Source organism: Mustela lutreola, chromosome 1 (genome assembly GCF_030435805.1).
Source record: "Mustela lutreola isolate mMusLut2 chromosome 1, mMusLut2.pri, whole genome shotgun sequence".
NCBI classification, from domain to species: Eukaryota; Metazoa; Chordata; class Mammalia; order Carnivora; family Mustelidae; genus Mustela; species Mustela lutreola.
This window is the reverse complement of record NC_081290.1, coordinates 72326998-72399086: the sequence shown is the minus strand read 5'-3', so window position 1 is coordinate 72399086 and position 72089 is coordinate 72326998. Positions and strand designations below refer to the sequence as shown.

Sequence of the window (72089 nt, the reverse complement as noted above, 5' to 3'; positions counted from 1 at the left end):
GGAGCCAACATGGTGGCCACAGCTGTCCTGTTGTGCTATGAAGGGGAGGAACTTTCTGGGAGAGTCTCAGTCAGTGCCATTTTGCTGCCCTCCAAAGCTGTCCCATGGAAAAATACCCTTTTAGGAACTTAGTGGAAAATGTGTGAGCCAGGCAGATATTATTCTTAGGCAACATCCTAGGAGGGGCAGAACAACAAAACGGGAACATCTTGGGTCCCAGAAGCCGTGGGCATAAGCCTGGACAGCTAATGCCAAGATTATTGAGTCAGAGTCAAGTAGAAGCCTTCTATCTTATTTAAGCCAGTGTTATTTCGGGTTGATTCCTCATCCAAGTTATCCCAAGAAAGTATATCTAGCGTCAAATTGTTAAAATTTGTCCATCCATGATAAAATTAAGGGTATAAAATTTTACCTTTCAATGTAAAGCAATATTTGTATAAAGTCCGTTATGGAATTGGTAGACATTAGGGAACTCTTCTAGCTTGTTTATGATGAAAAAGACTTTTCAACAGTTTTAGGTAGCTTACAGAATCTCCAAGACCTGGAGCCAAGATTTGGATGCTACAAAGACAGGAAAAGCATCAGCCAAGAGAAATACCCAGGCGTGTGACAGAAGGTCCACCAGATACTACCTCCCCTCAGCACTTGTGACACTCAAGATCTGACACCAAAGTGTCCCCAGAGCTGCCCCAGAAGAGCTTCAGACTTCCAACCTCATGCTGGTTAGAAGGGCCATTATCCCTGTCACTCTCTTACTGCACGTTCCCTCCCTTCCCAAATAGTAGGTCTGCGGGTTTGAACCCATACCACACCCAATTCTGAAGCTGCAAAGAAGTCTGGAAATTACAGAGCAGAACATTCTAGACTCTGCAACAGGAGAGCCACCAGAGCAGGACTGAGAGGCATTGTGTGAGCCAGTCATAATATCTCCCGCAGAAAGGGATGCTGACTTATGCCTGTGAAAGCTTTGCCCTGGGAAGTGTAGCATACTGTTTGTTGTTGTACCTTTTGGAAGTACGTCTGAAGCGTGAACTAATGAAATCCTCAGGGACACCTGGATGGCTCAGTTGTTAAGCATCTGCCTTTGGCTCAGGTCCTGACCCCAGGGTCCTGGGATCAAGCCCCGCATCAGACTCTCTGCTCAGCAGGAAGTCTGCTTTTCCCTCTCCCACTCCCCCTGCTTGTGTTCCCGTTCTCAGTGGGTCTCCTTCTGCCAAATAAAGGAATAAAATCTTTAAAAAAGAATAATAAAGAGATCCTCACTAATGTGGTGATTTGTTATATTTCCATAAACTTCTTACGCAAATCAAATGTAAGATTAATAAATGTTGTCTGCTCCTAGGGATCTGTTACTCCATTGTACATCTATATACGCAACATAGCACACGTTTTAAAAAGTTTTTATTTAAATTCCAGTGAGTTAACATACAGAGTAGTATTGGTTTCAGGTGTACAATATAGTGATTCAACACTTCCATGTACCACCCTGCCCTCATCACAAGTGCCCTCCTTAATCCCCATTGGTAATCCTTTGGTAATCAGTTTTTTTCTCTATAGTTAAGAATCTGTTTCTTGGGACACCTGGGTGGCTCAGTGGGTAAAGCCTCTGCCTTCATTCAGCTCAGGTCATGATCTCAGGGTGTTGGGATCGAGCCCCACATCAGGTTCTCTGCTCAGCGGGGAGCCTGCTTCACCTTCTCTCTCTGCCTGCCTCTCTGCCTGCTTGTGATCTCTCTCTCTCTGTGTCAAATAAATAAATAAAATCTTTTTTAAAAAAATATTTTATTCATTCATTTGTTAGAGAGAGAGAAAGAGCACAAGCACAGGCAGACAAAGTAGCAGGCAGAGGCAGAGGGAGAAGCAGGCTCCCTGCCGAGCAAGGAGCCCGATGCGGGACTCGATCCCAGGACGCTGGGATCATGACCTGAGCCGAAGGCAGCCGCTTACCCAACTGAGCCATGCAGGCGTCCCAATAAATAAAATCTTTAAAAAAAAAAAAAAAGAATCTGTTTCTTGGTTTGCCTCTCTCTTTTATCTCCCTTTGCTTATTTATTTCTTAAATTCCACATATGAGGGAAATCATAGGGCATTTGTCTTTCTCTGACTGACTTATTTAGCATTATAATTTCTAGCTCCATCCATGTTGTTGCAAATGGCAAGATTGCATTCTTTTTTATGGCTGAGTAATATTCCATTAAACACATATATCACCTCTTCTTTATCCACTCTTTAGTTGATGGACGCTGGGGCTGTTTCTATGATTTGGCAATTGTAGATAATGCTGCTATAAACCTTGGGGTGCATAGTATTCTTGTATTCTTAAATACTCAGTAGGGAGATTGCTGGATCATGAGGTAGTTTTGTTTTTAACTTTTTGAGGGACTCTCATACAGTTTTCCAGAGTGTGGGCACCAGTCTGCACTTCTACCAACAGTATGGTGGACATTTTTAAATTCTGAAAATATTGGGAACTTAGTCACGTAAAGGTCATGTGTATCATAATCCGGACAAGGAGACACTCCCTCAGCCTTAGGCCTTCTTCCTCTTTTTTCCCTGGCCGAATAGCCTTTCCTTTTGTGATCTCATCTTCTGGAAACACTTGGTTCCCCAACCTACTTTCCAGGGCCTTGACAGCCCCTGAATACCTTTTGAGGTACCTAGTGGCACACCCAATAAACATAGCCAAATCCAAACTCACAAACCTCCTCCCTAAACTTAGTCTTCTTCCTGTGTTTCCTCCAAACCTCTCCCCAAGAGGCTGTGGACCCCACACATAGACCGTGAGGTTCAGCAACATCAGGTTCAAGTCCCCGAAATTCTAACAGTGAAACCTCTCACCGCCACCATGTTCTCTCATTTTAGAGAGGGGGCTGCCAATCACTAACTGGTTACCGTGAGGGTGAGGTGAGTTCATCATGCGTGATGTCTGCGGCTGCATACCAGTCTCCTCCGAGACTGAGCAGAGAGAACAGCAATCACTGATGATACGACCTCTTGCTTCTTGGGCCGGTGGTGAATGCGGGCGTGCTCAGCCGGGCAGTTCTGCAGGGGGGCTCTCTGAAGGCTGAGCTGGGTACAGGGGGATGCACAGCCCTGTTGGGGGCTGGCACAGCTGGCGCTCCTCAGGCCTCTCCCCCTCCCTCTCTCTGGGATCTCTGCACGGTGCCCTCAAGGTAGCCAGACTTCTTACGCAGTGGCCAGAGATGCCCAGAGCAACGGGCCCAAGACAAACCTGTACAAACCCCAGGGAGTTTGTAACTGAGTTCAAGCGTCCCGCTCTAGTCACGGAGAGCAGCGATCCCCAAAGACCTGCCTGAGGTCCCAGGGCGGAGGTACGAACTCCGACTGTGCATGGAGGCCTCTTGAAAAACTCCTGGGCTTATTAAAAAAAGCTATTATAGTGAGTGACCATAAAAATGTTCCAGGGGTTAGCTTCACAGCAGAGTGATTAAAAGACTGAATTAAAGATGTGCTACGCATCTTTCTTTCACAAAGAGACAAGGTTCAAATTGTTGGTCACTTCTATAGCACAAATATCTGCAGGGCAGGTCATACTAAGGAATACCTTTCCTACCTGAGCTACTTTTAGGAAAACAAACACACTTAATCTTGCTTCCTGGTTGGTGTTTGGAAATGTTTCCATCTGATGTGCTCTGGTTTCCAAAGTCTGTGTCACCTGTGAAAACGCTCTCTGAACATTCTCTTCCAGCTGGCCTTCAGGGTCAGCTGGCTTCGGGCTGACACGCTCCTTGCTTGCTGACCGAAACCCCACACTTTGCCGCAGAACTGATCTATTTCCCTTGAGACCCCGCAGACTGCTGTTTTTGGGGAAGAACGAGCCAGACTTTTGGGAAGATAAGGCGTGATCACACTTCAAAACAGCTGCCACTAGCCGTGGTATCCCCCATAGGGAGTCTTGCTTCCTGGGGAAAAGGAGAGGTCTGGCCTGCCTCGCCCAGGTGCAGCTAGTTGGGCTGCGGAGGTATCCTTTACTGAGAAACCCCTGTCGAGCAGTGTAATCTGGAAGGCTTGCCAGACCAAATGATTAACTGCTGAGCGCCAGCTTCTCTTGCAGGAGGCCCCCTCACCTTTTCCAGTGACTTTCTCTGGAAGCCCTCTGCTTCACCTGGACTGGGAAGATGGTCTGTGGGATGTTAGCCCATCGTCTTCTCTTAAAAAAGCATACCTTTGCATCAACCAGACTCTTTTGAGTATTGGCTTTGGAGTGGCCAGTAGCTGACCGTGGCTTAGGACCTGGTTCTCTGCCCAGTAACCATTTTAAAAGCTAGAATTTTCCATTCGGTTTAAGAATCTTCCTGGGGGCGTCTGAGTGCTTCAGTTGGTTGGGCAACTACTTTTGGCTCCAGTCCCATACCGGGCTCCCCCTCCGTGGGGAGTCTGTTTCTCCCTCGGACCCTCCCCCCTCTGGTGCTCGCCCTCTTTCTCTCACACACTCTCTCTCTCAAACAAAACAAAACAAAACAAAACACTTTTAAAAAAAATCTGAGGCACCTGGATGGCTCAGAGGGTTGAGCCTCTGCCTCGGCTCAGGTCATGGTCTCAGGGTCCTGGGATCGAGCCCCGCATCGGGCTCTCTGCTCAGCGAGGAGACTGCTTCCTTCCTCTCTCTCTCTGCCTGCCTCTCTGCCTACTTGTGATCTCTCTCTGTCAAAAAATAAACAAAATCTTTAAAAAACAAATCTTCCAAACTAGGACTGACTTACACTACTACACCGTGAAGCCATTTGTTAAAAATACAAATGCAAAATCCGGGTAGTTCACAAGAACGAAGTAGGGAAATGGAAATCTAGCAAATGAATTCCGGTAAAAACCTTTGCATATGGGCGCCTGGGTGGCTCAGTGGGTTAAGCCACTGCCTTCGGCTCAGGTCATGATCTCAGGGTCCTGGGATCGAGTCCCGCATCGGGCTCTCTGCTTAGCAGGGAGCCTGCTTCCTTCTCTCTCTCTCTCTCTGCCTGCCTCTCAGTGTACTTGTAATTTCTCTCTGTCAAATAAATAAATAAAATCTTAAAAAAAAAAAAAAAAAACCTTTGCATAGTTGACGGGTGGAACTGAAAACCCGGTATCAGGGTTTACTTTAATAAACCACTAGCTGATGATCTATTTGGACCCAAGGTTCTTCATGAGGTCTCCCCCCAACCCCTTCCATAGTCATTAAATGCAAGTATCAACAAAGTGGACCTTCGCCTTGTTTTATCATGAAGTGTTAAATGAGGATTTTCAAAATAATAAAGCATTTATTATTATTAGCAAAATAGACCTTTGTGTGTGTGTGACAGAATAAAAAGGCTTTTGAGCATGTGCTTCTCCTGATAAGGACTTCGTGTGTAAAGAGCTGGAAGACCACTGACACGAACACTCTGTCAACAGGCTGGAAGATGGCCTCAGCAGGTGGCCCGGTGTCCTCAGCTTTGTGGCTTCGTGGCACCGCCTCGACTGTGGGGGAAAGGGCAGAGTCAGGAGCCCTTGCCCCGGGTTCTTGCTGAGCATCATCCCCTTCCCTCCCTTCCTAGAACTTTACACCCCCGGGAAGGAGGAGGAACAAGTTTCATTAATTCTGCCTATAGCAGCCTTGATTACGTATGATTGTTCCCACAACATTGCCGTCAGTCTCCATGAATGTCATTTGTTTCCTCCACAACCACCCTTTTTCCCCAAAGTACTCACCATTTGGAAATCACTCATGTTCTTAAGTGATGCCTCTTGATTCTATCACAATTTGGCTCCAAGGGCTTTCAAGAGGAAAAAAATGTCCTGATGTGATGGCTGAGTCATGCTTCGTGGAAATGAGCAATTCATTCCCAGCACACGCTCTAGTAGCATTACATTACATTTGCGGAGACCATGTGTCTTCTGGGAGTTTTGTTTCATGAAAGGAGAAATGAAGTCACTCTGCTTTTAACTCCTTTGATAAGCTTAACGAAACACAGCAGCATTTCTTAATTTAAAGATGATCATGAACCGAAAGTACTGAAGTCCTCCTTTCTTTCTCTTGGATCCTGATGGCAAGCAAGGTCCCGTTGGGTCTGCCGAATCTTGGCAAGATGCCTACAAGCCCTCACACTGCTTGGCCTCAGTTTCCCTGTCTGCAAAACGGGGTCAGTAAAACCGGCCCCCTTTATGCCTTGTTAGAACAGTTATTACTGGATTGACTTAAACTAAGGAAATCTTTTTAGAAGCCTAAGTGGGACCTCGTTCTGCTATTGACAATGCAGTTTCTGATAGAAGTTTCTCTCTGTTTTGTCTTATGTCTCCCTTCATGCCCCAATTTCCTACAGCTGGAATCTTTTTCAAATTAGATACCCTTAATTTCAGAAAATAATCAAAAACTTCCAAACAGCGGCCCCAATCTGAAGCTTGCTCAGACTTGCTACTTTTTTTTTTTTTTTTTAAGATTTTATTTATTTATTTGACAGACAGAGATCACAAGCAGGCAGAGAGAGGTAGGGGGGAAGCAGTCTCCCCGCTGAGCAGAGAGCCCGATGCGGAGCTGGACCCCAGGACCCTGGGATCATAACCGGAGCCGAAGGCAGAGGGTTAACCCACTGAGCCACACAGGCACTGAGCCACACAGGCACCCCCCTCTTCTTAAAAGGCTCTTTCCTTGAGAGGTGACCAAGAGGCCGGGCAGGAAACCAATGTCTCTTAGAAGCAGCTTTTCTCCTCACCCTTTCTTCCTCTCTGAGCCTCAAGGCTTCTCACTTCAGCCCAGTTTTTGGAACTTGGTCAACAGCTGCTGCTTGGGGGAGAAGGAGGTTCTGGCCTTAAGTCTGGTTCTATTTTGGAGGCCGCCCACTGAGTCACCCTCTCCTGTCCCCAGCCCCCAGAAAGCTCTCTTTATCCATTTGACAGCTTCTACACCATGCCTGGGACTGAGGAGCTTCATGAAAAGCTATGGACATTTTTGAGACCTGACAAAAGGAAAGGATTGACCTTGAAATATAGAAACAAAAGTGAGAAACATTTAATTAAATGTCTACAAACTAAAAATTATGCTGACATTATTAATAGATAAATGTTAATGTTCATATAAATGACAATTAAATTTGAAAACAATTAGTAAGTCAGATTATTTCCCTTGATCTTTTTAATTTTTTTATTTTTTAATTTTTTTATTTAAAGATTTTATTTATTTATTTGACAGAGAGAGATCACAAGTAGGCAGAGAGGCAGGCAGAGAGAGAGAGGAGGAAGCAGGCTCCCCGCTGAGCAGAGAGCCCGATGCGGGACTTGATCCCAGGACCCTGAGATCATGACCTGAGCCGAAGGCAGCGGCTTAACCCACTGAGCCACCCAGGTGCCCCTCCCTTGATCTTTTTTAAAGACTTACTTTTATTAGAGAGAGAGAGTAAAGCAGAGGGAAAGAAGAGAATCCCAAGTAGACTCCCCACTAAGCGTGGAGCCCAAGGTGGGGCTTGATATCAAGACCAGAGCTGGTGACTTAACTGACTAAGCCATCCACGTGCCCCAGGTGAGTTCCCTATAGAAGAACTTGCCAAGAAACTGACTATAAATTAAGTGGTTGACTTGTAGCTAAATCATTTTGAAAAGTTTTCAGGAAACCAGTACTATGTGTACATTTTAGTGTATTTGACAAGATGTATAGTGAGACCTTTGAAAGACTGAGTGCTTGGAAATTAGAATACAGCCCAAGTGCTAGATGGTGTTAGTCGATGATTGTTAATTTTCTTAATTGTGTGGATGGTATTGAGCTTAAGTGGGAGAACCCTAGGAGAGACATCTGGAAGTCTGTAGGGGTGTCCTGAGGTCAGCAATGTGCTTTCAAAATGTTCTGCAAAATATTAACAACTATGTGGTGGAAAGGAGGAAATGGTCTCATTTATTCTGCTCATAGTAGCCTTGATTATGGATAATAGTTTCCACATCTTTGTGGTCAATGTCTTATGTTTGAATGTCATTTGTTTCCTACAAAATCATCCTCTTCCCCTAGGTGTTTGTCATTTGAGACTCACTGAGTGTGCCCGCCCCCTGCTTTCAAAAGACTATGTAAATGATAATACACGTGTGTGTATAAATATATATGTATATATATACATGCTACACACGCCTATATAATACATATATTACACACACACATAAAAGGAGAGAAGCAGTGTGGTAAAATGTTAACAAGTGCTTTGAAGACCATAATAAACCAGGTTAAGAGGATAATGAATGATGGATAGCATGGTCAGGAAAAACCTCTTGGAATAGTAACATCTAAACCAGATCAGAGTGAAGTGAAGAAACAAGATATATAAAGATTTGAAAGAAAAGTATTCCAGGGACATAGGAAAGGCATATGCAAAGGCCCTGAGGCAGGACTTAATAGAACTTGATACTGTCCAGCTAAATTGTTGTTTGTTAATCTGGTGAGAGTAGAACGTTCTCTAATGACCCAAATTTATATTTCCCTTCTTATTTTTCATATATTTATTTACTATGTGTGTTTCATTTCATTCTTGTCAAGTCTTTTGTCTAGTTTTCTATTGGGTTGTCTTATTGATCTGTAAGAGTTATTAATATATTCTGGGTATGGCTCCTTTGCCTATTAGATGTGTAGCAGATATCTTCTCCCACTTTTATCGATTGTCTTTTCATTCTTTTTACTGTGTTTTTGTAAAAACAGGTGTTCTTCTTTTTCTTCTTCTTCTTTTTTTAAAGATTTTGTTTGCTGAGCAGGGAGCCTGATGTGGGGTTCGATCCCAGGACCCTGGGATCACAACCTGAGCCGAAGGCAGAGGCTTTAACCCACCAAGCCACCCAGGCACCCAGGCACCCCCCCACCCCTTTTTAAAGATTTTATTTATTTGACAGAGAAAGACACAGCGAGAGAGGGAACACAAGCAGGGGGAGTGGGAGAGAGAGAAGCAGGCTTCCTGCCGAGCAGGGAACCTGATGCAGGGCTCAGGGCTCAATCCCAGAACCCTGGGGTCATGACCTGAGCTAAAGGCAGCCACTTAATGACTGTGCCACTCAGGCCCGCCATTCTTCATTTTAATATGGCTGGATTTATCAATAATTTTATTTAAAGTGTGTTTTTGTGTCTGATTTAAGTTTTTTTCTTATCCTGAAGTAAAAAAGAGATGTTCCATTTATATTATTCTAAATGTTTTATGGTTGTGTTTTCATATTGAAGTCTTCAATCCACCTAGAATTGAGTTATGTATAATATGAGGTAAGGATCCAATTTTGTATTTTTTTTCCATATGAATATCTAATTGTTTGGACACCATTTCTTAAGTAGCCCTCCCTTTTCCTACAGATCTGTAGGACCGCTCTATCAAGAAAGGCACGATTTATGCATTTATGTTTTGGGCTATTTCATTCCATGGGTTTATTTGTCTGTTCCCAGATTGACACTGTATATCCTGTAGTTTATATCTTGATATTTAACAAGGAAAGTCTCTCACCTTTCTCTTCAGCCAGAATCTTATTTATTCTTTTTTTTTTTTTTTTTTTTAAGATTTTATTTATTTATTTGACAGAGAGAAATCACAAGTAGATGGAGAGGCAGGCAGAGAGAGAGAGAGAGGGAAGCAGGCTCCCTGCCGAGCAGAGAGCCCGATGCGGGACTCGATCCCAGGACTCTGAGATCATGACCTGAGCCGAAGGCAGCGGCTTAACCCACTGAGCCACCCAGGCGCCCCAATCTTATTTATTCTTGAACCATTGTTTTTCTACCCAAGTGTTAGATTTAACTTGTCAAATTATATGAAAAATCCTGCTGGGATTTTTTTTAAAGATTTTATTTATTGACAGACAGAGATCACAAGTAGACAGAGAGGCAGGCAGAGAGCCCGATGCGGGACTCAATCTCAGGACCCTGAGATCATGACCTGAGCCGAAGGCAGCGGCTTAACCCACTGAGCCACCCAGGCGCCCCCCTGCTGGGATTTTAACTGAGATAACTTTGAAGTTACAGTCAGTGTAGGAGAATGAACTTACCAACAAATGTTGAGTCTTCCTGCCCAAGAATATGGTTAATCTTTCCATTTATTTAGGCTTTCTTTAATATCTTTGAATACAGTTTTATAGTTTTCTTCTTGAAGGACTTGATTTATTTCTAAGAACTTTCATTTGGTTCCCTTTTAAAGATATCTTTACAAATCTTCATTTTCTAATTCCTTGTGGCTGATGTATAGAAATATACTTCATTTCTGTATATTGATTTTGTATATATTGGTTTTACCTAGGAACCAAGTGAAATACTGATTAATTCTAATTATTTCTTGGTAGATTCTTTTCGATGTTCTATGTAAGTAATCAATCACCTGCAAATAAGAACACTTTTTCTCTTATTTATAATTCCTATACAGTTTTTACCTTTATCTGGTTTTATTGCACCAGTCAAAATGTTCACCACAATATTAAATAAGAGAGGTGAAGCTGACACATATATCTTGTTCCTGATCTTAAAGAGAATGCTTCTGAAATTTCACTGGTAAATATGAGGTCTGCTGTAGGTTTTTCAAAGATTCCTTTTCTGACATGTCGTTTCAAACACCACCATTTCTCAGCAGGCACTGACTGGGTGTCTCTCCAACTTATTTTTTAAGATTTTATTTTATTTTATTTTTAATTTATTTATTTGACAGAGAGAAATCACAAGTAGACAGAGAGGCAGCCAGAGAGAGAGAGAGAGGGAAGCAGGCTCCCTGCTGAGCAGAGAGCCCGATGCGGGACTCGATCCCAGGACCCTGAGATCATGACCTGAGCCGAAGGCAGCGGCTTAATCCACTGAGCCACCCAGGCGCCCCAAGATTTTATTTTTTAAAGTAATCTCTACACCCAGCGTGGGGCTCGAGGCCACAACCCTGAGATCAAGAGTCATGCATTCCACCAACTGAACCAGCAAGATGCCCCAATGGTGTCCCACAAACTTAACCCACTTCTGACACTCTCTACCTAGAGAGACTGTCGAATCCCACAGGTTTAGGGCTCAGGCCGCAAGATTGTCCCCACTTCAGATGCCAATCACAAGTTGTCACGGACCACAATTTGAAGTTCCCACCACCCCCTCCTCAGGTTTAACTAACTTGCTGGAGCAGCTCACAGAACTCAGGAAAACCAGTTTACTCACTCGGGTGTTAATATATCATCATAGGATATTAAAGGATACGAGTGAAGAGTTGGATAAAGAGATGCGTAGAATGAGGTCCAGAAGGGTCCTGAACACAGGGTCTTCTGTCCCTCTGGACTTTAGGGTTGGTCACCCTCTGGGCACGTGCTTACATTATGTTCTCATGTGCCAACCTTGAAACTTTCCAAACTCTATACGTCAGGGATTTTTACAGGGGCTCCATTAAGTCATTACGTAATTGGCTCAATCATTCACTGTTGGCAATGGAACTCAGTCTCCAGCCCCTCTATCCGCCTTAGAGGTTGGAGGTGGGGTTGAAAGTTGCAACCCTCTAATCACCTGGTTGGTCCTGTGGGCTACCAGCCTCTATCCTCAGGTTACCGAGGCACTTTCCAAGAGTAACCTCATTAACTTAGTGAGGGGTGATTGTAAGGGGCTGTTTTTAATAAGAAGACCCCCCCCCATTTTACCTTTATTGTTCTGAAGCTACTTCAAGAGCTAAGGGCAAAAGATCAGATATTATTCTCCCTTTGCTCTTAGTAGGAAATTCCAAGGGTTTTGTATTATATCTATTGGTTCCAAGACCAATAGATATTTCTGATTATAAACCACAATATCAAACATACACACCCTTTCCTCCTTAAATCCCCTCCAAGTCCACCCTGCTTGTTTTAAAATTATAACTTTATTACTCTCTTCTATACTGGACCAGGTGCCTTATACCTTACCTCATTTAATCTTTACAATAACCCTTATGAAGCAGGTATTACTGCTTCTCTTAGAGAAATTAAGTAACTTTTTTTTTTTTAAGATCTTATTTATTTATTTGAGAGGGAGCAAGTGGGCACAGACAGAGACAGAGAAGCAGACTCTCTGCTGAGCAAGGAGCCCAATGTGGGGCTCAATCCCAGGACACCAGGATCATGGCCTGAGCTGAAGGCAGACGCTTAACCAACTGAACCACCCATGCGCCCCTAAGTAACTTCTAGAATAGTATTGCTGGAAAGGGATTGAGCAAGGTTTGTCCAACTCTGCAAGCTCTGCTTTCCTCCGAAATCTTTGCTGCCTTCTCTTCGGGTTGAAATCTATTCCAAGGGGTGCTTGGGTGGCTCAGTGGGTTAAAGCCTCTGCCTTCAGCTCAGGTCATGATCCCAGGGTCCTGGGATCGAGCCCCGCATTGGGTTTTCTGCTCAGCAGGGAGCCTGCTTCCCCCTCTCTCTCTGCCTGCCTCTCTGCCTACTTGTGATCTCTGTCTGTCAAATAAATAAATAAAATCTTAAAAAAAAAAAAAGATTTTCTTAAAAAAAAAAAAAAAAGAAAGAAAAAAGTATAGGAAACTCTGTGGGGATGAATCAGAGAAGTTGATTTGGACAGAGGAGCCTGTGAGGAGAGGAAGTGAACAGAAACGAGAACTTAAATGGACAGTGAGAGCCCCCTCCCCCGACATGTGATGCCGAATGTGTGGGAAGTAGTCATTTCATCTTGACTGACTGGATCACCTTCACATCCAAATGTCTTCTCTCAAGACTCCCTCGGATGTCTGTAGCCATGGCAATCCAGGTAGTTCCGGTCCAACGAGGGCCACAGGGTATTTCCCACTGCGTGCCACTCTCAAGCCCATCACAAGTGCTCTCTTACTTTGGTTTTGTTCTGTTGCTCCCAGGTTGGCTCCCTGAACACTGCTTCCTGGAAATCATCTCACCATCCTACGTATCCTGTGTTAAGCGTTTGTTATTCCTGCTACAACCTCTTGGGTAACCTCTCATTTCCTTTGACGGAGAAGTAATAACAGGAGATGGAGATCCACAGGGAAGATGCATTCATTTGCTGTGCAAATACCGAATGAGTGCCTCATGTGTCTCAGGCACCATGCAAGGGGCTCAGGGTATAGCAACGAACAAGACTGGCAAACCACTCTGACGCCTGTATTCGAGAGACAGAAGACAGGCACCAGACTAATAAACAAATATAATAAACCATGGATTGGAATAAGACATAACCATGCAACAAACTGGGTAATGAGCAGGAGGCTAAGTGGGCAGGACTTCTGAGACGAACGGTCAAGGAAGGCATCTCCAGCTCACGCCGGAGGAGTTAAGAGCTGACATTTGAAAGAGACAGCACGCCCTGTGAAGAGCGGGAAGGGAGCTCTGGGCAGAAGAATCAGCAGGTGCACAGGCCTGCAGCCAGGAAAATGCTTGGCAAGTTTGAGGAACAGAAGGTCTGGCTGAAGTACAGTGAATGGGAGAATGGACTAAATGACATAGAGAGGGAGACGGAGGCCGGTCATGGCAAGTTGTTTGTATTTTATTCTAACTGCAGGGAAAAGTCAACGCAGGGCTTCAGCAAGGCAACAGCAGGATCTGCTTAACTGTTTTGAAAGATCACTTGGGCCCCGTGTGAAAAGTGGGTGGGAGAGTAAGAGATGCAGGCAGCATGCCTGGGGAGTGTTTTTTGTCTTTGTTTTGTTTTTTACATGGTTTTCCTAGAGGCTCTGCTCAGGGACCCTCCGCCCTCCTCCCCCGACATCTCATTGGTTAGGTGGTCAGCCCCAGCTGCAGGAGATTTGTAGAAAGGTGACTATTTTAGGCACAGGAAACAATGGTTTGTGAATGGCTTTTGGGTAGCCCATCCAGTGTCTGCCCGCATGGGTGGGGCTCGTTTCTAAAGGGGAAACAGCTTTATTTTTTTTTTTAAGATTTTATTTATTTATTTGACAGAGAGAGATCACAAGTAGGCAGAGAGGCAGGCAGAGAGAAAGGAGGAAGCAGGCTCCCTGCTGAGCAGAGAGCCTGATGCGGGACTCGATTCCAGGACCCTGAGATCATGACCTGAGCCAAAGGCAGCGGCTTAACCCACTGAGCCACCCAGGCGCCCGGGAAACAGTTTTAAAACACACAGAGCTCACAGGGCTTGAGGCCTTCTGACCTCCAGTACAGGGTGCTCCTCTCACCACCTTTCATTTTTCTGGGCCCTGCAAAAGGCCGACCCTGGTCACACAGGTCCTGCTGTGTCTACAGGTGAACAATTCTTCCAATTCTGTGTTCAACGTCCCGCGTCCCTGAGCAGTTTTCACGGCTGAATGCGAACCGGAGCCTTTCAAAAATGAAGAGAAAAAATACTCTCTTGGGTTATACTCGGAAATACTGTTCCACCGAAGAGAAGGATAAGGTAGAGACACCCAAAGGGATGTGGAAGACAGTCCGATGGAGGGTGGGAAGGATACTTAGAGCCCGTCTTTGTGCGGCTCTGGATGACAGAGGTGTGCAGGTTTAGCATTACTAATATTTAATATGTGAATTGACACGAGAGGTCTGGCAGGGAAGCTCCTTCACTGTGTGTTCCTTTCAGTGGATTGTGACAATATGTGCGTATGAGTGCCTGCTTAAGGGGATTTTACCAGTAATAGTATCTTAAATGGAAAACTATAATTCTTTGATGAGGTGGGGAGGGTCAGTGAAATTCTACTTAGAAAAACAATGGCTAGAGACACCTGGGTGGCTCAGTCAATTAAGCCGCTGCCTTGGGCTCAGATCATGATCCCAGGATCCCGGGATCGAGTCCCACATCAGACTCCTTGCTCAGTGGGGAGTCTGTTTCTCTCTCTGCCTTTGCCTGCTTGTGCTCTCTGTCTTTCTCTGACAAATAAATAAAATCTTTAAAAATATATAAACAACGGCTAATAACCATAAATCTATTTCTTCACATGGCCTTGTAGCCAGAATGTAGCATTATAGAGTCTATTCAATGAGTATTTAACACAGGTACATTTTTTTTTTTTTCCAGATTAAAGAAGGATCTCGTCCATGTATTCTTTTGGGTCATCCCTCACCTTCAACCAGTTAGGATGTGAATCTCTTCCAAGTAATGACCTAGCCCCATGTTTTCTATCATGAAAATTCAGTGATGTAACTAATGGATAACTAGTCAGACAAGGAACGGATAACCAGAATCCCGGATTAGTCACGGCTAATGAAGGGTATGCAGACTAGCATGTGGATTGGGGATTTGTGCTAACACAATCAGAGCACTATCTCCCTGAGGGCAGATCGACAGTCAGAGATCGCTTTGGTGCACAAGGACTCAGAACGAGGGGAGTGTTCACATATCCATGTAATGTTTAATGCTAATGTGAGTGCCATTCACAACAGTGATCACTGGGCCAGTGGGACCAGGAAATTCAAGGAAGGCAGAGTTGGACAGACATTAGGGTGGGTAATGGTGGCCTCTGGGACACTCGTTTTTTGATATGTTTATGGTCACTAACTTTCACTTTCTTTTTTTTTTTTTAAGATTTTGTTTATTTATTTGACATGCAGAGATCACAAGTAGGCAGAGAGGCAGGCAGAGAGAGAGGAGAAAGCAGCTCCCCGCTGCGCAGAGAGCCCGATGGGACCCTGGGATCATGACCCAAGCCAAAGGCAGAGGCTTTAACCCACTGAGCCACCCAGGTGCCCCAACTTTCACTTTTTAAAAATCTCCTTTTTCCTTTATGTTTTTATTGTGGAGATGTGGAAACATATAAAAATACACAGTATACAAGAATGACCTCCCCGCCCCCCACCCCCACTGTGTACCCATCACCCAATTTCAATTGTTATTCACACAGGTCAGTCTGGTTTTTCCTACCTCCCCAGCCCCTTTCTCTACTTCTTGTATTGGAATTTGAAGTAGATGCGGAAATCCTGATGGTTTTTTAAGATATTTTATGGAATCAAGTCCTGCTGGTTTGACAGTCCTTTTTTCCTTTCTCTGGTGACTGTACATGTCTCTGCTCTGATCTTAAGATGGCTTCCAAAGAGCCATTTCTGAGTTCTTGGAGGAAGCCTCTGTTCTGACAACAATTACCATTATCATTATGCAGAGTACATTCCACTTCTTTTATCTTTCCTTAATTACACAGGAGTATCATTTTCAGATCCCCGATAAGACTGCACAGTGATGCAGAAATGTCAGGCTTTCTGGGTACCACCCAGGGACTCGACCCACATGCCGGATCTCTGCTGCTAGGTTCCGAGAGTCTGCACAGTTAGCAAATTCTCAGGTGACTCTGCCCACTCAGTTGGAAAAGCAATGGCGGAGCGTGCTGTCAGAGGCTGTTGAAGTACATAGGTTTTCCAGCCACGGTGCCGGAAAAACCAGCCACACTTTCTAATGCTTCTCCCTATGCTCTCTCTTGCTGGCTCCCACCTCTCACCGCTCAGAGGCTCTGAGGCTGGAAGGTTGATGTTCCACGGTGGCTATGTCAGGGAGGTTCTAGAGAACAAAGGGCACGAACTTTGAAATAGCTATTGGCGGCTCAGAATACACTTGCTTTCAGATTTCTGGCTGTGTTCCACATAGCCATGGGGGCTGTAAGTCTTCCGTACATAAGTAGTGTTCCAGTACACACAAACACATACACACATCACGCATGTACACACATGCATACGCGCACACTCATGTGCACGCACATATGGACACACACGCACCCACACCCATGCACACATGCACGCACACACACAGGCCACCTGCTAAATTTTGGATAGCTCTATTAGGTGAAGAAATTTTGAGAAATTTGTCTGGTACCTCCATCCAACTGGATATTTTCCATTAAGGACCAATTTTGGTAGTATGGATGGACAAAGCTGCCCCCAGTATATATTCTGCTCACATGGTGAGCTTGAATATGACTCCCTTTTTTAAAAAATTTTTTTAAAAAGATTTTTTTGTATTTATTTGACAGAGAAATAGAGAGAGAGCACAAGTAGGCAGAGAGGCCTGCAGAGGGAGATGGAGAAGCAGGGTCCCTGCTGAGCAGGGAGCCCAATGTGAGGCTCGATCCCAGAACCCCAGAATCATAACTCAAGCCAAAGGCAGCTGCTTAACCGACTGAGCCACCCAGGTGTCCCAACTCCATTTATTTTAAGCTACTTAAGATTCTCTTGGTTTGGAGAAACTGTATCCTTATGCTGCAGCTATGAGATAGATTCTAGAGGTTAGAAGAAACTCGGGAAGCTGCTCCTTTGTCAAGGTATCTTAAACACTTGCATTTGCTTCTGAATACCTTGTGCATATGGTTTCCTAGGAGGTCATGTTCCCTGGTAATCCATGACTCTCTCACAACTCGTGGTTGACTCATGAAAGAAAGAAAGAAAGAAAGAAAGAAAGAAAGAAAGAAAGAAAGAAAGAAAGAAAAAGAGAGGGACAGAGGAAGGAAGAAAGAGAAAGAGAAAGAAAGAAGTGATAGATTAGATTAACTCAGGACTAATGAATTTATAACCCATATTTTGCAGAAAACTATGCTCTAGCTAGGTAGAGATTTTAAAGAGCTACATGACATGAAATGCTTTGGTTTGTTTTAAAAAATAAACAAGTTCTATGGGCAGCAATCTCTCTGACCTCAGCCACAACAACTTCTTCCTAGGAACATCGCCAAAGGCAAGGGAAGCAAGGGCAAAAATGAACTATTGGGATTTCATCAAGATCAAAAGCTTTTGAACAGCAAATGAAACAGTCAACAAAACCAAAAGACAACTCACAGAATGGGAGAAGACATTTGCAAATGACATTATAAGATAAAGGGCTACTATCCAAAATCTATAAAGAACTTATCAAACTCAACACCCAAAGAACAAATAATCCAATCAAGAAATGGGCAGAAGACATGAACAGTCATTTCTGCAAAGAAGACATCCAGATGGCCAACAGACACATAAAAAAGTGCTCCATATCACTCGGCATCAGGGAAATACAAATCAAAACCACAATGAGATATCACCTCACACCAGTCAGAATGGCCAAAATTAACAAGTCAGGAAATGACAGATGTTGGCGAGGATGTGGAGAATGGGGCACCCTCCTACACTGTTGGTGGGAATGCAAGCTGGTGCAGCCACTCTGGAAAACAGCACGGAGGTTCCTCAAAAAGTTGGAAATAGAGCTACCCTATGACCCAGCAATTGCACTACTGGGTATTTACCCTAAAGATACAAATGTAGTGATCCGAAGGGGCACGTGCACCCAAAGGTTTATAGCAGCAATGTCCACAATAGCCAAACTATGGAAAGAACCTAGATGTCCATCAACAGATGAATGGGTAAAGAAGAGGTGGTATATATACACAATGGAATACTATGCAGCCATCAAAAGAAAGGAAATCTTGCCATTTGCAACAAAGTGGATGGAACTAGAGGGTATTATGGTGAGCGAAATAAGTCAATCAGAGAAAGACAATTATCATATGATCTCTCTGATATGAGGAATGTGAGAGGCAGAGTAGGGGGTTTGGGGTCAGGGAAGGAAAAAATGAAACAAGATGGGATTAGGAGGGAGATAAACCATAAGAGACTCAATTTCTCAAAACAAACTGAGGGTTGCTGGGGGTGGGGGGTAGGGAGAGGGTGGTTGAGTTATGGACATTGGGGAAGGTATGTGTTATGCTATGAAGTGTAAACCTTATGATTCACAGACCTGTAGCCCTGGGGCAAATAATACATTACATGTTATTAAAAAAAAAATAAACAAGTTCTGTTCAACTTAGTTTACTGCAGGCTTCAAAAGGGTTACTGGCTCTTCTGAAAGTTGGGCTTATTTGAAAAGTGAAAGAGTCCTGAAAGTGATGTCTTCGGTTAGTACATCAAAGTCCCATGTGATGACGGGGATAAACTCCAGCACAGGGTTTATGTTTGTCTTTGCAATGTTATTAAATCTTTTTGCTCAAGTTCTTTTAGTTTCAGGTCAGAAACAGTACCAGATCCTTACCACAAGAGGGAGCTGGACTATGAAGAATTGAAGGGTTGCTTCGGAGCTGGAGATAAAAACAGGGTGAGTGCAAGTGAGATAAGGTCAGCCATGGAGACAGAAGTTATTCCTCAAGTGATTAGCCCATTCTTGCAGTTGTTTACACCAAAATTCAGAGTCAGCCTTGACTTTTCTCACTTCCCAACGTATTAAGCTTGTTCCTTTTCTCTGTTACTTTGACGGGCGCTGGATTACCAGTTCTCAGAGGGAGCAAACATCTGCTTTCTACACGCCCAGCGAGCACCGCGGAGTCCACGCCACAGCTGGCTGCTTTGTACACGGTCTTCCAGGCTCTCACTCGCTGGGCCGGTATCACCGAGGCCGCGCACCGGGCAGCTGAGGGCTCCCTGCACCCCACAGCCTGCTGAAATTATTCAGAATAGTTAATCCTAAACCTGCTTATCCTTCCTTGCCTGTTCCTTCCCCCCCAGATCATAATAAAGATTCCTGGACACCTTTTCTCCTGTTCCCTTGTGACCGATAGTCAGCCTTCCTCGTGTGGCCTCCTCGTTGCCCGCCCCCCTCCCCGGCCCCCAAGCTCCACGCTAGTAGTGCCCTCTCCTTTGGGAATGGTGAGTTCCAAGGAGCCAACTGTTCTCCAGTGGCACTTGTCTCCTGGTGTGCTGGCCTCACCATATCTGGATAAGAATAAAATAAGGCTTTGAAAAGAACACCATATCTCGTCTCTACAAATTCTGTTGTCTTCGGCTTTACGATATGTCTGAGAGTCAGCCACTTCTTTGTCCCTTCTGTTCTCCTCCACCATCGGCTTGTCCTCCATGCTGTCGCCTGGCCCCACCCTCACTGCTGTCTGTTCTCCGCAGGTTAAGGGCCAGAGTGACAGAGTGATCCCACGATAGGAGGAGAGCAGCTCTTCCTCCTCTTCTGTTCAGAGCGCTCCAGCAGTGGGCTCACAGCAATTACAATTTTTACAATGTTTTTGGAACCTATAGTAAACAAAGTTAGACAATGCTGGTTTGTTTTGAAAAACAGACTGAAGTATTTTATATCGTCTGTTGATTTCCCATGACACTCTGAGTTAATCCCAAAGTCCTTACAATGGCTTTGAGGGGCCCCATAGGTCTGGATTCCTGCTCTCCCTTTGAGCACATCACCCAATCCTGTCCTCGCCATCCACCCTGTCCTCTTGCTGTCCTTGGACCCTCTAGGCAAGTGCCCATCCCAGGGCTTGGCTCCTTGCAGCCCCTCCTGAGTCTGGAAGTTTTCCCCAGGCCCCCCGATTTGTGCTCTCTTTCCTCAGTGAGGGCTCCCCGATTTTGCCACTGCACACCTCTTCTGAGACTCCTTCCCCCTTCCCTGTCCCACAGCATTTCCCTGGCCAGTGTCCCCACCAGGTAGGGACTTTGTTCTTGTTCACTGCTGGGTTGTTCATGTGCTGGAATAGTGGCCGTTCGATGGTAAAGCTTAAGAAATCGATGTTGAGGGCACCTGGGTGGCTCACCTGGGTGAGTTAAGCTGCTGCCTTTGGCTCGGGTCATGATTCCAGGGTCCTGGGCTCCAGCCCCACATCGGGCTCTCTGCTCAGCGGGGAGCCTGCTTCCCTTTCTCTCTGCCTGCCTGTCTGCCTACTTGTGATCTGTCAAATAAATCAATAAACTCTTTTTTTTTTAAGATTTTTTTTTAATTGATTTATTTGACAGAGAGAGATCACAAGTAGGCAGAGAGGCAGGCAGAGAGAGAGAGAGAGAGAGGAAGGCAAGCAGGCTCTCCGCTGAGAAGAGAGCCCGATGTGGGGCTCAAGCCCAGGACCCTGAGATCATGACCCAAGCCGAAGGCAGCAGCCTAACCCACTGAGCCACCCAGTGGCCCCAAATCAATAAAATCTTAAAAAAAAAAAAAAAAAAAAAGAAAGAAATCGATGTTGAACAGATAAGTAAACTGAGAACACAATTTTAAAAATAAAGACTCTCTGGCCTAGTCATTCTCATCTCAAATATTTGGAGACTGTTTTGTACATATCCAGTAAGATACACTGCTGGTTCCCAAAAGCCTGTTGTGTAAATGGGAAGCGAGCTGGAGATTTCACTGGTTCAGCAGTCTAGAATACGCAGCACACACTTTGGCGTGGCCTCTTGGCCTCTGCGGGGTGCAGAGAAGGGGGACCGGTTAGGGTGGGTCCTGAGAGCCAGGCGAGCTGCCCCGGGCAAGGAGTCTTCACTGGGGACTTCTCAGAAGGAGGCAGGCTTTGGCTCTGCCCGGAACGTGGCATTCCGAAGCAGTAGAGCCATGGTTAGTGAGCCCGAGCCATGGGTCAAACACAAACTTTTTCTTTCTTTTTTTTCTCCAGGTGACATTATTAGAGCAATTTTACAAAAATTGTAAAATTTACAAATTTATGAATAAAGAAACAGAGGCACAAGGAAGTTATGTCGCACAGTTAGGGCACGACAGAACTGGGTTTTCAAACCAGGGTGATTGCCCAAGTTCTCTTAACTGTTACAACCCGCTCTGTCCCCATCCTTCGTGGGATTTAGTGACTGCTTATGGAGCACCAGCTGTTACAGATCCACCAGTGAATCAAACAGACTGAAATCCACACCCGCCTGCAGCCAACAGTCCAGTGGGAAGAGACCATAAACAAACGTGATCGATCACTAAATGAGATAGTAGTTAGAAGGTGATGGGTGATATGGAGAACAAGGAAGGAAGGCAAATTGGTTTGGGGATTCTGGAAGTCAAGGGGGTTACAGTTTATGTGGCGTGGGCAAGGTAGACCTATTTCAGTGAGGACTTGAAGGTGGGAGGCAGCCAGGCAGCTACCGGGAGGAAGACATGCCCGGGTCCCTAGAAGGGCGAGAACCCAGCCTTTCAAAAAACACAGGGAGGTGCAGGTGACTACCCTGGAGGCAGGGAGGGAGGGGGGCACAGCACGCATCACTCAGTCTCTTCAATCCCAAAGCACCCCTGTGCAGCAGGGTTTATTCCCATTTGCTGGAGTGCAACCTAAAGCCTAATATCGCGTAGACAGTGGCAAAGGTGATTAAAGCCAGGCTGGCTCAAAAGCAAACAATCTGATTAAAAAATGGGCAGAGGACTTAAATAGACATTTTTCCAAAGAAGACATCCACATGGCCAACAGACACATGAGACAATGCTCAACATCACTAAGCATCATGGAAATGCAAATAAAACCACACTGAGCTGTCACCTTGCACCTATCAGGAGGGCTAGGATCAAAAAGATGAGGAAAAAAAAAAAACTGTTAGCAAAGATGGAGAAAAAAAAAACCCTCATGCACGGTGGGAGTGGGCATTGGTGCAGCCATTATGGAATAGAGTTTAGACATTCCTCCAACAATTAACACTAGAAATACCAAATGATCTAGCAATTCTACTTCTGAGTATGTATCTGCAGAAAACCAAAACACTAACTTGAAAAGACACATGCACCCCTCTGTTCATTCCAGCATTATTTACCATAGCCAAGATATGACTACTACTACTGTAAACCTCAGGGTTTACAGATTGTAGAATGGATAAGAGGAGGTGGTGTGTAGACACTGTGGGACGCCACTCAGCCATCAAGAAGAACGGAATCCTGGCACTCGGGACAGCAGGGATGGACCAAGGGCCTATCGTGTGAGGTGAAATCAGTCAGACAGAGAAAGACAAATACCATTTCATTCCACTTATGTATAGAACCTAAACACACCCACACCCAAAAAACAAAACAGAAACAAATTCATAAATACAGAGAACAAACTGGTGGTTGCCAGAAAGGAGAGAGTAGGGGATGGGAAAAATAGGAAAAAACAAAAATGCAAAGCAAAATACCAGTCTGCCTGTAGAGGCCAGCTCCTCTCCAGCACGTGGCCGTCCCAGGGCCACCAAGGACTCCCAGGAACTGTGAAGCCTCGTCACTGAGGGAGCTTCATGTGGTGGGGGTGAGGACTGGGAAATGAGATCCAGGCAGAGGAGGGTGGGAGCTCTGGATCCGGGCAGAATTTGGTGAGAATTTGGTGGCAGCTGGTCTGGGTGTCCCATGGATTGGCGTAAGGAGAGACTGCAATCTGTGAGATCCGTTGATTGGTTGGCTAAGCAAATGATCAAGGGAAAGGAAGATTAAAAATGTTAACGATGGCCTTAGCACGTGAAGGGCAGGAGGAGAGAGGAGCTTCCACCATCGTGGTTAAGAGAACAGCCTAGAGCCCAACCTATACTCTGCCTCTACTACTTCCATGACTACTACTTAATTGCAAGTTACTTAACATCTCTGTGCCTCAGTTTTCCCTTCTGTAAAAGATTAATAGCAGTACTCATATCATATGGCTGTTAAGAATTAGCATCTAAACATTTAAAACCGCCTTATAAACTCTACATGAATGTATCTCTATAGAACTTTTCCCATACCCACCACTTGAGAATACTCTAAATTCATGCAAATTAAAAATTAACTTATTTACTTAAAGAGACTAACCTCCCTTCTTCTCCAAAGAAAATAAACAAAACCTGTGTTGCAGATGAGGCAGATACTGTGGGTGGACAGCCCAAATGTCATTTCTCCTTTCTTTCTTGCTGGGAAACCCCATCTTTATTTGGGCCACTCACTCCTCTCAGCCCTATGCTTCCCTCAGACAATCATGGCATCCCCATGGCCCTTGCAAGTGATTTGTTTAGGTTATCTCAGTGGTAGAGAGGAGAGACTTTCCTTTTCACCCACCAGATGCTGGCTGTGATGTCTGGAACTGCAACAGCCATGCTGTGACTGTGAGGTGGGTGGGCCCCTGAGGATAAGTCTGACAAGCTAAGCTGAGCTGCTGAATTAACACCTCCAGGGTCACCCAACAGCATCTTATTATGTGAGGGTCTTATTACGTGAGGTAATAAGTCTCCTTTATCGCTTAAGCCATACTGAGTTGGGTTTTTGTGTGTCTTGAAGCTGGAAGCATTCTGATACTTGAAGTAAAAATTTAGTAGCAAGATAGATAAATCCATTCATCTTTTTTCTATGTATACTATAAGAAGCGAAGCTCTAATTTCAAAACCATGGTTTCTGCAAAGAAACCAAATTTTAAGAAAAACATATACCAATATACTGTTGTAGAGTTAGCATTATGTTTTTACATAAAAGGCAACAGTTTTTTAAAATCGTTTTGGGGCAAAACTTTATTGAACCACCCCAAATGCTGAGCTGAAGTGAAATGTTGAGCACAGGGGTGCCTGGGTGGCTCAGTCGGTTAACCATCTGCCTTCCGCTCAGGTCATGATCCCAGGGTTCTGGGATGGAGCCCCACTCCATATCATCGGGCTCCCTGCTCAGTGGGGAGCCTGCTTCTCCCTCTCATTCTGCTGCTCCCCTGCTGGTGCTTTCTTGCTGTCTCTCTCTCAAATAAATAAAATTTAAAAAAAAGAATAAATGTCAAGCATAGCATAAAGTCCTTCTGAATGACTTACCTAATTCTGGATATGGCCACTGAAGTAATTTCAAGTGTAATATGAACCAGCAGGCAGAATAATCTGGAACATTAAAACCTCAAGGCAGACATTTAGTGAGAAGTATATGTGGGACGACCACCGAGACTAAAATACTTTGGTCTCCATCTTCCTCCCCTTACCTTACTCTACCACCCTTGACTCCACACCAAGTTTAATACCCAGAAAGTTGCCTGATCTTTCACTTTTGAGATTTTAGCTTCTCAGACTTACCCAATTTGCATTAGAATTTTAATCTCGTCCCAGTTTCTTCCGCAAGGAGGAAGAATACAATATTATGGGTCAGTGGGTGAAACTCTGTCTTAAAGATCCAGACACAATGTGTCCCTGTCTGAGTGATGAAGCTGACCAGGGTGAGTCTGGATTTAGTTCTCTTATCTGCTTCCCTTTCCTTCCTTGGGTGGAAGGAAGTATGAGCAAATCAAAGACTGCTCAACAGAGGGAGGGAAGATAAAGCCAGAGGTCTCACAGCCCACTTCGGTTTGATGCCTAACTGCGTCTCCCTTAGTAATGCCCCACTTACCAGAAACCACTGTTTTGGGTCCCTGGGCACAAGGGATCGCTGATACAAAGCACTATTTTTATGTGTGTGTCATTGGCTTTTGTCCTTTGGGAGTGTCGTAGTAGTGAGTTTGGGAATGTGAGCTGTGATTTGGGGAGGAACAAGGGATTCCTGGTTTCCTGAGCTCAAAGCTGTCCTAAGAAGGCCCAAGTCTACCACATCTAATAAAATTCCTATTATTTTCCTTACACCGTGCACTGAAGAGTCCCGTCCTTCAGCTATTTCCCGATCATTTCATCTAATATTTAATGCCCTTAATATTAATGTAATTAACTAGACTTTGGGTTGATGTTGAGGATTCTTCTGGATTCGTAGGTGTATGTGAAGTCAGGCTAAATAAATAAACCTCCTAGCCATTCCACACCCCTCCTCTCTGCTCCTCTCTTCTTGTGCTTTGAAAACGGTAGATGGCTGATAACATTTTAAAACAACTCAAAATGTAAAGTTGGCTTAGTAATTTAAACACGTAGGTAGGCATGTCATAATGGGGTTCCTAGGTGGTTAAGTGCTCGTCTTAGGCTCAGGTCATGATCTCAGGGTTCTGGGATGGAGCCCCAAGTCAGGTTCCCCTCTCAGCCAGGAGTCTGCTTCTCCTCCTACCTCCTCCCACCCCCGCTCTTGCTCCCTGTCTCTCTCAAATAAATAAATAAATAAATCTTTTAAAAAATATATTAAAAAAAAGAAAAAGAAAAAGAAGAAAGTTACTATCTTTCTGCCCTCAGTGACCAAAGGAAGACAATGAGAGATGATTGTATATTTTGTTTAATACTTGCATTGTTTCTATAGCGCAATTATAGCAATCTTTAAATTTACTTTTCATTACAAATATTTGTCAAGTTTTGTTTCAGAAACATTTTTCCTACTCTCTTGCACATGCACCCAGACACACTACAAAAAAACTCATTCATAACACAGTAAGGGCAAACATTATTCATGTAAACATCTTTCATTAATTTCCCATAATTTAAAAAAATCATAGAATTATAGATATTTGAATAAGGCTCATAGATTTAGTTCAAATTCCACAAAGACCAATCTTTTGTTAACTGTGATGGGGTTAACTTTTGCTCTCAATAAATGATGAAAGCATACCCTTAGGTTCCAATCCTTAAACATACCTCACAACCTAATGAACACGTTTTAGGATAAAAAGAGAACATAGAAAACCCAGGAGGAAAACTTTTGAAGGAGGGAGCTCAGACCATGAACCTAACTTCTTCCATGATAAGCGAGCATCACACATCCCTGTGGTTTCCCAACACAAGAATCAAGGTTAATTACAGTAACCCAAAATATAACCAAGTCGCTATGATAAGATACATTGGCATGTGTGTACATATTGCTAGTAGACACAGTGAAAATTTTGTCATATTTATCATTTCGTATATCCAGGACCAAAGCAGAGGGGGGAAAAAACCACAAAAACAACCCACTCAAGTTGAATACCATTATAAAGGAGTGTTCTAGTAACGTAAGAGTCAGGAGAGTTGGGAGGTATGTCCCAGAGATGTGATTGGTCTTGATATTAAAACGACTTCTAACAACAGTGTGTAAAGTCACAGACAGAGGAAGCAAGGATTTGCGTTATCCGAGGACGTCTCTCTCTGGATGGAAGTTTGGTGCTTGGGTGCATAGTCTCCCAGAGCCGAGACAGGAAATGGACTGTGCTGAGAAATGGGCCCCTTGCCAGCTGCCCCCTCCTCCTTCCTCTCTGTGAGGTGGAGGTGAGGAGGCGGGGATGGCTGGCAAAACCGTGAAGTTCCACCCTGGGGCTGGAACCCCAACTCCACTGAGGGCAGCCTCCCTGACACGTGTGACTAGGCAGTAAGGGTGGCGGTTGATGGTGGCCAGAAAACCCAGCTCTGAGGTTCACGTGGCCATATCTGGCTTCGGATTCTGCTGCCCTGCAAAGAAATTGTGCTCTGGATAACTGCACCAGTGTCTCTAATGCCTCTAATTCACTCGCAGGCCCTCGGAGGCCAGGAGTGACGTCACTTAAAGGTAGACACACCTCCATGAGCACCTAACTTACACCAGGAAGCGGCTGAGGCACTGGGGAAGCCTACGAGCTCTCTCCATGTCAGATGCAACCACACAGGGAAGTTGCCGTGAGTCAGAGTTATTTGTAGGCTTTTGATTTTTTAAAAATCAAAATTGATCTGCATTGTATCTCGATAGACTCAGAGGATTCTCACCAAAAATTTTGTAATTTGTTTAAATAGCACTGGAATAATTCGACTTCATTTAAATATATTCATTCTACCATGAAAATATTTCATACAAACATCTATTTACATACAAACACATTAAAATTTGTGAAAAGGGTTTCTTTCCACCCCTGTGGTTGTATGGCTTGAAATAGTTTCATTGCTTTGAATATGTATGCACACATTTGGCAAAATAAAACTATCACAATTTAGTATTTCTTTTTTTTTTTAAATAAAAAAGTGACACCAAGGCTCCAAATTCCTGAAGGGAAAGAGCAAAGAAAAAAAAAAAAAACAAGGTACCTCAAGTAGATGTAAATTTAAAGTATTTTGTGAACCTTTGATCTGCGGCAAATAAACATTACACCTATCAGTCTTGCAACATAGTTTTGCTTGTTTTTCTAAAAGAAAAGATGTCTGGATTCTAAATCACTACTCTTAAGACAGAAACTTGAGGCAACGGTTTTTAAAACAAGGCGAAACAGAAAACTCTACCTTCTTGGAAGATCTTAAATGCACGTTGCAGTGAGTGATTTAAAATTTTATATATTAAAGGAAAGTTTCTAAAGTGCCACATACTGTCTCACTGAGAAGGCAAGCCTTGAATTCATTGTTCACAGTTAGTGCCATCTTAATGGTTACAATTAAACGTTGTCAATGGTGACACTTGCCTCCACGTCAGCCTCTCCAGGCTGTGCGATAAGGAAATCTTTTTTCAAGTGGGAAAAACCTCTGGGAGGCAAATACATTTAACGATATGCCCCAGACAGGTTTAAAGAGGTCTCGAAAAGCGAATTTCCTTCTTGGTTTCTCAGGAAGACCAGGGATGAAGCAGGATAAAACAAGAATAGGTACTACGGAACTCAAGTCTTCCCTGCCTGTTGCCTCTTCATCTCCTCTTTTCGGTCCTCACAGCGATTCTGTCCGGCCGTCCAAATGTCCACACGTGGGGACATACTCCTCCAGATTAGTTCCTATTCCTAACTCTAACACAAGAGAATATTTTGTCACAGAGAAGCTGCTAAGGAAAGACCTAGTCATGCAGGGGTGGGGAGGAGACAGCTCTGAGTGAACCTCCTCGAGACCATGGCGTCACGCACAGGGGCCAGGCGTGTTTTGGGAGAGCACGAGGTTACTTCTTTATTCCCCACCACATGGAATCTTCCGCGGTTCTGCTGTGATCACCGCGCCCATAAAACTGCCAGATTCGGCTGCTTCCTGACACGTTTCCTTCCACGGTGGATGTAAAGATTCGGTAGAGAAATAAAACCAGGAGAAACCCTTCCTTCCTCACCAGTAAATTCCTTATGGAACCTCACCCCACCGCGACTTCTTCACCTACCTGCGGAACACAGTGAATGGCGAGGCCATTCTACTCTGTGACAAAGTCTTCCATTTGGGAGTGGGGGAGGGGTGGGGGGGGTAGCAGGAGCCACAAAGCCAGGCAGAGACAAGGAGTGAAGGCACAGAGGCACACACCGAGGGCCTAGCAGGAGAGAAGAGACACTCAAAATGGGGAGGGAGAGGATGGAAAAGAGCAAGAGATCCGCGGGACAGGGACATCCAGGCATTCCCACAGACGAGAGACTGGATGGGAAGAAGTGGAACAGGAGAGAGAAGGCCCAGAAGATGCAGGAGGAGAGGAGGGAGACAGACAGACGGGCTCAGCGTGGGTGTGGTGTTTCCTCTGATTTGTCTGAAGGTCACAGACACACTGCTGGGTTTTAAACCTAGTGCTGTCCTTCAATACCTAATTTGAAAAATGGATTCCATGGTTAGTTACTACTTACGACTCTTCAATCCCTTACATCAAAAGAAAGAAAGGAAAAAAGATTCCATTTGAGTGGGGAATAATCCGAGTAACCCATGAGGACAGAAATCACACCCGTCCTGCAGCCTCAACAAGAATGGTTATCACCACCAGGAATGAAATCCTTCAAAGCGAAACTGTGTTGGAAGTGTTGGAAGTGTGGCCGGCTCCACCCTGACCTTGCTCGGGGACCTGGCTCCAACACCCAAATGCCGGGGCTACTTCAAGACATCTTTCTCCTGAAGACAGTCGCTCACTTTGGGACGCATTTGAATTAAAGCACCCATCAGAATACAAGTCCCGAGACTGCCCATCGGTCACAGTTTGCAGAACGGTCTCTTTCTACAGAATAGAAGCAATCCTATCCTTGGGCATTATCATCTAAAAACCCTACCTGTGTTCCCCTTGCGGAAGATCCTTCTGGCAGCCCTGACAACTTCTCACGTGGGGAACATCGGCTTACCCCCACCCCACCCCCCGGAGACCACTGCCGGCTAGCCGTACACCTTGCACTGGCCACGTGCACTGGCACCACCAGGGGAGGAGGGAAGCTCCGGGAAGCTGGGCCCTGCAGAGGACAGAAGGGCCCCTTCTGTCACGGTCTTCAAGGGCTGAATCCCGTGCTCAGGGGCCGCCTGAATGGAGAACTGTGAGCAGCCCTGGGTCAAACACTTTTGTGGAATTCTTTCTAAGAGCAATGCGTACGGGCCAAGAAACAACAAAAACTTCCTTCCTGCCCGTTTCTTTACTCTTCTCGCTGCCAGCCAGCGACTTCTGCTCAGCCAGAGCTCCCAATCGGCTGTGGCTTGGAAGCTTTTCGCTTTCAAGCCCAGACTGGCTCAGGCAACAGGTGCCGCCAGGGCAGCGGCCGCTCTCCAACCACTTCCAGCAGCCTTGTTGAGGCCTCTGAAGACGACACAGCTATCGCCTGGGGGTGAGGGCACTAACGAAAGCCCCAAACTCGCAGAATTCACTCAGAGCCATCCCAGGTCCATTATACACCTAATCAGCTAAACTAAAAAACAGGGGTTCTCGCCTTAATTCTGCAGTAGTGATTACACGTGGCTTGCAAAATGGCTGAAATGCTATTGATATCGTTGCTTTGAAACTATACAGGTGTTACTCTTAATTCACAATGCTTTGAAGCAGGTAAGTGCTTTGAAAATACAACAATGAAGAGTTGTAGCATTAAGGTTTGATTTGCACCTAGTGATCGGTATGTCTCTCCTAACAGTAGCAATTGAAAAAAAAAAAAAAAAAAACCTCAGCTTTAGAATTCCACATTAGAATTCTAGGTTGTTGTTTGACTTCTGAATTCAATGCACTGTGCCACAAGCCAGACTGCTCTATGTTATGTACATTTAATGTGTACCCGAGGAGAAGAAATTACTAGCACTATTGAAGAGATTGCAAAATTGCCACAGTTACTGCTTAGAAATACTAATTTCCCTCTCTCCTTTCTTAAAGTATATATTACAACTCTCCCATAACTTAATGCGAACGAAGTAAATTCATTTCTTCTCACATCTTAAAGCAAAGGTATCTTTGTTTACATGCGAGAGTAATAGTTCTAGAATAATACCTTGGCCCTATGAGCCAGTTCTTTATATTAGGATGTGATAATGAAACAATGTTATAGAAAGAACCAGAGAGACCTACGCACTGGCACTGACACGAAATCCATTTGGAAGTTTTTTCTCTTGTAAAAGATATCTAAGATAGAGAATGGGACTGACGGGTGAAATGACTCAAAAAAGTGGGATTCTGTTCGCTAGAGGGGAAAAAAAAACCAAAGCCATTCTATTGCAAGATACAGATCAAAGGTTAAAAGGCAAATTATACTACATTTAGAGAATAAAAATGTAGTAATTCTCTATCCTCCCTACGGCCCGTATGCAAGTGCGAACACACACTTTATGTTGGCCATAGGAAAAAACCTCATGGAAAAACCACATACTACGAATGACTGAAAAGCCCCCTTTCCCTTTTCCAGTCTAATCATTTGGCATCTCTGAATGTGGTCCAGATTTAGGCTTGAACCACCCAAGAGCTGTCTGTGTAAAGTGTGCGACAATACCTCTCAGTAGGACGTTGTTGCAAGGCTAGCTAATTTTAAATCTGGTATGAGTAATACAGTCAAACCTAGTTAGTATGCGAGAAAGTCGTTGCTAACGCGGAGTGAGAGGATGTGATGTCACAGCATGAGCAGTCCCTGGTTGTCCCGTTGTCGGAAAACGTAGTGCATAGATCCAAGTTTCTATTCCAGGTCTCGGAAGCTCAGGGCTGAGCCTTTCACTTCTGCTGGGCGGCCTGGAAGGCCTTCAGCTCCACCTGGTACCACTCCGGGGCTTCAGGCCCACTCTTCCCCGGGGGGCTGTGGTCGTAGCCGTAGGCCACGGTGAGCTCCTCCTCGGCCTCCACGGCTCGGAGCGTGCGGATGCATTTGATGGGCCCGAAACGGGGGTGGACAAACCTGGACATTAAGATGCACACGGTTATTCCTGGGGCGGATCGGGAGCTTAGAAGCAAAGCCTGCGGGGGGTTGCGGGGTGGTGAGGGGGCAGGAATCGCCCAGGAGCTCTCCCCTGGCCACCCTGGGGTAGGTTCGCAAGCGTGGCCAGCAGCAGCTTCACCTTCCTGCTGCTAGACATGCTATGCTGCTAGACCTGCTGACTCGGTGTCTGCATTTTAACAACTCCCCCAGGTGATTCACACGCACGTTCAAGTTTAAAAAGCACGGCTCCATCTTCCTCTTTGAGCATATCTGGCACTCTATTTATAAACCAACAACATGGGCAACAACAAAAAACCTGGACTTAACGAGAAATTGGATGTAGCCCGGCCAGGAGGCGTTTCAGTCCCCCTGGCCGGTGGTGGCCTCAGGTTACTGGCAGCGCCTTGTGGACAAGGCTTCACTTGGGCACTGTGCGAGGTGTAAGGAAGGGCCCCGTGGGCTTTCCTATGTCGAAAAACTGGATTCCACCCTGTACAGACAGAGGAAGTATTATTTTCTAGCACCAAAGTAGATGAAGACTTCTTTCCAGGAGCGAAGCCTAGACCTCTCTGCCAACCTGCTTTCTAACTATTTCCCCATGAAGCATCTTGTGAAGGGAGCGTCTTGGAACCCGAGGCAGGGCTAACACTCTCAACTGTGTTCCTATGCCAGAGGCTCCCAATCTGGTTCACCCCTCCAGCCCCTTTAGGAGACGGGGACACAGGTAAGGAATAGATTTAGCTCACCTAACAGCTTCTGAAACCCAGAAGGGAAATACGTAAGTCATGGCCAGAAAAGAAATCCACTTTATATGCATCTGGTCAAATCAGTCTCATTCATTTATAGTCACATTTTGAGCAAAGGATATTGAGACGCCACAGGAAGAAGCTTCCAGGCCCTAGGTGAGATCGGGATACAGGGCGTGACAGGAAGTACCTGGCTGGTTCCCTCTATGGGTGGTGGGGAAAGAGTGTGCCTGTGGTTTAGGAACACCTTCTATGTGGAAGACGAAGGAACAAGCTCACCCCCCCACTCCAAGGGGCCTCCATGTCCACCCCCCTTGGGTGTCATCTTTCCTGGAAAGCACACTTGACCTGGGGTCAGAGACCTTGGCCTGAGTCCTGGTTCTGCACATTATTCCTGCCCCCTCTCAGAAAGCCCACTTCTGTATCTCTGACTCTCACCTTCCTCATCTACAGATTCACTAATACTAGCAATCCTAATGGTGTAAGAGTTGTCAGGGTGACAAAACAAGGTTCCCTATACAAAGCACCTCACGGGGCCGGGCACAAAGTGAGCTGCTGCCAGTGATGGGGTGAGCACGTCTGTGTGTGTGTGTGCACTGGTGCAGAATTCTCATACTGTGCTCCATCACAGACACCCCTGCACCAGGGATCTGGGAAGTCCTTATTAAAACTTGGGGCACCCAGGTGGCTCAGTTGGTTGGGCATCTGGCTCTTGGTTTTGGCTCATATCATGAGATCTCGGGGGCCTGGGATCGCACCCCATATGGGGCTCCCCACACAGCGGAGGGACTGCTTGTCTCTCCCTCTTTCCCAGCTCGTGCTCTCTCTTTCCAATAAATATATCTTTAAAAAAATAATACAATCATGGGGTGCCTGGGTGGCTCAGTGGGTTAAGCCTCTGCCTTTGGCTCAGGTCATGATCCCAGGGTCCTGGGATCCAGCCCCACATCAGGCTCTCTGCTCAGCAGGGAGCCTGCTTCCCTTCCTCTCTCTCTCTCTCTGCCTACTTGGGATCTCTGTTTGTCAAATAAATAAACTCTTCAAAAAAAAATAATAATACAATCACAACTCTGTCTCTAAATTAAAATATTGCATTAAAAAATAATATCCTTGAAGCGGAGCTCCAGCTAAACTTCTTACGCACTGACAGAATTCCCTGAGAAGCCCAGGACTTCTGGTACAATCCTCTTTTACTTTCATTTTTCTGCTTACTCTCATTTTCAGAGGGTAGAAAAAGGACAGACTGAAAAGAAGGCCCTCCATTTCAGGTGCCGATTCTCCCAGGTGGCACGGGGGCACAGTGCTTAGGGACACTTAGTCGCTGTGGCTGGGAGCTCCGCGGTTCCGGTCTGTGATGGGGGACAGGGAGGACAGGACCAGAAGCTGCCCCGCGGAGATCCTGGGAGGCCTGAGTGAGAGAACTCAGGAGAAGCCATTAGTCGGACACAGGCCTAAAGGTCCCAGTGCATGCCAGGAGCACCATGAGGGGTCAAAGCAAACCTCTGCCCCCCAGTGCTTTGGACCCTTGTGACATATCACCGCCATGGACGATGAGGGCAGTAGTGCGTGTCTGCTTGTCCATTGGATTTTGTAGCAGACTACTGCTCATACCGGGATATTGTTTTGCCGATGTTAAAGTGTGCAGAATGATACCAATAATTCAAGAAGCAAATGAATATCATGGATCAGTACCTGATTTTTATATTTTGCTTTTCAGGGAGTCTTCTCACTACCCCATATAACCAATTGTTTGCACTGGGCTGGAAGGAAATAACCCCAAGGAACCTGGGGACCTGATTTTGAACAACAGATTCCCTCCTTTGCTCCCATGCATCCTTCTTTTTGGTGAGAAAAACCATATCCTTGCAGCAAAATCACAGAACTCGTTTGTTTTAAAAGAGTAGTTTTTTTTTTTTTTTTTAAAGTTTTTTTTTTTTTTTTTTTTTTAAAGATTTTACTTGTTTATTTGACAGACAGAGATTACAAGTAGACAGAGAGGCAGGCAGAGAGAGAGAGAGGGAAGCAGGCTCCCCGCTGAGCAGAGAGCCCGATGCGGGACTCGATCCCAGGACCCTGGGATCATGACCTGAGCCGAAGGCAGTGGCCCAACCCACTGAGCCACCCAGGCGCCCCTAAAAGAGTAGTTTTTAAGTAGCATGTGTTACTGTTAGTTACCACCGCTTTAAAAGACCATTGGGAAGCTGTGTGCAAGCCTGGAATGATGCTTTGGCCTAATTCACACTGGGCACAAAAGCCTTGGATTTAATAACAGTGTCAGTTTCATTTCACATGACACATGTCCTTTGCCATCTCTACCTGCCCTTTCAACAGAAGTCGGAGCTGCAGTACTCGGTGCTGGCTGCCAAGGAGAGCAAGGCACTGCCAGGACCATTTCCAAGCCATCTCAGGGATGCGAGGAGGGACATTCAAATCCTGGCAATTTTCCTACAGATTAAATGCACATGATCGGATCCTGCTCCTGTTAACAAGCAAGAGACGGTTGGGGGTGGGGGGACTGTGAGCTTATAACTGAGCAGAAAAGGTGGCAACATAGCCACCTGGCTCCCAGGGGGAACAGGCATTTTCTGGCCAAGCTAAGGGGATCAGTGACAATGGTCCAAGGAGTGCCAACTGTACTCTTCAAGGAATAGTCAGGGATGCTTGACTTTGGAAGGAGAACATTCAGGGGGCATAGGAAAGCTCCTGAAATATTTGTAGGGCTACAATGTCGAAGAGAGACTGGGATAGTGCATAGGGAGATATTTAGGGCAAAGGGCTGGATGTCACAGGGAAACCCATTTGGGCTTCCTAAAAAGAACATTTTAATCATCAGAGCCTGAGAGCTAATTTCATAATATCTATGTCAGCCTGTCCAGATAGCTGCCTTCGTGGATAACAGCAACTTCCCCATCAGCGGAGGTCTACAAGAAGTCAGCGAGCTGCTGGAAGGGGAGGTTTAAATTCTGAGAGGTAGGACTATTTGACTTTTTAAAAGTCTTCGAAAGACAGCTTTGTTGAGATGCAACTCAACAAATGTATACCCTAAAATTCACCCACCTGAAGCATACAATTCAGGGGGTTTCAGGTGGACAACCATCACATTATCTAATTTTAGTACACTGAGCTACCCTCAAAAGAAACCCCATGCTCATTAGCCATCAGCTCCATTTCCCTCCACTAGTCCACCCCCAGCCCAGGACAAGACCCATTCAATAGCCCAAATTTCGCTGTAAAAGGCAAGTCATCTCACTAGACTCACCCACTATGGGGTCTTATGTGACTGGCTTCTCGCACTTAGCACAGTGCAAGGCCCATCCACACTGTAACATGCCTCAGTATTTTTTTTCCTCTTTATTGTCAAGTCATGGGGACTCTGATTTAATCAGTCTTTTCCAACACCAAGAACTTGTGCTCTAGGCTTAGCATTTTCTTTTCTTCCTTCCTTTCACAAACATCAAAAAGTTCCTGAGTCTCCACAGTGCGGAATAATTTTAATGTTTCTAATCTTTCAAATAACACTATCTTTAATTTTCCAGAGTGAGACCATCTAAGGACAAAATAGCATCCACGAACAGCAGCCAGGAAGTGTGGTTTGCAGAGCAGAGCCTCCAAGCACTTTGCCATCTCAGAGCCTACCAAGGCCAGGGAAGAGGTTGTTTAAATTCTGAGTGTCAAGTCCTAACCTCAAGGCCTCTGGGGGAGGAGCCTCAGGAACCCGGAGGGAGTGGCCTTCCCCATGACATGCCCCCACCCGGCTGCAGGGCCCCTTTAGATGGGGTCCGGACCCACCCTGGCACTCGCTGTCATACTCACATATCATAGATGCAGTTTGGAGTGAAGGAGTGATTGGCCTTGTGTCCCAAGGAGGCACAGTACTTGGACACGTGGTTGTAGGGCTCAGGCACATCAATGACCGTTTCTTCGTCCAGGGAGAGAGTATTCCCATTAAGGGCCCAGTCTCTGCTGTCCACCTGCAGGAAACAAGAAAGCGAACGTTAGAGAGGGCCTTTCTCCCCCAATCTCAGAGCACATCAGCGACATTCACTCACTCCCCCTTACGTTGCGCGGTGTGAGCACCATATGCGTGAGAAGAACCCAAGGCACCCCTCCCCATCGACGGTGCAAGAACCCTCTGCGGGCAGCTCAACTTACTCCCTACTTACCTTTCCTCCTCTTAGGTGAAAAAAAGGACCTAAAAAGTCCCTGACAAAGACACGCAAAAATATAACCAGATATCCCTAAGCAGTTTTTTTCTTCACTGCAGGCTACGACCTGTTACCTCTAAAGCCCTCACTGCAGGCTACGACCTGTTACCTCTAAAGCCCTCCAGCACCAAACTCAAGTTTTTACACATCCAGTTGTTTCTTCAATAGCCCAAACAAAGTGGAGTTTTAGCCACTTTGTGGGGACTCTTGCTGGGAGACGTGACCCCATGTCTGCTAGCAGATTAGACCCAGCCCAGCGCCACAAAGCCCCCAGACTGTCTTGTCCTTTAGAGCTCTGTGGCCCAGAGACTCCTCAGCCTACGTCACCTAGACATGTCAGCCCCCTCTCCAGCCTGCTCTTTCCTGGGAGTCCTTTGCCTCGCTCCTGCTCCAGACAGTGGCCCCTGGGCCACAAGCCGCTGGACCATCTCAGGCTGGGAGAGCCTCCCCTCTCTCACCTCCCTGTCCAAGCCCAGCCCTGTGTCAGGGAAGCCTGCTGTGTGTGACTGCCTCCTGTGGTGGGATCTGGGCTCTGACCAATCCTCAGGTCCCTGGAAGCCCTACCGTGAAGAAGACGAGGCAAAAGAAGCAAGGAAGAACATCATTTGGAACCGGAACCATGAGGAATGCAAAGCTGTGCTTCAAGCAGAGTCCCTCACCTTTGTGACAAGTGGGGGATCCATGGGGACAGTGTCCCCCACTCCCAATGTGTGCTCTCATCTACAATAGCACTCACTCTCTGCAGGCACCAACAGATTCCCTTCTTCAAACCACTGCCCCACTCCAACCCATACCCCAGCATCTGCTGATGTCAGCACAGCAGGGTTTTTTTTGGAGCAAATAGGATTATGTTAAACATTTTAAATATTAGAGAGTGCACGTGGAGCAGCAGAGGGAGAGGGACAAGCAGACCCCTGCTGAACAGGGAGCCCCACGTGGGGCTCAATCCTACAACCCTGAGATCATGACCTGAGCTGAAACCAAGAGTCGGAGGTTTAACTGACTGAGCCACCAGGAGCCCCTAGGATCACATTTTTATACAGACCTGTTGACTCTCAGAAGTGTACTGCCTCTCTTGCCCCTAAATTACAATTACGCTGTTATTTGTATCTGATTTTCATTCAATAAATACTGATTGCCTCTCATATGTCAGGCACTATTTTAGGTGTAGGGGATACAGCAGTGATGAAAGTGAAAAAAATCTTCACAGATCTTAATATTCCAGCCCTGTCATATGGTACTGATATATGGTACTTGGTACCATCTACTTTTTTTTTTTTTTTTTTTTTAGATTTTATTTATTTGACAGTGGTCACAAGTAGGCAGAGAAGCAGGCAGAGAGTGAGAGGGAAGCAGGCTCCCTGCAGAGCAGAGAGCCTGATGCAGGGCTTGATCCCAGAACCCTGAGATCATGACCTGAGCCAAAGGCAGAGGCTTAACCCACTGAGCCACCCAGATACCCCGGTACCATCTACCTTATGTTGCCATTAGTTATGTATTTTTCTTATCTCCCCAACAGAATCTAAAGATTTGTTTATTACTTTGGAGCGAAAGGGAGGAAGAGCAGAGGGCGAGGGAGGGAGAATCTCCAGCAGACTCCCCACTGAGCATGGAGCCTGACGCAGGGCTGTGTCCCATGACCCTGATGACCCCGAGCTGAAACCAAGAGTCTAGCTGACTGCACTACCCCAGCGCCCCTCCCTGACAGGATCTAAATTTCTTGGAAGGCAAGGAAGGGGCCCCATTCGTGTCCATGGCACAGCATAGTGAGTCTCGCCAGGAGACAGATTCTGCTATTTGCCAGCCCGCTTGCACTCTGCTGGTTACTGTAGTTGTGACCTCGGACAAAGAGCTCACCCCGCTTCCTGGACCAGCAGCGCTGCAGACACAGAGGTCTGGCCATCACCGGGGGGTACTGTACTGTGTGCCAGACCATGGCTCAGTTTGAGGGCCTCGCCATCTTTGTACGATGGCTGTGAATGGGCAAAAACTTGATTATTTCACGGCATTTCCCCTGTAGTATTCCACAGCAGTAAGTGAAAAGGGGAAGTACATGAATGAGGGATATGAGCAATAAGTCCATGTCCCATTTGTTTAATGCAAGTGGGACCAGAAAGAGACTACAAGCCGTCTCAAGCAGTCGACTTTTTGCCCTTGAGTGGACATGTAAGGCAGTTTATTGTGACGCGAAGAAGCAAAAACAAAAACATCTCAGAATTCTGGAAAATACATCAAAGATTGTATTTTAAAAGCAAGAGGTGAGGGGAGCCTTGGTGGCTCAGTGGGTTAAGCCCCTACCTTCGGCTCAGGTCATGATCTCAGGGTCCTAGGATCGAGCCCTGCATCAGGCTCTTTGCTCAGCGGGGAACATGCTTCCCCCTCTCTCTGCCTCTCTGCCTACTTGTGGTCTCTGTCTGTCAAATAAATAAAATCTTAAAAAAAATAAAAATAAAAGCAAGGGGTGATTATTCTTTAACTTTTTATTTTCGGCTTTTTGGGCAACAGAATCTTTCCTGCCTGGATACAGGTTACTGTATGACTTTTGCAAATACAGAAGTAGGGGGGCCTTCTTATAAAGGCCTCTGTGCAAGATCATAAATTAATTACTGATAGAATCCAACTGGATCTCAATTTTTCAGACCCTGGGTGTAGTACAGTACAAAGCAATTGCTGTCTTCTTGATGGGCGCCATCCCACTTTCTAGAAAATAGCTGTGAAACTTAAAAGAGACCCCAGAGAGTTCCCGTGTCCCTCCTGCCGTATGAGGCTGCAGTGAGAAGAGAGCCATTCATGAACCAGGAAGTGATTTCTGACCAGACACCACATCTGCAGACACACTGATCTTGATGTCCAGCCTCCAGAACTGTGAGAAATAAATTTCTGTTGTTTACAAGCCACCCAGTGTATGGTATTTAAAAAAAAAAAAGATTTTATTTATTTATTTGAGAGAGAGGCAGACTGCGAGAGAGACAGAGCGAGAGAGTACGCAGGGGGAGCAGCAGGCAGAGGGAGAGGGAGAAGCAGACTCCCCCTGGCCCTCTGGCAGGAAGCCTGACGTGGGTCTCGAGCGTGGGACCCTGGGATCATGACCTGAGCTGAAGGCAGGCGCTCAACCAACTGAGCAACCCAGACACCCCAGTGTGTGCTATTTTTGCTCTAGCAAAGACAACTGCTGTAGACAGTATCTCATCAATTTTACAAAAAAAGACTGTGTATTCCTTCATACTTCTTGCAAATACTAAAAGGGGCTAACAGGAAAATTAAGGGTGTTTGAAACCAAGCCCTGTAACCAATCAAGTTGATTCTCCACTTCGACCCCACTCACCTCTTGGTGTGTAATCCGGACTCCATTATAAAAAGACATAACAGTGTTAGGTCCCACCGCTACCTTTGAAAACAGTCCTTCTCCAGCACTAGAAATGAGCGATTCAGCAACATAAACCCTAAATAGAAAAAAGGGCCAAATCACCGTCCTTTTCATTTGATATGTCACTATATCAACCACCAAAATACCAGTACCGCTAATGAATCTGAAGCATCGGTTCACAGAAATCCAGTGAGGAAGGGAGGGAGGGAGCATGATACGTTAAACCACAGTATTTGGCACTGGAAACTGAAGAACTCGTACTCCTGTATCTTTAAGGGTGTGTTTAAAATCCTCTCTCCCATATGGGTATTATTCTACACAGCCGGCCCTTGAAAAACATGGGTGTGAGCTGCAGGCCACTTACATGCGGATTACTTACAGTACTGAAAATGTCTTGTCTCGCTTCCTCATGACTTTTCTTTTTTTTTTTTTAAAGTTTTATTTTTAAGTAATCTCTCCACCACATGGGGTTCCAACTCACAACCCCAAGATTAAGGGCTGCATGCTCTGCTGACTGAGCTGGACAGACACACCTCCCCCCTTGTGATTTTCTTAATAACATTTTCTTTTGTCTCTCTGACTTCACGGTGTGTAACATGTATCACATACAAAATACGTGCGACTCAACTGTTTATGGTATCGGCAAGCCTTCCAGTCAACAGTAGGCTCTTAGTAGCTAAGTTTTTGGGGACTCCAAAGTTACACGTGCATTTTCAACTGCACAGGGGAGGGGAAGGGGTTGGTGCCCCAACCTCTGTGTTGTTCAAGGTCTCACTGTATTCAGAAAGTGCTTGATATCAGGTTTTTTTTTTTTTTTTAACTTACATTTTTAGGGACTGAGTATTTTTACCATCTTCCTGGATAAGTAAACCATTTCCAAAGTAATTAAAGCTGTACCCAAGTTTGCCAATGCCAAACAGGAGGGAAAGACTGTTTCAACTTAGCCCCAAGACGAATCTTTCACACGAAAGTTAATAAAACATATCCAATAAGCACTTTCCAACAGAAGAGTTTATCACGGGTCTAGCAACTACAGCCCCAGACCCACATCTGGCAGCTGCGCCTTTTTGTAAATGAAGTTTCATGGAACACAGCCACCCCTATTTAGTTAGTGTTGTCTATTGCTGCTTTGGGGAGACAGAAGCAGAGCTGAGCAGTTGCAACAGAGACCCACAAAGCCTCAAATATGGGAAGTGTGGCTCTGTACAGAAGGAGTCTGCAAATCCCTGGATTCACAGGAAGACAGCGCTCATGATTACTGAACCACATTTAATAGAAGAGTATGTGTGTGCCTCGTCAACAGCTACATCAGTTCTCTGGGCGCTGGGCTGTAATCACTTTGGTGGAACTGGTCATCCCTAATATGTGTTACATGGATTGTCTGCTTCTCCTGTGGACTACAGAGGACTGCATTATTGTTTCCGACTCTTTCCTCCTTCCCTATGGTAGAATTATACGTCCCGGTACTTTGCTGCTAGACCTTGTGGTGCTCCTTTGGAGTGGGGAGACAACGTACCCCTGCCTGGATCCCTCTGGCCTTGGCCGTAGGATCTACTTTGCTACTTGAACATGGGCAGGAGGACTACATGCCAGGACTCGGGTGATAAGATACATGGTGAATTTCTGCCAGCTTCCTTGAGTTTCTATTCATCTCCAAGGGCAGAAGATGCCCCAGGGGGGCTGTTGCTCCTTTAGCTGGAGTCTTGAAACACAGACGTGTGAAATAGACCTGAACCCAACTTGAAATCTGGAGTCTAGCCTTGTTGAGCTGAGCCAAGAGGAGTCAAGTCGAGCCCAGTCGGAAGGAGCTGAAGCTCAGCTAACCTACAGAACCATGAGTGTAAAATAAAATGTGCGCATCATAAACCACTGTGAGTTTTGAGGGCATCCTTATATATCTTCATCACGACAACAGTAACAAAAAGGACCGACACACAGGATGGTTGTGCTACTGTGTTTTAGGGCTAACAAGAGACCAAACATTTCCCTTTGTAAACAGACCAGGGCTCTGTATCAAAAAAGAGGCCATTCATTCATTGTGACATTGTGGTGTGAGCCCTGTCAGTTTGACCAGGGAAGAGGCCCATTTTTCAGATGGGAAGTCACGCTTTGTGAGCCATGCTTACGAAGAGCGAGGCAAAGAGAGAACTAACTATCTGCTGAGGGCTCTCTTCCTCATGAACAGGCCAGTTGCTGGGGGTAAGAATCTCAGGCTGAGTACTAGGGAAAGCCACACCCACAACGGCCAGCTGGAGTTTAGAGAAGATGGAATGGAGCGGGACTTGACACTTGGGGAGTGAGCTTAAAGAATCAGAAGCCCGTCATTTGTAAGCTGGAAGCTTGTTAGGTTTCTTATAGTCTTTCCTTCACTGCTGTTCTCCCTTCGTAAATCAAGAAATTGTCTAGCGTTCGAGACCCCCTGTGGCTGGGCTGAGCAAAGGAGGCATTCTGGTTCCTGCCCAGGTCAGAGGTTTAAGGAGTCTGAAATGCTCCCCTAGAGGCCAGCATGTGGCTGCAGCATCAACTGTACCAGGGCCCCAAGAAAGGGGACATCAGGCTTAGAGGGCTCTCTAGACGTAGATGTTTCCTCTGGGACTGACCCACGGCCGTTCCGTGCTTTCTGGGTGGAGAAACTCTCTCACAGGATTCCATACAAGCATAAAAACACTCTTCCTTGGACTCTATGGATATTTTCTTCTGCTCAGAGGGCTACAAAGGAGGGTTGGTTCCCACCACGAGGGTTATTTAACTTCCTGTAAACAGGTAAAAAGTTACCTCTCTGATTCATATGGATCTGGAAGAAGAGCACGGGTAGAAATGCAGGATGACGTCGATTTATCAAAGTGGTACACCGAACCTGAAAAGCAAGTGAAAATCTCAATCTAGAGATTACCAAGTTAGGGAAGAGCTTTCAAAGCAGGAGTTAAATAACAAAAACTGTTACTCAAGTTACATCGACTAGGATAAACTCTTCAATATAAACGCATGGTCTTGAGATTTGCATTTGAGTTTATTTTTAGGTCTTAGTGAACAGCCCTTAGGCTTATCTCTTAAAATCCCATTTTTGGCCTTTAAATTTTCTTTCTTCACATGGTTTACAAAGTGCTTATGCAATTAAAAATTTTTTTTAATTTTTTATATATTTATTTGACAGAGAGAGAGAGATCACAAATAGACAGAGAGGCAGGCAGAGAGAAGGGAGAAGCAGGCTCCCTACGAGGCAGAGCGCCCAATGTGGGGCTCGATCCCAGGACCCTGAGATCATGACCCAAGCTGAAGGCAGAGACCCAACCCACTGAGCCACCCAGGTACCCCGCAATTAAAAAATTTTAATCAAGAACCTGCTTTGTCATGAAATTTTGAGATCTCTCTGGTCAGATCGGGTTGGAGGATGGTTTTAGAGTTTTCTTTGGTTTTCTTCCTACTAGACACCCTTCTGTAGATTCCAACCACCCAGCCCTGGCAATTGTCCCCTTCACTAAAAATAAACATTCGCCTCCCCGGAATTAAGAACAGAACTGCTTTTGATAAGGCAAAAACAAAGTCTTCTTATTTCTATAAAGGTAGTTCAGAAGCCAATCAGTAATTTATTCCAGAAACTAAGGCACACAACTGTTCTAGAATTAACACTGGTTCTCTGCAAAGGATTAGCCTCCGAGAATCTTCCCAGAGCACAATGAAGATATCGTGCTCTAATCCCTCCTAAGAAACACATTTTAGAACCAAAGGTTTACTGCTTTTAGGCACTAAGGCATTACAAATCATCGCATTAAGCAACTCCTCCAAGGTTACCAGGTCCTTCTTCTGGTTTTTGTTTGTTTGTTTGTTTGGTACAATCACAAAACCCAAATCAGTGCCTCAAACTAAAAGTTGAAAAAGCGAGCCAGATCAGGGGCACCTGGGTGGTTCAGTGGGTTAAGCCTCTGCCTTCGTCTCAAGTCATGATCTCAGGGTCCTGGGATTGAGCCCTGCATCGGGCTCTCTGCTCAATGGGGAGCCTGCTTTTCCCTCCTCTCTCTGCTTGCTGATGTGCCTACTTGAGATCTCTCTCTCTCTGTCAAACAAATAAATAAAATCTTAAAACAAAACAAAACAGAAAAAGGAATCCAGATCAGTCAGTGTCTAGCTAGGAAACAGATCATTTGCATATTTCGAAGAGAGGATTTCACTCAGGGAATTGGTTCTACGGAGCACAGAGGAATTGAGAAGCCAAAGGCACCAGTGAGGAACCCAGAAACTGGCAGGAGCTTGCAGCCAGGTAACCCTAAGCTGGAGGGACAAAGGTGGAGGTGGTGTGTGGGTCTGGAGAGCTGGGGTATACCTGGCTAAGGAAGCTGGGATGTTGGGGGGAACCTTCCCGGTGGCAGATGGAATCAGGAGACAGGCCCCTGCTGGACACAGAGACAGCTTCTCCCTGATGCCTTCCCTCTCTGTGCCCCTGGCCAGTGCCTCCTTGTGGACAAACCCAGACAGAAGCCAACACATAAGCGCCTAGGAAATGTGGCCTGCAAGGGGCAGAAGCCCCCCACCATAAAAGCAGGGCAGCAGAAGGCCGAGAAATGCATTGGGGGCCAACTGGTAACGGACCAACGCATAATCCATTAAAGGAAGTCAGCTGACAAAAGAAACAACCCACATTTTTAAATGAAACTTTTCTGTGAAATACTTGTTCTACTGTGAAGAAAATCTCTGAACTCCCCCTTTCCTTCCTTAAACTAAAGCTGTCATCACAAAGGTCCCATGTGCCAGCTATACGGAAAGCCCCACGTTAGGGATGGGGCAGAGGCAAACGGGAAAAGCATCCCGGGCTGCTTTCAAGGGGCTGATGCTGTCTTTTCCAACACACCCTGTCCCTTCCTGTTTTTCTGCCACTGGCCAATGCTCCAGGCCAATGGAGCATACCTTTTACGTTTCCTCCTCTCCTCTGTAATTTACCACGTCCTTTGGCCAGAATCCATTCATTCCCTCGACCGACATTAATTCTTTTTTTTTTTTTTTTAAAGACCTTATCCATCTATTTGACAGAGATCACAAGTAGGCAGAGAAGCAGGCAGAGAGAAAGGAGGACGCAGGCTCCCTGCGGAGCAGAGAGCCTGATGCGGGGCTCGATCCCAGGACCCTGGGATCACGACCCGAGCCGAAAGCAGAGGCTTCAACCCGCTGAGCCACCCAGGCGCCCCACGACCGACATTAATTCTAAGGGGCAAGCCAAGGCTTAGGACGGCACAGGAATTACCAGAGAAAGGAGTTCCTTTGTGGAGAAGGTGAAGAGATGAGGCAAGAAGAAAACCCAGTGTGAGCCCACCATGACCAGTTCTCAGGAAAATAACTCTGAGATTATCATCCTCACTTCCCAAAATCTGTCGCTTACTCACACCAAGAGGAATGCAAAGAGAACAATAACTTCTCTTATGCTGTTGTATACTTGGTGCCAATAGCTGTGTTTTATAATGAAGAAACAGATTCCAAAGGGATACATAACTTGCCCAAGACCTTACTATGGTAAATGTTAACACTGAAACCCAAACCAGGTGACTCTCAAGTTCACGGCTTTTACTGCTAAAACACGCTACCACTTCTGAAGTTTTAAAATGGGCATCGCCCATTGGGACCCTCCCCTGGCCCAGAGCCCCTCACTTCTAAACACGGCAGCACTGTCTCCGTTCAGAACTCATGTGAAGAGCACAGAGAGTAGAATTTGAAGTGCGAAGATTACTGTTTCACTTAAAAAAAAAAAAATCTTTTCATTTTGGAAGGCTTTTAAACTTATAGAGAAGTTGAAAAGATAGTACAGGGCACCCCAATACTCCTCACAGTTTCTTGTAATGATAACTCCTTAAGTTACATGGTATGTTTGTCCAAATTAAGAAACCAACATAGCTATGTTACTATTAACTAAGCTTCAGACTTTTTTTCGGATTTCACCAGTTTTTCCACTAATGCCTTCTTTCCGTTCCAGGATCCTATCCAAAATCCCTCACTGCATTTAGGCTGCCTCAATTTTTAACTTCAAAAAAACAAAACCCGAGACATTTAAAACAACCAAGTTGGACCTAAGTGTAAATGCTAGATTTCCTATTTTTGGACATTCTCCTCTGGAGATTCTCCTTTGGATCACAAAGAGCTAAATATTATTTAGAACGATTAATGCATAGATTTATTCTCTTCTCTCCTTCTTTTCTCCGTATAACCTAATTTAGGATTAGACACACAGGCTTATCTTGCTTTCAAGGAATCAGACCAATTTAAACAGATTTTGTTTGTTATGCTACCCAAAATACAAAATCCTGGTTTTTCTCCTTGTTTTTTTTTTCTCCCAGACTTTCTACAGCAAATAATTTTATACTCAGAAAAAAAATGCTTAGTATACCATACTGTATTTCTAAAAGGAAATAGGATTTTTTTCTAATATGGATTCCACCGGACTCACTCATGTATCCATCACGTGCCCCGTGGAGATACTGGGCTCTGAAGGAGGCAGGGGATACCAACATGGATTTATCTTTCCCAATCAGAGCTCAGGCTGAATCAGTTTTACAATTTGTAACAACCCAGAGATTTACCTAATTTGATTCTTTAATATCATTAAGCTGTATTTCAGTTTTTTCTGAGATCTAACCTTTTGAAATTCACCAAATTTCTGCTATCATCTCTTTGCTTTTTCCTTGTCTCAGAATTATACAGCTATGCCTTTATCCTGACTTTTTAGCATCTGCTACTGAAACGCATGGCATCTATTTCCCCATCTCATTGTTATTTGGCTTGGCTGTGTGATCTGCTTTGTGCAGTGAAACGTAGGTGAACGTGACATGGTGTCCATTCCAAGCTAAGCTTTCAGAAGCAGCACAGGTGTCTACTCATGCACTGGCTTCCTGGGACCCACCTGGGAAAATCTTGACCCAGGTCACCAAAGTCCCTTCAGACTGGGCCCCAAAATTAAGACATATAAGGCATAATAAGATAAGAAGCCTCAAGTCCAAGCCATGTCCAGCCCAGCCCAGCCCAGCCCAGCCTAGACCAGCTATAGTACAGCTTGCCAGCCAACCTGTATGTGAGGTATTGACATGTCTGTTATGCAGCAAGGCTTTTAATACATGATTCAAGTGGTCTAGACAAAGAAATTCATTTCTCTCAAATATGCCCTAACAACCTGCTTTGGAATTAGAGCAACTCATCTGAAGCAGATCCGACTTACTTCCCGGCACCAGCTCAAAGTGAGGTCTTCCTTCTTCAGTGGACATAAGGGTAGCCAGTTTTCCCTCTATCATCTCTCCATCAATGAATTTTCCATAAAGGGCTGTCCTCTCATCAGGGTACACATAGGCTATCTTCTCTCCAGTCATCTCCCCGTCTTCATTTACTTCTCCCACAAGGCTGCCTCCATCCTGACAGGAGAAACCAAAAGCCAGAAAACATTATATGTAGTATTTATCCACAGGACATGACTTCAAGGAATTTTTCTTGCGTACTGCCATCATTGATAGTGCTAACATGACAGTTGAAGAGCTCAAAGCTCAAAGTGAGTGAGAAAAACATGATGCATACCTCCCCAGCCAGCCCTATACAAATAAACTGCTAGAAGTTACACACACAGAAGCACAGAAGCCCGATTTAGGGAGTCAGAGACCGAGCCCCACTTTTTAATCCTGACAAGTTATCAACACTCTATTTTGGTTCATTATCTAAGAAGCAAGTGCACTGTACTTGTAATATTAGTTACAAAATATTAAAGGAGGTGTAACTATGTGTTAAACCACACCCAACATCATGAGGAGCTAGAGCAAGATGGTTTTACCTGCTGTTCATACCATCTCATTTCTCCATGTGGAATTTTTGGATTTCAGGTCCATTAGGAAAATCTTTAGTTCAAATGTATCTAAGAGTTAATTTAGTGAATGTGAGTAAAGAGTGTTGTCTGCATGTCCTAGGAGATAAACAAAAGGACTGTGGTCACTGCTGTTTTGAGAATCCTACACTGTCACTTTCTATGGCATTACAAGGAAAAGGGAAAAAAAAATCAACTAAATTTGATTCCCTCCCCCATCACCTCTTTCTTCCCACTTTCCTTTCTTTACTGCCCCCTTCTGTCTCCTTCCAGGAGAGAAGCCAGCTGCATTTTCTGCTTAACTGTTGCTTGCTTGCATTCCTAAGAGTCATTAAATACTTTAGGGCACAGGCTCTGATATAACTGTGCATCCTGGTAAGTGCTAGGGACACAGTAGGCGACCCATAAATGCTTTGAACTGAACTGGGATTACCAGTTCAATAATCTAATAAATAAGCTAATACACTATCAAAAAATTATTGAATCTAGGGTCCAAGCGAATTTCCTTTTTTCCTCCCCATGCAGAGGTCTTTATGGTATAACTGAAAATCTGAGACCTATGTGGGTTCAATATAACAACAGTAATGCCACGATATCTTCTAAAAGCTTGGTTATTTCTCCAACTCAAATTTCTAGAAACAGCTACTCAAAGTCAGTGGTGTAGGATGGCTTCTGAGTGATCTCAAATGCTGCTTACTGAGAGAGGGCAGGAATAAATAACACCAGGTCCATGATTTCTACAGCTCACCACAGTCTAATTGCTCTTTGGAGAAAAAGGGTCATGAATTTTAAAATGAACCACAGCACTTTCATAGAAAGAAAAACATTTGGCAGCATTTTTAAGGCATAGAAAGTGCATTAGAGCTATCTAATTGCTCTCTTCCCAGAGTTAATTCTTAATAAGCCAGCATAAATGGGATGATACTTTCTGTAAGATCTGCCTTCAGGCTTTCAGTGGTGATTACTGAGCTGAAGGGTGTTAGCACACTTGTGCTCCTAACACGCCATAACTAACATAAGCCACTGTCACTCCTTATTAGTGCAGAATTCTGTCTTTCTAGGCTCTCACATTTTTTTTTCCTTAAGTACTTTAAACTTCTGGTCAGGGAGGTGGTGAATGTATTTGTCTAGTATGATAAAGCAGAGATTCTTCTTTTATTTTCAAAAGAAGGTATACGTTTTAAAAACAGATTATTCATTTTTTTGAGAGGGACAGAGATAGAGAGAGCACAAGCAGTGGGAGCTGCAGGCAGAGGGAGAAGCAGGTTCTCTGCTGAGCAGATGTGGGGCCCGATCGTGACCCTGGGATCACGACCTGAGCCGAGGGCAGACACTTAACTGACTGAGCCACCCAAGCGACATCACTGTTCCAAGGTGAAAATTTGAAGGACATAAGCTGTCCTGAGAGTAAGCTTATAAATACTGCAGGGCCAATCATGACTTTCCCTGCCTGCTCTGACTCCAGATCACAAAAATGTCCTTGTTTGCTGTGTCGGGGAGCGTTGAGGAGGAAGCCGCTGCCTTCTGTCCTCTTCACGGGAGAAGGAGTCATTCATCTGATTAGTGAACAGGCAGGGTCTGACACCCAGTGACACCCATCTCTTTATTGGGTGGGGGTTAACAGGATAAAGCCAGCTGCTCCCAGAGGTCCTGCTACATTTTCATTCACGATGTCCTGGCAGCTGCCGGTGCCTGCAGGCTGCACCTGTCCCCCTCTCCCGTCCTGTCCTCTCCCTGGGGAAGCTCCCTCAGGCAGGCCCTACTCCCCCCGGGGAGACCTGCTGCTGGTCCAACTGTTTAGTTCACGGGGGTAAAGCAGAGAAGCCCGTTTTGACTTCAGGTCCATACCCCATCTCCAATCCGCCACTGCCATTAGAATAAACCCACCTTGATCTCTGACACCGAGAGACACAGGTGTCTCGGTTGAATCTGAATCCAGGGAGAAAAGGGGGGGTGATTAGCTCCCTCACTGCCAACAGATACCATATATAAAGCAAGTGTTATTCCAAGTTAATTTTGGATGCTCCTAACTCCCTAGTGCTTCTTCCCTAAGGCAGAGTCTCCTTTTGGCCTTTAATAAGATAATCATTAACACCAAAGGCTAAAATGTAGGCGCACCATTTAGGCGTCAAGATGCAACTACATTGAGTGGAATGGATCCATTCATCTTGGTGCATCTTTGATCTCTTCGATCATCGTCGTAAGTAAGATGGCAGGTGGGAGGAGGCTCTGGTAATCCCCATTTTGCCTCTTTCCTCTATCCAGGCTCCCACAGAGGGTTCCACATTCTCTGACTTCATGATTCACTGTCATGTCAGCAGATCCCCAGTGCCAGGCAGCAAATGCTCCCCTGGCCTCCTCACAAGGCAACAAAAGTTTCGGTCTTCCTAAGCTGGTAAGTACCACCACCAGGTCCTTCTTCCTGCCTTAGAGGCAGTAACTGAAAGGACTTTGGATCTACTGCAGAGCCTACCAAGAAGATATGTCATTGCTTTGGGCATTATTTGAAACATGTTTTACAGTCTTCTTTCCTTAAGCCCTGTTCCCTAGAGTATAACCTGTTTTTTGTTTTTTTTCTTAGATTTTATTTATTTATTTGACAGACAGAGATCACAAATAGGCAGAGAGGCAGGCAGAGAGTGAGGAGGAAGCAGGCTCCCTGCCTTGCAGAGAGCCCAATGCAGGGCTCCATCCCAGGAACCTGAGATCATGACCTGAGCTGAAGGCAGAGGCTTTAACCCACTGAGCCACCCAGGTGCCCCCCTAGAGTAGAACCTGTTTTTAAAGAACAATAATGCGTAAGGAGATTTAGCTGGGGCTGATTTTCCTATTACACATGTAATAGATCATTTATTTTTATTAAATTTTTTTAAGCATAAGAAGTTAGGGTTCAGAGTAAGAAAAATGCTTTTGTATTTTGACTGAAGCTCTGGAGAAAATAAAATATTACTATTATTATTATTATTATTTAAGTAAGCTCTATATCTCACACAGGGCTTGAACTGATAACCCCAAGATCAAGAGTTGCATGCTCTACTGACTCAAATCAGCGAGATGCCGTGGACAAAATAAAACAGTAGACAAAATATTTTCTAAGGTCTATTTCCTGGCACATTTTTTGAAAATTCACTAATAACAGATGGGCTATTTGAGATGCAAACAATTAGAACATTAATTCCCAACCCCATGGGTTGTGCCACATCGTTTTGCTTTAGTAAACTCCAAAAGTATTGGAAAATGTTATCAAATACTCAAAGGCAAGTTAATTTTAATCACTCTAATTTAAGCAACATAAGCCAAAAATCACTTATAAAGTCGGGAGTAGGGTTGTAAGAGCAAGTAATAATAGTGCAGCACATCCCCGAAGATGGGAAATTGCTGGGCCAGGTCTCCTGCATGAGAACCAGAATAAAATTAATAGCAACAATGAACTATTCCACCATCTCTTTCTATATACCAAAAGAATATTTTTATATATACATATTTTAAAATATTTTATTTATTTTTAATTTATTTTTAGAAAGAGAGAGCATAAGCAGGGTGAGTGGCAGGCAGGGGGAGAGGGAGAAGCAGACTCCCCGCTGAGCAGAGAGCCCCATGTGGGACTCGATCGCAGGACCCTGGGATCATGACCTGAGCTGAAGGCAGACACTTAACAGACTGAGCCACCCAGGCGCTCCCCGAAAAGAATATTTTTAAAAAGCATATATTTTTTTATCTTTATTAGTGGAACAATAAAGCCATTTAGTTCCAATTTATTTGAATCATGAGTATTCATTCCTTTCCAGAATAACACCGAGGAGGAATGAATAGTGGCTGTGAGGATCCACAGTCTAAGAGGACAGCGAGTAACAGGGAGGGGCACACCTTGGCAGCAGCTGGGGGCTTCAGCTCCTGCATCTCTCCAGTCTCACAGCTTCATGTTTTCTAACACAGAGGATACATTTTACTCTTTATTGCCAGGAGCCCAAGCATCGGTTTAACCCATGTTACATTCCAGCAAAATGAACAGTCACCAGGCTTACTGGGTAGTATATCCAGCAGACTCCATGCCGAATGTTATCCTTGTACTGCCCCTTGAAGATCAATCTCCCATCCGTGTCATACTCCTGGGCGGGCCCATTCAGCTCTCCGTCTACATATGTGCCCTGCAGCACGCCCCCGTCCTCATAAGTGTACACTCCCTGGCCCTGCAGGGCATCGTCTACATAATACCCCTCCAGGGTGCTGTGAGAGAAAGGAGAACAAAAGGGAACAGTTAGACCATGACTCCACTCTCTTAAAAGAAAGGATCACATGCAAGGAACTGCATGCCCAGCTCTGTTTCGCTGCTGACCCGTATTCAGTGCACCTCCTGAATTCCCCACATCTCGAGGAAAAATACTCCAGAGATGTGGGTGGGATTAGGGACGGGGGGATTTCATTCTTAACTTCGCAGTTCCCATTCATGTTTTTTCTCTGCTAGCAGAAATAGAGAAGAACAAAGCCACAGGTGGAAACTGAGAGACCAAGCCTCATCTGAATACGTTTTCAAGGCTAAGATGCAGACCAATACCGGGCAAGAGGAATGGCGGCAGTACCCTTTTCATAAATAAAACACCCATGTTTAATTCCCTCAAGAGTGGTCCAGACATCACTGGGTTCTCAGGCTCTTTCAGATGGCCTGTATACAGTGGTTTTTAATAATACAGTCGTGGTTTAGAATGTAAATATCTACATATTTATTGAAGTCATTAATGTATTACTTACGTGTGACAACCATAATTGGTATCCAGTCAAAAGAATCCCTTCCATTTATTTGGATGATGTATGGGGATTTACTTCAGTGTAGGCATGTGCACACGTGTGTGTGTGTATGTGTGTGTACAAGATCGGGGCAAATGGAGGCAAGTAAGGAAGACCTCAAGCTGAACCTTGTTAATAGCATTAGCAACCGCACGGTGTTGAGACCCCTCCTTCCACAACAGAAGAAACTCACAAGGGTGTGGCTCATGGGGAATTTATAAGAACCTCCCTGTCTCTCCCCTCCTAAAGAACATTTTCGGCATTTCAGTATGTTTTCAGGATTAGCTTCTCAAAGGCCATTATACCATGAAACTAACTTGACCAAAATTTTCTTCTCTGTACTGACACTTGCAATAAGGGAAAGAGCAGCTTAAATAATTTTTTAAATGCAACATGGAAGATGTTTATTTTATTTTAAATTTATTTTATTTTATTTTATATTTTATTTATTTATTTATTTAAAGTTTAACATGTAAGATGTTAATTCAACATGTAAGATGTTTAACATGTAAGATGGTTTATTTTAACATCTGCAGATAGCACTCACCCATTAATTCAACTAACAAACATATATAGGGTGCCTTGTAAGTAGCAAGCATTGTAGGAGGTTCTAGAGAGCACGAGGAACACCACAGCAGAAGCTGGCTGGCATAAACTGTGTCATGCGAATAGACGGCATGCCAAGGGGCCACAGGGACTGAGGTGGCTGCACCTGGCTGTGGCTGGTCTTGCTTACAGAATGAGATGATCTATGATCGTTAAATGAAAAGCACAAGCTAAATAACCGTAGCCTCTGATCACACTGTAATTACACTATGGGTGGTCTCCCAAGGAGAGAAATCATTGTTTCAGTTTTGTTTGTACTACCAATGATAAATAGGCTGAGTAAATTCAAGAAGAGAAGAGAGTGCACTTTAGCATAGCCCTTGCATAAATAATCAAAATTCTATATCAGCTGGAATTAATGAGATCCGACTCCCCCTATGGCCATTAGACTCCCCCTATGGCAAAAAAAAAAAAAAAAATATATATATATATATATATATATGGCCATTAGGCTCCCCTGCCATGGCCTCTTCCTCTCTCTCTGTATATGTATATGTAACAACCTTGGGGAAGGATAGCTCACCAACTCACATAATGATATAAGAGTGCAAAAAATTACTTATTCACCTATCTTCCCATTTAGGTTGGCCAGATAAAATATAAGAGGCTCAGATAGGTTGGAATTTCTGATAAACAACAGATCATTTTTTATCATAAATAGGTCCCTAAGATTGAGCAGAACACTTATCCTAAAATATTTTTTGTTGCTTATCTGAAAGGCCATTTTAAGCGACTGTCCTGGATTCTTATTTGCTCAGCCTAGCAACCCTATTGGCTAAGTTCTCAGGAGCATTTAGAACATGCCTGCGAGTGTTTGAGCAGAATTCTCCCCTGACATACTAGTCTGCTAATGTTTCTCAGGTCATGGTCAAATCCACAAAGCACAGGTCTTGGAAATCACTTAACAGTAATATGGACTTGCACATCTTCCCCCTAAGTAGCTTGTCTTATCCTCCCTTATACAGGAGCCCATCCTTGCTAGTCTCAACACTAAGAATCACAGCTATTTCCCTCTGAGCCCAAATGACAAAGACGCACAAATGTAAACTCTTAAGGCACTGGAGAGCAAAACTGATTGCAATGTTTTTCAGCACAGCTTGAGCAAACAGCTCAGCTCTCTTAGCGGGTCTGTAGGATAGCTTGGATGAAATCTGATGACCACAGGAGCACGTGATCTCATGAACTGGGGCCTCCAGGGCCAGAAAAATGATGAGGCTCTGACATCCTCTGTCACGGAGGAAACAAAATAAAAGCTTCTGGGTCTGGGGTCAAGGGTCCTGCCATTCCAACTTTTTCTTCCAGGGGAGGTTGGCAAAGCATGGCCTACTGCGTGTTTCTGTAAATGCAGTTTATAGTCATGCATGTTCCTTCCCCGCGTCCTCCGAGGCTGCTTTCCTCCTGCAAAGGCACAATAGCAGAGTTGCCCCAGGCACTGTAGGTGGTCCAAAAAGCGGACAGTGTTTAACAACTCACCCCATATCGGAAAAGTTCGCTGGCTCTCGTTCTAGAGTCCCTGCTCACATAAGTTTATTCACTGGCCCCAAGCACACACACCTGTCTATATCTTACCTCACATACCATGGTACCCTTGCTTCTGCCTTTAAAACACAGGTAACCAAACGTTTTAAATCCCTGAGGACACAGTCAGGAAATCAGCCACGGGTCACATTCTCTCTCTCTCTTTTTTTTTTTTTTTTCGTTCAAAACAAAAATAACCTTGGGGGTAATAGTGACTATTCTCAAGCCTCTGGCATTTTTCTATTCAAAAAAGAAATATGCTGAGACAATGGCACTGTTTTGTGGCCACTAAATTGTTAATATCAGAGACTATCAGAGAGGAAACTACAGACAAGTGGCTTCCTCATCCTTCTTGCTGAAATTGGATGGACAGTTGCGTTTTGGAAAGTCTGCTCATCCTGGCTTACCCAGAGCCTGCCCACCCTCCCTGTGGAACCCTGCTTCCCCCAGAGTCCACCCGGAGCACCTCGCCCAGGCCTCACTTCTCACTGGAGCCTCATCGTGAACCATCGCAGAACTTCCCAGGTGTTGACTGGTGGTCACCTTCGTGCCCCACTCTAACTCGATTGTAAGCCCTTTGTAGGAACAAATTAGTCACTACCCATCCACACATCCCTCCCGGACACGGGCACACAGCCTATCTTCAAGCGGTACTTCCTAAATGAAAGAATGGAAACGCAAACCGGGCTCATTTTGCTTTGAGAAGAGAGGACTGAGAGGGAACATGACAATGTTACTCAAGGGCAGGGAGTACTCTTTCTGCTCGTCAGGAAGTCTCTTGAACTCTCCCTACTTCCTTTCTTCATTTGGAAACTGCAGCTACTAACAGGGTTAATATATATTAAGGACTTAGGAGATGATCTGGGACGTAGTGATTGCCCAAAGAAGTAATAGCTATTCTTTTTTTTTTTTTTTTAATTTTTTTTTTTTTAAAGATTTTACTTATTTATTTGAGAGAGAGACAGTGAGAGAGAACATGAGCGAGGAGAAGGTCAGAGAGAGAAGCAGACTCCCCGTGGAGCTGGGAGCCCTATGCGGGACTTGATCTGAGGACTCCGGGATCATGACCTGAGCCGAAGGCAGCCGTCCAACCAACTGAGCCACCCAGGCGTCCCAGTAATAGCTATTCTTATTAAGCATGCACACTCATGGGTATGCTAATGAGCTTTCTCCTGAGAAACTGGGCTTTAAACAGCATCAGGGAAATAGTTATGAGATACTGGAGTAGTCAAAGACATTGACCAAAACTGCTTTAAATCTACTGAAAAAAAAAAAAAAAAACCAACCAACAAACAAAAACAAACCAACAAACAGGCAAGAAAGTGTCCTCTGTCTGGAATAATTTATGAGTGACCCATTCCAGGGCAGAAGGATGAAATAAATGCTGAAGTGAAAAAAGTAACATGTATTCATTGTAAACCAAACCAAACCAAAGCAAGTACCACAAAGCCGTAGAAAGTAGGAATTCCCACTCCCCTTGCTCAGTTTGCCGTAGGCCATGGAAGGCTTTGTCCTCATTTACATATCATGCACTTTCCCACCTTTGTTGTTTCTGTTTTAATGAAAATGGGATCATATTATATATAGTGCTCTTGACTGTTATTTCCTGAAGTCTCTTTCAACATCTTGGCAGATTCTTTAGTATGTTAAGAAACTTCAAAAATGGTCTTTCGACTGTTAGATTTTTCTGGCACCAGCATCGAAGCAAGTAACTAGAAAATGTGGAGAAAATTAAAACATCAACTTTAATTAAATTTCTTTCTGTACATATACACACAGACCATTGTTACCTGTTTTATCAAAGCTCCTGAAATTAAATGTCTGTAATAAATTAAATTAGGAAATCTAGCTTAAAAAGAAGGGAAATTTTATAATTATTTATCTAGGCTAACACATCTGCATTTTACTCAAATACTATTAAATTTTCTTTTTAAAATTCTCTTTAATATCTGAATACACAAAAGTGCTCTTAGGAGATGTGACAGCTTTGGCCTTTCCTTGGTATTCTGGGGACCAGGCTTTCCACCTTGTGAGGCATAAACTCTGTTCTTGTGAGGAATAAACTCTGTTCCCTTCCTGTCATCAGCTGTTGTAAAATAAGAATCAAGAGGGAAATTTTAAATGAATCATAATTCTACTTTAAATTCCCACTTCGAACCAGATTAAATTGTGACTCTTAGTATTAAAACATTGAACAATTATTTTGTGACAATATATATTACCTTTTTAAAAAAACTGAGATATAATTGACATACAGTATTATATTATACATTAGCTCTTAAAATATTGAACAGTAAGTAAAGATAAAGAACATCCCCCACAAACCCAAACCATCTGCTCCCGCTCTCTTTGAGAGAAACGTCAACTACTTACAAGGTGTGATAAGCAAGCTGAATGGAGCCCTACCACGCCTTCCCTGTGATAGAGTGTGTTGTCTATCTTGAAAGTTTTTTTTATCCTTTAGTAGAAGATCTGTGAGTCTGCAGGATCTGATTTTTATAAAGGCTCAAGATGACAGTAACATTTCTGAAGAGCAATTAGTGAAACTGAGCTTTGCTCTCTAAAAATAAATCCTAAGGGGCACCTGGGTGGCTCAGTCAGTTAAGCACTGGACTCTTGATTTTGGCTCAGGTCGTGATCGCAGGGTTGTGAGATTGAGCCCCTCGTCTGACTCTGTGCTCAGCGGGGAGTATGCTTGGGATTCTCTCTCTCCCTCACCCTCCGCCTCTCCCACCTTCTCTCCCCACGCCTAAAAATAAATAAACGAATAATTTTAAGAAAACTCTGCCAGCTATTGTTATTGACAAATAATAGTAACGGTAATAGTGAGAAATAATAATAAAAATCCATCCTTGATCTTGAGGGCATTGTGCTAAGAGAAATAAGTCAGACAAAGACAAATACTGTATGTCCTGACTTACGTGTGGGATCTAAAAAAGCCTAACTCATATAGAAACAGAGCAGAACAGTTGTGGCCAGGGGCTGGGGGCTGGGGGCAAAGGGGAGGCACTCATCAAAGGAGACAAACTTCAGACTAGAAGATGATTAAGTTCTGGGGATCTAATGTACAGCATGATGACTATAATTAACAATACTGTATCACGTACTCCAAAGTTGTTAAGAGAGTAGATCTTCAATAATATCACCATTATATCAGGGGATGGAGGTGTTAACCAACCTTATTGTGGTCACCACTTCACCATATAAAATGTATCAAATCACCATGTTGTAAACCTTACATTTACACATATCATATGTTGATAATATCTCAATGAAGCTGGAAAAATGTACATACAGAGCAACAGGAAACAAACCCATGTTTTCCCATATGTACCTCCTAGGTACCCTCCCCCGCTGCAAGGTCTTTACAGGTGTTCTCACTCAATCTTCACAACAGCTTGGAGAAGTCAGTCTAATTATCCTCACTTTACAAATGAGGCAACAAGTTCACAGATCAGAGTTCTTCTGAGCTGCTTCTTTAAGCAAACTTCCCATCAATCTGCCAAGCTCTTACCAAAGTTGGTCAAGCCTCACAAGGAAGTAAATAAATTCACCCCAGCACTCTTTTGAACTTCTCACAAATGACAGCTAATGAGTGACTTCAAGAAAACTTAAAGCAAGCAAGAAAGGCAGTCGGGGTCAGGGCTATTTCCTGGCTCCTCGTTGGAGGAGAACGATGGGTGTAGTGAGAAAAGGAGGGCTCTGCGATTGAGCTCACTTTGGCTTGAATCTTAGCTCCAACACTCACTGATGGGTGACTGGGCAAGTTATTTAACCACTCTTTGTCTTTCTTTTAAAGATTTTATTTATTTATTTGACAGAGAGAGATCACAAGGAGGCAGAAAGACAGGGAGAGAGAGAGGAGGAAGCAGGCTCCCTGCTAAGCAGACAGCCTGATGTGGGGCTTGATCCCAGGACCCTGGAATCATGACCTAAGCCGAGGGCAGAGGCTTTAACCCACTGAGCCACTCAGGCGCCCCTGTGTCTCAGTTTCTTATGCAGAATAGGATTTTAAGCCTACTATACAGCTTGTCCCTAAGGGAACGTGTCCAGTGTTGAACAGATGATAGGTATTCAAAGTTATCCATTTTTCCCCATTCCCTTTCCTTCTGTATGTCACAAAAAATTCTGCCTTAATCAGAACAGTTCATGAGAATACAGACAAATGTATTTGTTGAGCCTGGTTCTGACAAAAGCTGGATGACTGTCAGGAATATAGAAAGAACTGTGACTTGTGCGGGAGGCAGGAATACATGACTTCAGAAGTCCATTTCGGCTCCAATTTCCCAGAAATGTGACCAAGTACCTTCCAAAATCCAAACACAAGGAATCATGCATGGGCCTGTCACCGGGAAAATGTCAGCCTTTCTCAATGGCTCAGCGGCTCAGAATGGACAGCTTCGCTTACATTATTTGGCCAATGATAAATGACAAAAGGCCCTCCCAGCTGGACACATGAACGTAGCAATCAACACTAGGAGAAGTAAATAATACTTTGAAATCTAACTGGCACATTAAGGGGAAACATCAATAATGTAAAAAAAATGTAATTAAATGAATTACCTCACCTTTATCTCATAGTCAGGCTAAAAACCACATAAATTCCCTAATATTACCCAGCCCAAAGCAAGCTGCACTGAAATACCTCTTTCTTGTTATCATCCTAAAATTTCAAGTAGTTCTGCAAGATTACCTTTGTATCTATAAATCTTGGTTGAAATGAGAACAATTCAGAAAAAAGATGCACTGAAATGGACATCCAGAATTGGGATTAGTATAAAAATTTGAGATGTGTACCTCAAAGTACTCCGCATGCTGAATACTTTCCCAATATGCTCCCTACCCCACCACAGTCCAGTGGTGCCAGAGAGACCCCAGAACCACAGCAATGAAGCTTCTAGATCCCCTTCTTCTCACTGCATTAATGCCTTCATCTCAGGACCAGAGCAGATGTTAAGTCCCAATGACCTAATCTTAGTCTCAAGACATTTTCTTTATTTCTTTACAAAGGGGAAGAAAATGGAAAACAGTAACTGCTTGAAAAGACAATTTAAAAAATAAGGTCGATTTTTCCATTCATTCCTAATTGTTGGGATAACTTATCTGTTAAAGAATGACTGGTCTGACGTAAGCCAGTTTTAATGTTTTTCTGTTCTACATTTTGTCATATAATAAACGAAGAGACCCACCGCTGAAGATCTCAAAACTAGCAAACATTCTAAGGTTAAGATAATAGTAAGGTACAATGCACATTTTGGCTATTTAAATTGATTTAGAAATAAAGAGCTACTTCCTTATTTTACCTTGAATATGTTTAATTAATATGCTTAAATTCTCTGCCAATAGTGGTTACCCCTGTGATGTGGGGGATGAGGGCACAGAAAAAGGGGAGGCATATTCACTTTTTACATTGGTTATTTCTTCTTTTGTTTGTTTAAAGACTTCCTTTCTTCCTTCCTTCCTTTCTCTCTCCCTCCCTCTCTTCCTTCCTTCCTTTTGAGAGAGAGCATGCATGCACATGGGGGGCGGCAGGGGACAGAGGGAGAGGGACAAGCAGACTCCCTGCTGAGTACAGAGACCAATGCAGGCCTCCATTCTGGGCTCAAGCTCAGGACCCCGAGATCATGACCTGAGCTGAAACCAAGAGTCAGATACGTAACTGACTGAGCCACCCAGGAACCCCACATTGGTGTATTTCTTAAAGCCCGTTATTCTACCAAGTATTTGCTCTATGTGCAATTGAAAAATATTCTGCTTCTATCTAAGAACTTGCCTAAAAAATTTAACAGGGCCATTTTTCCCCGTGATCTTAATATTTAAAATTCTTATTCAGGATTATCATAGTCTATATAAAATAGAAAAGTGATTCTAGAATTTCCCTGCTATAAATCTGTGTTTGTTTGTAACCCTCTCATAAATCACGTATGCAGCTTATGGCATAGACTGTGGTAATGGTTTCATGAAGATATACTTACCTCCAAGTGCACCAAGCTGTATGTATTAAATACATACAGCTTTTTGTATGTGAGTTATACTGTAAGTAAGCTTGCTTACAGAAATCCCACAGCCCTGTTCAGATGTCACATAAGATTAGAATGCACCAAGGCCAAATCTTTTGTCACGACACTTTGCAATTTTCCAGACAGGTTCTGGCAATTGCAACCAAATCCTCTGATGGGAACATAAGCCTGCATTACAGGTTTGGACAGCTTTTAAAAACTCTCACAGAAACTTTCTGTTTCCTCACCTGCTATTTTAAAACCTTGATTTCAGCCCTTTTGGGGGGAATTTTTTCAGACTAAAGCTCCTGACTGGCCGTGAAAGCACAGGGTCCCTGCTTTATTTTACTCAATACATCAGACCCTAAAAATTAGAAGCAGTTAATAGGGAGAAAAATTAATAGATAAACCTAAATTAGGGTACCAATTCATGGAGAAACAGCTGACTTCTCTATGACCACATCCTGCACCCTCCTTAAAAAGGCCCAGTAGATTCCATGGGCTTTTTTTCAGTCATAAGATTATCTCACTCATGTTTATTGCATATCCTTTTAACAGATGTCTCATAATACGCTCAGTATTGAGTGGAAGAAAGGAGGTGATGGTGACCTTTTGAGAACCTGTCACCATACCGCTACATCATAAAAGCAGTGGTACAACTCTCTCCCCTCTAAGTGTTAGCCCCAGTCTATCCAAAGAAGGGCACAACAGTAACCTCTTGAGGTCTGTGCTAATACAATCATTCTTTGATTCTATCTAATCTAAGTCTCTCCAGATGTTTGACTGGTACGTATAAAAACTAGTGAATTAGTGCCTCAAAAAGGAAAAAAAAAAGGGCAATCAATTTCTATTCCACTGATAGGTACTGGCCTCATGGTTCAACGGGACCTAGTGTTTCAGCTTTTTCACGGTGGGACACGCATGCGCAGGGCTGCAGGTGGACGTGGGTAAATGGAGCTGCAGCTAGAAGTGACCCGCCTGACAGAGGGCAGGGCTCAGGAAGGGTCCAGCCTCACTCAGCTCCTCCCACAACCAACAGGATCAGTATCTTGGAGCCAACACAGCTTATTCCTGGTACACTGGTGCGGAAGAGAAGTCTAGTCCTTCAACACTGCATGTCAAGTCTGGGGAGCAAGCAAGTCAGCAACATTCCCATCAGCTGACCCTGCTGCACTGTTTCCCCAGAGTCAATGACCAGATGGGATCATCAGCTTACCAGACATCAGCTACCAGAAAGCATGAGAGAGAAAGCGAGAGATAGAGTGTGAGTGTGTGTGTGTGGTGGGGGTGGAGTGGGTGTTCTGGGTGAATACTACCTTTTCTTTCCACTTCCAGACTCATTTAGCAAGACTCTCTCTCTCTCTCTTTTTTTTTTTCTTTAAGTATCAAATTAAGGGAAAGTGCCATGAAGCGTAGCAGGTCAAACAGCTTCTGTCCTTAAGGAAACCTCTGTCCTCTAGGGGAAGTAAGACATTTGCACAAATATACATTTGTTGAATGAATAAAAGAATGACTGCCGCATGAGAGAAGAAGTAACACTTTTCCAGAAAAGAGGTATAAATAAACTGCTGTGAGAACAAGCAGGAGCAGCTTCCCTCTGGACAGGCTCAAGGAATCGTGAGAGAAGCAAGCATTGATACCAGATCTTGGAAGAGTCCTGTGTGGGACTTGGGTGTCCACAGGGGGGCAAAGGAAAGAGAGTGAAGCATCTGGCCATTTAAAAGGTACAGTTGGTGGGGTGCCTGTCTGCCTCAGTCAGTGGAGCGTGCAACTCTTGATTTCAGGGATGTGAGTTCAAGCCCCACTTTGGGTATAGAAGTACAGTCTGTAAGCAAAGCTCACTGAAAAGAGATGTGGTGTGTGGTTGGGGAGCATAGGAAAGAGAAGGTTGGGATCAATATTGAAAATGAAATTGTACAAAAGTTCTGTGGTATGTTTTTGCTACTTTCCTCATTGTATCAGATAACGGAGGGCCTGAAGAACTGTTGAAAACTTTAAAAACAACCCACTCCATCTACAGAAAAGGCATTCTGGTCACAAGCCAGTCCCTCTGTCACCCTTGAACTGTCAGCTTAGACATTTCCTTTCCCAGAGGAATTCCCAGGCATAGGAAGCTTTGGTTTATTACTGATGTCCAGAGCTTAGAAGCAGCGCTGTACCCTGCAGAATCTTAGAATCTGCCTTAGCTAAATCCATTTCCCTATTCCTCAATCAAGCGGGCAGAAAGAGAGCTGGCCTTCCCGTGTCTCTGAATTCCTCTCAGTGCTTGAGAAATTCACATGGTCATTCTGTTTCTGAAACTGACATGGTTTAAAAGTCACGGTAGGAAAACTATGCCCCTACAATTCCATCTTTTCTTGAAAGAGAAAGTCATTCCTGTGGTCATTCCCACCTATTTCAAGAGGGTAAGGAGCTTCTGCCTCATGGCATTCTCAGATGGGAGGTGAAAGCAAAATAACAAGAACCCTGCTGTGGACCATATTTTAGCTAGAGGCAGAGCATCAAAGGAAGCAATTGTGACATCACCACAGAGGGACCACACATAATGACGGTCATCCCAAAGGGCAGCCGGTCAAACACCATGAGACTGGAGTTGAACACCCTGTGTTCACCTGTCCCGTGTCTCCCTGGTTGACCTGTGATGAGGCAGCTTTGAAGAGCTTTGCTAAATGTTTTCTTGACCTGTCTCATGAGGACAGGGCATATGCTGAGAAAATTACGAAGCTGCGGAACCCATAAAGTGGCCGCACCATCCTTCAAAGTGTTTGAAGGAACCAGACCGTGACAGCAGAGAGAGAGAGAGGGCTGTGTGCACTGGAGTGTGTGTTGTCCTTAAGAATCAGTTGCTACCTAAGCTGCCCAAGCTGGGCCCTGACAAAAACAACCCCCATCTGTGTGACTTCACAGGGATTCATTATGTGGACAAGCAGGTGAAATCTATCAAAGAACTGGGTGAGCCCCATAACTTATGTGTGCGTGATGGGAGCTCCCTGACTCGGGCACGATAGAGGAGCTGTGGCAACACAGCCTAGCAGGCAGCGATGAGGGACCTAAGCCTCAGGCTGACTCCCCAGAGGAGCACGAACGACTCCCTGGGTCCCCAAAGCAGTGTACAGCTGTTGGGGTGACTTCTGCCTCTTCTGTAAGTGGCACCAAAACATTCACTTAAATTTTTTCATTTGTATCATTCCTTCAAGTACAGTAATTTGGTAACACACACACACCCCCACCCCGCAACAAGATGGAACTCAACAAAACTGTGAGGGCTACCTGCCATCAAAGAAGAAGAACTTCCCTCGGCCGTTCTTTTCTCCGTGAACAAAGTTCCCCTCAAATCTGTCTGTGGAGGAGTAGGTCACCGTGCAGAACCCGTGTGGTAATCCATCATCATCCAGGTGCCCTGGAGAAAGGGAAGCACACAGCAAAGCTTAACATCTTCAGTGCGCTCCCACCGCCGTGTCTGCACTCAGATCCTGCCAGCTCGTTCCCTGAGCAGCCAGAGGGCCCCCTGCCTGCCTCCTCTGGGGAGAGCACCTACCAAGCGTCTGTGCCTGCATCAGCAATATCAACTGATCTGTTATGTACACGTTGTGAACAGGTGGGGGCTACAGCTAGATTTCAGACTAGGAAGCACAAACGAGCTGGCATTTTACTGGGGACTACAGGTTATTCCCAATAATAACATCTGCATGTTGCAATTTACCAAGTACTTCCCTACATGGCCCTGCTCATATTTGGAATCAATGCCCCCAAACTCTCTTGCTTAACTGAAATGAGATTGAGATAGCCCCATTTTATCGTCTGTTATAAGGTACTTTGTCTTTGCAATAAGATATCTAGTTGTAGAACTCAGTATACGATATAATTTTACAGATCATTATGTAGGAAGATGTGGAGGACTGCTAGCCGGTGTCTTTCGAAAACCTTACTGCTTGCTCTGTCATACTCACACAACAAGGGACACAGCCATGTCTCTGAAACTGCCCTAATATTTATACACCTAACATTGTACTAACACATGAACTCAGAGTCCTTCTAAGCCTGAACTTCAGCTTAAACTTGAACTTACTGCTTTCCTTTACAATGTCTCTCGGCTTTGAATGTCTAGTAATAACCTTGTCATTTACCCTCTCCCGCTACGCTCAGAGGGTTTGTGCTGGTTTGTGCTTTAAATGCAGCTGCACGTATCCATGTGGTCATTTCAATAATGGTTTTGAACATCAACAGCTCTTATTATACTGTGATCTTGAAATTGCTGGTTCTTCCTGGGTCACAGACTCGTATATTCCAATGTTTATGTTTATAGTCAATGTTTAGGTTTTTATTATTATGGGCATATTTCACAAAACCCAGAAGTCACCTCATTGGTATCTCCCCAATTACTCTGGGGAGCTAATTTTATGGAGGTGGGTGAAAATGAAGGCAGTAGTTAATCTCCTGGCTTTTTCCTGGGTTAATGACCTGGGTCATGAATGAAACAGGTATGAAAGCATTAAACATGGTGTGCAATGCAGGGACATTAAACACTTAAATGAGGCTTCTAGATGGCTCATAGACATAAAGGAAAACACACACTATACCACCACAGTGAATGGTTTAGTCTCCTAAAACGGTTTCTTCCAACATGATTAAAAAAAAAAAAAAATCACCCCTTAGAAGAGAGGTTAAGTAAGCATTATCATGAACAACAAAAAAGCTCTCTATTTGTGTTATTGATTATAAACATAAAATAACAATGAACAAATACACTGTTTTATTGCTACACTTGACTCTGTATAGAATGAATTATCTAGAATATTACAATAAAACGTGACTACTTAAATCACAATTGATATGGTTCCTTTCCTCTCAGCACAAATTTTTTTCTACAAAAGGCCAGGAAATTAATAATTAGAAAGCAACCAGGCCATAATTGCTTTCTTCTCACTCAAATATTAACTATATACGGCATGTTCAATGATACTCAAGTCATATGAAATAATTTGGACAATTATTTTCTAAATATGTACTGGTGACATTTCTCTCATTAAAATAAATTAAATATACTTTTTTTCTTTTCATTAAAAAACACACTCCATGTATAGCTGAAAGTTTGCTTCTGTGAAATGCTGGGATTAACATTTCTACGGATTTAGCATTCTACTTATGATTTAGGTATATCCAAATAATCATTTTAGCCTTATATTGAAGTCGTCACTAATTAGTTGAAAGTGTTTTCCCCACAGAAAAAAGTTCATATATTTTAGACTTTAAAATGTTAATGTTTGATGAAAATTTTTATGAACTTTAGATGAAGAGATCTATTATAATAAACATGAACACTAAGGAGAAAAAAACCAGTGTAAAAATTTCATTTCCACCTTCCCTCATTCATGACAGTCCTGTCCTATTTCTGAATAAAACACCGCAGGTGCATCCCCAGCGGTGGAAAATTAGAGAAAATTTAAAGTGTCATGTGGACACTTCACATGGAACATGCTAAAAGCACCTGAGGGGCAGTACTGATCCCAATGGAGATGAAAGCAAAAACATTCAGTCCTATCCCATGAAGGATGCTTATGTCAGTGTCTTTCAACAGGCCTGTGAAAAGTCATCCCAACACCTTCTTAGCCCCTAGCTAAGATAGGGACAAAAAACGAGCCATTTCTTGGGTAACACAGTGTGTTTGGGAAGATGCGGATGCATGATATTTCCCCTCTCCCTCTATCAGTGCACAGCAGGCCCCTCTTGTTGGCTTGTTTTGTTTTCCTCTCATCTTTCCAAAAGGAGGACGATGTTATCAATGAACAGGATCAATTAAAAAGAGCTAGAAATTAAGTCCTATGATCATTCGAGAATTCCACCCTGAATATTTTATAGCCTGGAGTGGTTTTCCTAGCAGTAGAACCTGGTATCTGAAACAACCCCAACAGTTAACAGCAACAAAGAGACGTTCGGAAGAAAGTAACGTAGGGAAGAGAAGAGATTTGGTTGTTCGGCCCTCCCACCTCTGTTCAACCTTAGAGCTTCTGTAGACGATCTGGTATAGCTCTTGTTCAAACACCACATGGATAACAGCATCATGGAATAGCTGTCTGGTCAGTATTAGTCAATACTGCTGCTTTACAGAGAAGAAAAAAGTCTGCATTGCCAATTAGGCATCTGGCAATGGAGGGCATCCTTTCCTGTTATCTTAAGTACACCTCACCACAAGCCCGCACATTCCAAGCTTATCCCTTCATCTGAGGAAGCCCACGCCTTGCACCTGAGAAACATATTAATCACTCTGAACGGTGCTAATGAATACTGAAAGCCCCTTCCCCAATTCCTTCCATCTTTTTCTCTCCAGATAAGAGCAAACTAGCAGCATACCCTTTCTTTCCTACTGCTGGTGGAAGAAGGTATCCCTAAAGAGGTAGGTATTCTTGGGACCCAGGAAGAGAAGTGGAAGAAGCCTCTGGAATTACGATTATTTCTCAAAAAAGCACCAGGATCTCCAACAGCATGTCCTGCTTGCAAATTCCTACCACTTCCAAGCATTACCGAACTCAAAGAGAAACACCAGTCCTCCTTGCTCTGATTGAGGTCAATTTGTAAAAATGCTCCAAGTCAGCCAACAGCCTTCTGGGCCAGTTCCCGATAAACAGAGGCTGAACACCAGACTCAAACAACAGGAAAATTCACTGGAATGACTATTCTGCGTTGATAATACCATCCCAGCCCACATGCTGTACATCCGACCACAGCAGTGATTTTAAACATGTATAGAGGTTAGAGAAGGAAAAAATGTAACAGTCTCATACTTTTACTTTTTCACTTTGTCCTGAAGATCATTATCTACTGAACAGTTAGGAAGTTAAAAATTCCCCCTCCAGTAACCTCTGAGCTTTTTTCTTAATCTGATGAGAGCCAGGCCTGTCTTCTGGGCGGTGATGGTCCATCTCCGCAAAGGAAATTCCCTCTGGGTCAGACACACCGCTGTTGACTGCCTCAGGCTTACCCACAGGAGATCTGAGAGTAGGGCTTGTGTGTGTGTGTGTGTGTGTGTGTGTGCGCGGTGTGAGCGTGTGCGCATGTGCACACGCCTGAGTCTCGTGTGTTTCCTTTAGAACAAGATTTTGTTTGTGGTTTTGTAGAACAGAGCTGCTTAAAAAAGTAATAATAATAAAAGGCAAACTGATTCTGTTTAGTGCAAAGAACAGGCCCCTCACGCTGATGCATTTACACTGGGTGTTAAAAGCATACTTTGGTTTTTGAGAGTAATTCTTCATGAGAGCTCAATTATTAGTTGTGAGGGTCATAATTTTAGTGCGTGGCCCACGGGGAAGGGGTGCTACTGGTACACTTGGCATGCATTTTCTCCAAGTACAGAGCACGAGCCTGTTAGAGACAGGCTGTTAGAGACAGGCTGCCTTGTTAGAGACAGGCTGAGAAGCTGCGGGCAGTGGAATACTGGCTTGCTTGTTTTCATCCTGGCTCCTTACTTTCAGACATTCTGATACTTCCTTTTTTTTGAGTATTTTTCCTCAGCATCTCCTATATTGCTCCAAGTCTTTCCATTTTTTTTCCCCCCTGCTTACCCACATATCTGGATTATTTCAAAGAATCTTCTAGGTGATCCCTTACCCTGCTCACCATTGCTGGTTCACCTTTCCAGAGCAGAACTCTGCTCCTGTCATTCCCAGCTCTAAGAAGCCCCCATGGCCTCCCTTGGCTTTCAGCACACAATCCCCATTTTCAGCCTCTGATACACAGCCTCTTCCCCTTATTGTCCACTTTTCTCCCAGGCTCTCTGTTCTGGCAGAACCAAATGTTTAGTCTCTGAATGTGCCTCCATAATGACAAGGTACCAACCTCTGTGTTCGCTCACTGAGGCCCCTTTCAACTAGAATCAACTCCATACCACCTCTTCTGGGAAATCTTTCTCCATCTCCCTCCCCAAGCTGGAAGTAATTTTTACTTCCTCTCAACCACCATAATTTATCTGTTTGGATAGGATAGATGTATTTAAAATTCTATTAGAGACCACAATGTATTCATCTTTGTTATCTACGGGTAGACAAAGAAATAAATCTAGTAATAAACACTACTTCCTACTGAACTAATGAGCCTGGAAGAGTTTTTAAAAAGCCACAGCAGGATCTCAGGTGGCCTTCTTGGGCCCTCTGAGGCCTGGGCTTGCTGCCTACCCAGCGGCAGTAAACAGCTACTCCCTCCACTGGCCACCTCCCCTTGGGATTCATCCACTCAGAGCCTAGAACTTCACCCAGGCTACCGTTCCACCCTGACAGAACCAACATTTCAACTCTACTCCTGCAAAGACCAATTTCTTCCCCAGGATAAATTGCTAAGGAAGAAGAAAAAGAGGAATAACGATGTCCGTTGGAGAGGCTGTCAGCTAAATTCTCTTCCCCCAAATACATTTTTCTGAAAGTAACTGAACTCGGTCAGAACCAAGCTCTCCAGTGATAAAAACTGATATTGACATAGTACTTAACTATTGCTTCCAAACCTAGTTACTGAGTATTGCATATATTTGACTGGCTCACTAAAAACTTAAAAAAAAAGAAAAAAAAAGGAAAAATGTGGGGAGACAGTCTGATATGGTGGAGTGAGATTCTGGAGGTCTAAGCCTATCTCCTACCTCACTGATTATCTCTGGATTAGTTCTGAACTCTTCTGTACCTCAGTTCCCTCCCCTGTAAAGTTAGGATACTATTAGTGCCCACTTCATAAGACTGAGTGGATAACATGTGTGTGAAACATTTAGCACAAAGTCTGCTAAACAATTATATTTATAAACAAAACAATTATAGCAATGATCATAATAGGGAAGACAAAGGAACTGTGGAGACCAAAGGCTCTGTTTATGCAGCCTTTTACCAGTCTCCCAAGGACATGTTAGATGGTAAGCAAAGACTGTTACCGATGGCACTAGAAAGGCCAACACTGGCTGGAGAAAAGCCCACTGGTACAGTTCACTTCATGTATACACACACACCCGCTAGGCAGAGTTTGAGCCTTAAATGCTTCTAAGGACTCTAAAAGATTCTGTCCTACTCTCATTGTTTACTGTCAGGTACAACGAGTGACCATGTGTCCTGGATTGCTCCCAAACATTCAAGGCTTGAACTAGTTATGCCAGCCTGAGTATTACTAGTGACCCCCTCGCCCTCAAGCATATTCTTGATTTAGGACAGTAATGCATACAGTTGGTCCTACGTAACAGATTCTTCCTTGTTTAAATAAAGGACTAACCAACAGACACATTTCTAGATCTGCTTGTTCACCTTCTGCAAGGAACCCAGGGACCATGAACAACTGGACCTTATGTTTCTAAACAGTTTAGTTTCAAAAAGGAATGTGGTTTTTAACCTTGGGAGCACTGCCTGTGATCAAAGGTTTGCATTAAATTTTTACAAATAAAAGTAAGCTTTGAAGAATAAGAACAAGCCCTAACAATTTGAAGAGAGCACATTTTTTGTTTATCTTTCATAACATGAAGGCACAAGAAGTCAGTAATTTAAATTAAATGAAGGGTTCCAATGGACCCTCTCAATCACCGTCTCTGGGGCCAGAAGCCCCCAACGTCGAATTTGATTATTAGATAAATAGTTCTGTGAATTCACAACATTGTGAAATTAAAACCACAACAACTAACACTCTTTGAAGCTGGTTAGAGAAATAAGAAGTTTTAACAGTTACATTAGGATGGATATCTTCCAGAGAATTCAGAATTATTATTATACTTAATCTCACCGTAAGACCTCGAGATCACTGCAAAAGGAATCAATTATGTTTTATGAAAACATAAAAATTGATTTCTTCTCCCAGTGTAGCAATAACTATATATCCTTATGCATTTGTACATTGTTGCTACTTTCTTTTTCATTACCTTTTGTGACAACTTGTTTATACAAATTAGATAGAAACCAGATTCAACCAAAATCTTAACGTTATTTACTTGGACGCTTGGTTTAAAATATTCTGGAATAATATCGCACAACATTGCAAAACATCACGACGTGCTGTCTGGGGTGGAATCAAAAAAGTAAACATGCTAAAGAGTATTTTCCAGTACTCACTGTTACAAAATCATAACATCTCCTGATACAAACAACTAGATTGTATAACGTCCCCACCTCGCTTTTTAGAACTAGCAAAAAAAAAAAAAAAAAAAAAAAAAAAAGAGGTGGAGAAACTCAGCAAAACAAAGTGGCGAGAAAAGTCGGGGGAGGGGCGCTAGAAGAGAAGGGGCGGAGAAACACGACACCGAGGCGGTGATATCACCCACAGCCAACGGCATGGAATTCAGAAAGTTAAGTGTCACCCAGCAATTTCGGTCAGCGCTTGCGGCGCGCCTGCACAGCGTGGCGGCGGCGGCACCCGAGCTCGGAAGCAGGAAGGGGGAGGGGCGGTTTGCCTGAGTTCGCTCGGGGGCAGCGGAGGGGAGGGCCTCCCGGTCGGCGTGCGTTCAAGCCCCGGGTCCGGAGCGTGGTGGTTGCCCTGCAATGATTTCATCTTTTCGGAAAAGCGGCCGCCCCGGCCGCGGCTGCCACGTGCCTGGGTCGGCCCCGTGCGCTGCGCCGGGGGACGAACCCGGACGCGGCCGCGGTCACCGCAGGTCGCAGCGGCGAGCGGAAGGAAAGGGCTGGCAGCCGGAGAGGGGCTCGCGTTGCCAAAGCCGGGCGGAAGGGAGCGCTCCGCGAGGCTGCGGGTCTCAGGGGGCTATCCTCCAGCGCACCCCCACCTTCCATCCCCGAAAGCGGGGAGGCCAGAGTGCGGGGCAGCTTCGTAACTCCGAGGGCGGATGCGGGCGCTGGCCGGGAAGGCTGGAGCGGCCGTACCCTGCCGGGGGCCCCGGCCCGGCGGAACCCCGTTCCCGGCCTGCGCTCCGCCGTGCAGTGCGCGCTCCCGGCGGCGTGGCCTTGGCCGCCCGGCCCGTGCCCGAGCTGGGCAGCGGGCCACCCGCGTAGGGGACAGTGGGGGCCGCGGGCCCCGGCGCCGCGCCGGTCGCAGCCCGCCACTCCTTCCGCGTTCCAAGCCCTCGGCGCCTCCTCCCCCAGCCCCAGAGAAACGCTGTACCTTCCACCGCTTCCTCCACCATCTCGTCGTCGCTATCCATGGCGGCTGGGGACCGTGCCCAGCTCGGGGCCGCGCGGCTGCCTCCCGTCCGTCCGGGTGCTCCCGGCGGCTGAGCGAGCGCTGGGGCTGAACCCTGCGAGTTTGGAGGAGGAGGAGGAAGAGGAGGGGCAGTCGGGGCTGGTTCGCACTGCCTCCCCCTACAGCCCTTTAAATTCCTTGGTCTTAAGCTGCTGCGGCAGCAGCCGTTACCCCCCCCCTCCCTTCGCCCGCTGGCCCCTCGCCTCGGAGGCTCCGGGGTGCCGCCGTGACCGCCGCCGCCGCTGCAACTTTCTCCTGTAATACCCCCTCTTTGTTATCGAGGAGATGATCCGCTGACATCACCCAGCGCCGGTGCGCTCCCTCCCTCGCTGATTGACAGTTCCCTGTCCCTTCCCAGAAGTAAGGCTCCTTAAAACGAAAGGCGCTCCGGGTTCGCGCTGACTCTGCGCCGCAGCCGGCCAGCCCCCGGGCCCAGCGGGGTTTGTCTTTAGCTTCTGCTCGGCTTGGTGCGCTCCGAGCGCGG

At 44.7% G+C, this 72089-nt stretch overlaps 1 protein-coding gene across 1 annotated transcript; it reads right to left on the bottom strand.

Moving 5' to 3' along the window:
• Positions 1–25647: 25647 nt before the first annotated feature.
• On the bottom strand, positions 25648–71659 carry SETD7 (SET domain containing 7, histone lysine methyltransferase). Its single transcript, XM_059168452.1, has 8 exons — positions 71528–71659; positions 63734–63863; positions 51581–51782; positions 46926–47115; positions 42506–42587; positions 39689–39806; positions 35972–36129; positions 25648–31391 (listed from the first exon to the last, which is right to left on the bottom strand). The coding sequence occupies exons 1-8, from the start codon at positions 71565–71567 to the stop codon at positions 31211–31213; spliced, it is 1101 nt and encodes a 366-aa protein (XP_059024435.1). The 5' UTR covers positions 71568–71659; the 3' UTR covers positions 25648–31210.
• Between the last annotated feature and the right edge of the window lie 430 nt (positions 71660–72089).

Coding starts and splice junctions, on each gene's coding strand:
- SETD7 (XM_059168452.1), bottom strand. CDS start 71,567: ATGGATAGCGACGACGAGATGGTGGAGGAAGCGGTGGAAG. Junction 51,783..63,733: donor TTCTTCTTCTTTGATGGCAG/GTAGCCCTCACA, acceptor TTTCTCTCACAG/CACCCTGGAGGGGTATTATG. Junction 31,392..35,971: donor CCAAACTGCATCTATGATAT/GTGAGTATGACA, acceptor CTTAATGTCCAG/GTTTGTCCACCCCCGTTTCG.